The sequence below is a fragment of the Lithobates pipiens genome, unplaced genomic scaffold, assembly GCF_037356315.1.
Source record: "Lithobates pipiens isolate NorthernLeopardFrog02 unplaced genomic scaffold, aLitPip1_a1.2 Scaffold_13, whole genome shotgun sequence".
In the NCBI taxonomy this organism is placed as follows: Eukaryota; Metazoa; Chordata; class Amphibia; order Anura; family Ranidae; genus Lithobates; species Lithobates pipiens.
Genome location: NW_027507718.1, coordinates 204,892,215 through 204,964,303, shown reverse-complemented (window position 1 = coordinate 204,964,303; position 72,089 = coordinate 204,892,215). Strand labels below are relative to the sequence as shown.

At 44.0% G+C, this 72,089-nt stretch overlaps 1 protein-coding gene across 2 annotated transcripts; it reads left to right on the top strand.

Annotated features, from left to right (window-relative positions):
- The first annotated feature begins 27,426 nt into the window (after positions 1-27,426).
- On the top strand, positions 27,427-54,174 carry LOC143974591 (flavin reductase (NADPH)-like). 2 transcript variants are annotated; one of them, XM_077476140.1, is made up of 5 exons: positions 27,427-27,529; positions 34,427-34,570; positions 43,667-43,868; positions 47,439-47,606; positions 52,473-54,174. In XM_077476140.1, exons 2-5 carry the CDS (start codon positions 34,436-34,438, stop codon positions 52,628-52,630), a joined length of 663 nt encoding a protein of 220 aa, XP_077332266.1. In that variant the 5' UTR covers positions 27,427-27,529; positions 34,427-34,435; the 3' UTR covers positions 52,631-54,174. The 2 variants fall into 2 exon arrangements, with proteins under 2 accessions (XP_077332266.1, XP_077332267.1); XM_077476141.1 differs by having other exon boundaries at positions 27,434-27,529; positions 34,424-34,570.
- The last annotated feature ends 17,915 nt before the right edge of the window (positions 54,175-72,089 follow it).

The following is a 72,089-nucleotide window of genomic DNA, read 5'->3' as shown; positions in this document are numbered from 1 at the left end:
AAAGGCCCAATAAACCAAGGGGCAAACTTCAGTGAGGAAACACAAAGTCGGAGGTTGTGAGATGACAGCCAGACCTTGTCCCCAACCTGGTAGGAAGGCGCAGGCAGGCATCTGCGGTCAGCATGGAGTCTGTACCTATCATTAGCATGACGCAAAGCCTCCTGGACTTGTACCCAAGTGGAAAGAAGACCACGGAGATGCTCCTCTAATGCAGGAATACTCTGTGGAACAAACAAGTCAGGCAACATGGAAGGTTGGAAACCATAATTTGCCATAAATGGAGACAATCGGGAGGCAGAATTCAAGGCACTGTTGTGAGCAAACTCTGCCCATAGTGATAGATCTGACCAGTTGTTATGGTGGTCAGAAATATAGCAACGTACGAATTGCTGCAAAAGATTTCTCGAGCAAAGATTGAAGCCAGTTCCTTAGAAGTAGGCAACTTCTTAAGTGGAATACAATGACACATCTTTGAGAACCTGCCAACCACCATAAGAATAACAGTGTTGCCTTGGGAGCTGGGCAACTCCACAATGAAATCCATTGACATGTGGGTCCAGGGCCTTTCTCCATTGGGTATGGGTAGTAGGAGGCCCACTGGAAGGTGTTGTGGAGTCTTACTCTGAGCACACATGGAACAGGCAGCTACGAAGGCAGTAACATCAGCCCATAGACTAGGCCATCAGAATTGTTGGGAAATGGCCCAAATTTGTTGATTCTTCCCAGCATGGCCAGCTGCCTTGGGAGAATGGTAAGTCTGGAGCATGGCAGTACGGAGACTCTCTGGGACAAAGCAGCGGTCACAAGGTTTATCAGGAGGAGCATGGACCTAAGCAGCAAGAATTTTGTCAGCCAAAGGAGAAGTAAGACTGGTGCAAACCGTAGCCAAGATACGATGAGGAGGAATCACAGGAACCAGAACCGACTCCGACTTGGAAGTGGAGGAAAATTGTCGTGACAAGGCATCAGCCCTTACATTCTTAGTACTGGGTAAGAATGAGACAATGTAATTAAAACTCAACAAGAAAAGAGCCCATCGCGCCCTTCTGGGAGAGAAACGCTTAGCCTCAGACAGGAATGTAAGATTCTTATGGTCGGTAAGAATAAGAACCTGCACAGTGGTACCAAGGAGATGTCTCCATTCTTTCAGGGCTAAAATGATCGCCGACAGCTCTCTGTCACCAATCTCATAATTGCACTCAGCAGGTGACAATTTCTTGGAAAAGTAGCCACACGAATGCATAGCGCTCTCAGAGTTAGGACGTTGAGACAGAAGGGCGCCAACTCCAGTCTCAGAAGCATCAACTTCTAGGATAAAAGGCAACATAGGATCAGGATGTGCCAACACAGGAGCAGAAACAAAGGTAGCCTTGGGAGTCTCAAAGGCCTTAATGGACTCCGGAGACCAACTCTGTGGATTACCGTCCTTTCTGGTCATATCAGTCAGGGGCTTCACCAGAGACGAGAAGTTACGAATAAACTTCCGATAGTAGTTGGCAAAGCCCAGGAAATGCTGCAGAGGACGTAAACCCATGGGTCAAGGCCACTGTAGGACTGCCGAAAGTTTCTCTGGGTCCATCGAAAAACCTGCAGTGGAAATCACATAGCCCAGGAATGTAACCTGTTCATGATGGAACTTGCACTTCTCCAGTTTACAATATAGATTGTTCTCTCTTAGTTTCATAAGCACACGACAGACATCTGTGTGGTGGCTCTCCAGGGACTTGGAAAATATGAGGATGTCATTGAGATAAACCACCACACATAACTGCAACAAATCTTGGAGGACATCGTTAATAAATTCCTGGAAAACTGCCGGGGCGTTCCAAAGGCCAAAAATCATTACGAGGTACTCATAATGGCCTGTTCCGGTATTAAACACAGTTTTCCACTCGTCGCCCTCCTTAATGTGCATGACATTGTATGCCCCTCTCAAGTCAAGCTTTGTGAAAACCGTTGCTCCCTTGAGGCGGTCAAATAACTCTAATCAATGGAATCGGTTAGGCATTCTTAATCGAGACACGATTGAGACCCCTATAATCTATACAAGGTCTCCAGCACCAGCAGGAGAGGAGGATTTGCTGTTGAAACCTCGAGAAAGTGCGTCTGCAACATACTCCTCCATGGCCTTATCCTCCAAGACCGACAAAGGGTAAACCCGACCACGGGGAGGTATGGCACCAGGTTGAAGGTCAATTCTGCAATCATAACGCTGGTGTGGAGGCAAACTACCGGCTTGACCTTTGTCAAAGACATCGCTAAAATCACGGTACTCTTCTGGCAGGGAGGAGAGTGAAGAGGTGCACAGGACCTTGGATACCTTCAGGAAGCATATCTTACTGCATTGTGGGGACCAGGAGAGAACCTCAGCACGGAGCCAATCAAAAGAAGGGTTGTGCCTCTGTAACCAAGGATAACCAATAACCAGCGGAAACCAGGGTGAGGAAATAACTTGAATTGGATTATCTCATGGTGAAGAGCCCCTACGGCCATGGACAACGGAACTGTCTCATGAGTCACATGGGCAGGCTGTAAAGGTCTCCCGTCAAGAGCCTCAACTGCAAGTGGAGTGTCACACAACTGCAACTGAATCGAGTGCTGCAAAACAAGTGCAGCATCAATGAACAGGCCTGCAGCCCCAGAGTCGATAAAGAGCCTGTATCTTGATGGACGACTCAGCCCAAGAAAGGGTGACCGAAACCAGGGGTTTATCCTTCTGGATAACTGGGGACGAATCAACGCCACCTAAGGTCTGTCCATGACAGGACCTCAAGGTTCGGACGTTCCCTGGATGAGTAGGACAAGACTTCAAAAAGTGACCTGCCTGGCCACAATAAAGGCACAATCTCTCCCTCCTTCTAAAGGCTCTCTCATCCGCAGAGAGACGTGTGAAGCCCAGGTGCATGGATTCATCTTCACTGACCGACTCAGTACCAGGAGGCATGGGAGGTGAGGGAGGCACGGGTGGGATTGCAAAGTTTGGAGGCAAACATACAGGAGGCTTCCGCAAGTGCTCCTTAAATGAAAGTCTTTCTCTGAGTCTGGAGTCAATGAGGATGGCAAACGAGATCAAGCTCTCCAGCTCAGTAGGTATATATCGGGCTGCTATCTCATCCTTGATGGAATCCGAGAGACCATGAGAAAAAGCAGCCACGCGGGCCTCATTGTTCCAAGCAACCTGTTAGGTACCTGGGTGGTGAGCCTGACTTGGTGGAAGAAGACTTCTCTTACGGTTCAGGGCCCACTGGAGTGAAGACAGTGGTCCCGTGAGCCCTGGGGGGTAGGAGTGTCTGAGCTGGATGCAGCAGCTGATGAAGGCAGTGTAGATGGTCCTCCAGATGGCTGGAACTGCAGAAACTGGCAGAGGCTGGCAGAAGCTGGCAGAGCTGGCAGAAGTTGGCAGAGCAGGAGGACGAACAGCAAGCCGGGTAGAAGAAGGAACAGGAACAGCGGCAGCGGATCCTGGATAGACTCAGCACACTTGGAACAAGCAGAGGGTTGGTCAGACAAGCCGGGTCAGAGCAGATAGGCAATCAGGCAGTAACGGCAGGCAAAAGCAAGGTCAAAGGCTAGCAAAGGTTCAGCATCAAATAGGCAGTCCATAAACAGAGTCAGGTAGGCCGGGGTCAGGGCAGGAGAGATCAGCAGAGTCAGACGTAAGCCGGGTCAGTAATAGCAATCAGATGAACAGGTAACAGGAGTCTCAGGTACAAGCTGCAAACAAACAGCACTGAACAAATGCAGCTGTACTTTTAAATAGGGCCACTGATGCCACACGCGTGCACCTGAGGTGCATACTGGCACACACACACGCCGATGCTTGGATTGCCTAATGGTGTGCGTGCGAATGCGTGAGCAGAGCCCTGACACAACCTCTGCTGCCAGAGTACGGAATTCAATGGCGTAGTCGGCAACAGTTCTTATACTCTGTTTGATGGACATGAAGCACTTGGCAGCAGAAGTGGAGCGTGCGAGAACATCAAATACCCTTTTAAAAGAGGCCACAAAGTCAGGGTAACTCAAGACAACAGGTTTATGCATCTCCCATAGAGGGTTAGTCCAGGCCAAGGCTCTCTCAGAAAGCAAAGATATCACAAAACCTACTTTGCTGTCCCTGGGAAACGCCTGGGGCCGCATCTCAAAGTATTTCTCAACCTGATTGAGAAACCCTCTGCATTGAACTGGATCACCCCCAAATCGCTGGGGAAGCGGAGCGGAACCAGACATACCTCTTATAGAGATAATACTCGAGGCGGGTGCCTGCACAAAGACTGGCGAAGCAGCAGGGACGGCCTGCGACTCCAGGTGAGCCGTACGACTCAGGAGCGTTTGTAACGCCATGACAAACTGAACCATGCGGTGATCTCGCTCATCCAATCTGGAAAAAATCTTACCAACAAGTGGATTGACTGTATTTGCTGAATTCATGGCCTTCACCTACTGTCAGAAACCATGAAATCAGACTGAGAAAGAAGTACAGTTAAATAACACTTGTTTAATAATAAAAGTAAATAGAACAAACGTAGTGAAAACAGAGCCAGAGTTAAGGAACCAGAACGGATAGTCAAACAAGCCAGACGCCAGTGAACCGGAGATGAGCATAGTAAAACAGGAAGCAGGATCTGGAGCCAGAAGGGATGTCAGCCAAGCAAGTCTTTTAACAGCAATGCAGGTGAGCGTCTCTGTGATGTTGACTAAGGCGAAGGCAGAGATCCTCTGGGCTGGACAGCTTAAGTAGGCAGGACAGACGAGCAGGATATCATCAACAGCTGAGTAACTGTGGAGAGATAGGAGCTGACAATTAGCCGACAGCTGATCAGCCAGCTCAGAGAAGGAAGGCTGGCCCTTGGTTCTACAATCTACTCCAATATGAAGGAGTCTTTCAAAAATATTTCAATATGCAAAACTGGGGAAAGGAATTATAGTCCTCATACATGCAGAAAGAGTGGCAAACAGCCATTCAGTCTCACTTTTGCTACTCCAGCTGACTCCAGCTAACTATCACGTCCAAATGGAAATGCACAAAAGCTCCCAATATTTCTGAGGTGATACAAAGGGTTCCATCACAATACACTTATGAAAAATATTTTGCTTTGAAATCACAAAACCTACCTAAATTTCCTTTCTCCTGGAACTCATCGGTAGCACACTAACCGGTTATTGACTAAAATATTCTTGAAAGAAATGTAGCATCAAAAATCTGATCACTCAAATAACATTATGGTGCATGTTATTAAGGTTTCTTTATTTTTATTTTCTGTTATGTTATACCAGTGGTAATGCTTAGTTACAGTGGGGCATAAAGGTTTTCAGTCAGCCACCAAATGTGCAAGTTCATCATAAGTATACCTCAACTATGAGAGACAAAATGTGGAAACAAATCCAGACAATCACATTATCTGATTTGGAAAGAATTTATTTGCAAATTATGGTGGAAAATAAGTATTTTGTCAATATCAAAAGTTCATCTCAATACTTTGTTATATATCCTTTGTTGGCAATGACAGAGGTCAAACATTTTCTGTCTTCACAAGGTTGTCACACACTGTTGCTGGTATGTTGGTCCATTCCTCCATGTAGATCTCCTCTAGAGCAGTGATGTTTTGGGGCTGTCGCTGGGCAACACAGACTTTCGATTCCCTCCAAAGGTTTTCTATGGGGTTGAGATCTGGAGACTGGCTAGGCCACTCCAGGACCTTGAAATGCTTCTTACGAAGCCACTCCTTCATTGCCCGGGTGGTGTGTTTGGGATCATTGTCATGCTGAAAGACCCAGCCACGTTTCATCTTCAATGTCCTTGCTGATGGGAGGAGGTTTGCACTCAAAATCTCACGATACATGGACCCATTTCATTCTTTCTTGTACACGGATCAGTCGTCCTGTTCCCTTTGTAGAGAAACAGCCCCAAAGCATGATGTTGCCACCCCCATGCTTCAAAGTAGGTATTATGTTCTTTGGATGCAACTCAGCATCCTCTCTCTCCTCCAAACACGCCGAATTGTGTTTAAACCAAACAGTTCTACTTTGGTTTCATCTGACCATATGACATTCTCCCAATCCTCTTCTGGATCATCTAAATGCACTCTAGCAAACCTCAGACATGCCCAGACATGTACTGGCTTAAGCAGGGGAACACGTCTGGCACTGCAGGATCTGAGTCCCTGGCAGCGTAGTGTGTTACTGATGGTAGCCTTTGTTACGTTGGTCCCAGCTCTCTGCAGGTCATTCACTAGGTCCCTCCGTGTGGTTCTGGGATTTTTGCTTACAGTTCTTGTGATAATTTTGACCAAACGAAGTGAGATCTTGCGTGGAGCCCCAGATTATCAGTGGTCTTGGATGTCTTCCATTTTTAATTATTGCTTCCACAGTTGATTTCTTCACCCCAAGCTGCTTGCCTATTGCAGATTCAGTCTTCCCAGCCTGGTGCAGGTCTACAATTTTGTTTCTGGTGTCCTTCGATAGCTCTTTGGTCTTCACCATAGTGGAGTTTGGAGTGTGACTGAGGTTGTGGATAGGTGTCTTTTATACTGATAACAAGTTCAAACAGGTGCCATTAATACAGGTAATGAGTGGAGGACAGGGGAGCCTCTTAACCACTTCCCGACCAGCGCACGACGATGTACGTCGACAGAATGGCACGGGCAGGCATATTGGCGTACAGGTACGTCCAATATTCAATGCCGCCCTGCCATCGGGAGCGCGCCGGCGGCGGCACGCTCCCGCGCTGGTCGGGACCCCCGTGAGTCCGGTGGCGGGACCCGCGAACTCGATCGCCGCGGGCATCCCCGCGATCGTCTCACGGAGCGGCCGAATGGAGGAAATGCTGTGTAAACAACATTTCTCCATTCTGCCTAGCAACTAGTGACGCTGATCTCTGCTCCATGTGATTGGAGCAGAGATCAGTGTTCACTAAATGAAAGCTCAACCCCCCCACAGTTAGTAACACACCCCTAGGAACACTTAACCCCTACACTGCCACCCACTGGTTAACCCTTTCACTGCCAGTGTCATTTACACAGGAATCACTGCATTTATATAGCAGTGATTACTGTATAAATGACAATGGTCCCAAAAATGTGTCAAAAATGTCCGATGGGTCCCCCACAATGTAGCAGTCACAATAAAAATCGCTGATCGCCGCCATTACTAGTAAAAAAAAAAATAATAAAAAATTATTAATAAAAATGCTATAAAACTATCCCTATTTTGTAAACGCTATAACTTTTGCGCAAACCAATCAATAATCGCTTATTGCGATTTTTTTTACCAAAAATATGTAGAAGAATACGTATCGGCCTAAACTGAGGGAAAAAAATGTTTTTTTATATATTTTTGGGGGATATTTATTATAACAAAAAGTAAAAAATAATGCGTTTTTTTCAAAATTGTCGCTCTATTTTTGGTTATAGCGCAAAAAATAAAATCCGCAGGGGTGATCAAATACCACCAAAAGAAAGCTCTATTTGTGGGGAAAAAAAGGACGTCAATTTTGTTTGGGAGCCACGTTGCACGACCGCGCAATTGTCAGTTAAAACGACGCAGTGCAGAATCGCAAAAAGGGGTCTGGTCTTTGACCAGCAAATTGGTCCGGTCTGCAAGTGGTTAAAGAAGAAGATACAGGTCTGTGAGAGCCAGAAATCGTGCTTGTTTGTAGGTGACCAAATACTTATTTTCCACCATAATTTGCAAATAAATTCTTTCAAAAATCAGACAATGTGATTGTCTGGATTTGTTTTCACATTTTGTCTCTCATAGTTGAAGTATACTTATGATGACAATTATAGGCCTCTCTCATCTTTTTAAGTGGAAGTACTTTTTTGCCCCACTGTATAGCTCAGAATTACCAATATTTTGTAGTAATGTAGCTAATTCTGTAAAGTCAAGGGAACACGCTTTAATGAAAGAGGAGAGATACTTATTCTTTATTAACTATTATGTTTATGTTATGAAACATTTTTTGTTACTATGTAAACAAAATAAAAATAAATGAAAATAAAATAAACAGCATGTGTACATTTTATCATTTTCATACATTCGCAGTATTGGTCAGTAGCCCTTCAATACAACATAACATTCTTTTTTTTCAATTACAGAATCAGATAAAATCTGCAGTCTGTTGAAAGAGACACTCCTACAAAACACCTCTATGTAGGGTTCAGTAGTGAAAAAGTGTATCCATACATTGTATACCCAATAGCATAACTTATAGAATGCCAATAAGTCAGCATCCAATGCTGTTGCTGTTTTCTATATATTCAGCGAAGCACACCAGTTCAAAGAGCTATTTTTGGAATGTGTACAATAGGGAGTGACACCGTTAAGCTTACCCTATATAATCATATTGTGGTACAAGAGGATTTAGTCAATATACTGTAGCTACTGGATGAGGATTTTTACTGTCAAGCACAAGAGTAAAATACAATAAAAAAATAAAAAAGAAAAGATGAGAGGGGGAAAAAGATATTGTTAAAAAGGAAGTGGGTGCCAGGTGATGAGCTCCATTTGTCCATTTGTTAGCATGCTATCAGGCACTTACCATGCTTAAAGTTACACAAATAACAGAGACCTGTTGAAATCTTTGGGAAGGTAATATTCTATCGACAGGGATCATACTTATTTAAAGAAGCGCGTCCTATCATTTAACCGGTTCCCGACCAGCGCACGCTGATGTACGTCGACAGAATGGCACGGGCAGGCATATTGGCGTACAGGCACGTCCAATCTTCAATGCCGCCCTGCCATCTGGAGCGCGCAGCCGGCGGCACGCTCCCGCGCTGGTCGGGACCCCCGTGAGTCCGGTGGCGGGACCCGCGGACTCGATCGCCGTGGGCATACCCGAGATCGTCTCACGGGACGGCTGAATGGAGGAAATGCCGTGTGAACAGCATTTCTCCATTCTGCCTAGCAACTAGTGACGCTGATCTCTGCTCCATGTGATTGGAGCAGAGATCAGTGTTCACTAAATGAAAGCCCAACCCCCCACAGTTAGTAACACACCCCTAGGAACACTTAACCCCTACACTGCCACCCACTGGTTAACCCCTTCACTGCCAGTGTCATTTACACAGGAATCACTGCATTTATATAGCAGTGATTACTGTATAAATGACAATGGTCCCAAAAATGTGTCAAAAATGTCCGATGGGTTCCCCACAATGTCGCAGTCACAATAAAAATCGCTGATCGCCGCCATTACTAGTAAAAAAAAATAATAAAAAATTATTAATAAAAATGCTATAAAACTATCCCTATTTTGTAAATGCTATAACTTTTGCGCAAACCAATCAATAATCACTTATTGCGATTTTTTTTTAACAAAAATATGTAGAAGAATACGTATCGGCCTAAACTGAGGGAAAAAAATGTTTTTTTATATATTTTTGGGGGATATTTATTATAACAAAAAGTAAAAAATAATGCGTTTGTTTCAAAATTGTCTCTCTATTTTTGTTTATAGCGCAAAAAATAAAAACCGCAGGGGTGATCAAATACCACCAAAAGAAAGCTCTATTTGTGGGAAAAAAAGGACGTCAATTTTGTTTGGGAGCCACGTCGCACGACCGCGCAATTGTCAGTTAAAGCGACGCAGTGCCGAATCGCAAAAAGTGGTCTGGTCTTTGACCAGCAAAATGGTCCGGTCTGTAAGTGGTTAATATAGCCACAGTTTTTTTCATGAATTAGGTACCACAACATTTTATGTTTGACTTGTGCCATGGTTGGGGGTAGAGGACCAACATGTTTTTGCCAAAGTCTGTTTCACTGCAGAGAAGAGACACATCAATAGGCAGGGTTGATTTTTGGTGCCATCGGCTGGCTTTAGATTCAATAATGCTTCTTTTGGTGTTTCACAAATTCTGTTATAGTATACACTAATTGGTAGACATTGGGCCAAAACCTTTTAATTTTTGGGCACTCCCACAAAACGTGCATGAGAGTTTCTGATAGGTGGCATCCCCTATAGCAGATATTAGAGATTGCTGGTTTAAACTTCACAAGGTGTTGAGAAATCATATACCATCTGATTAGTAGCTTGTAAGTAGACTCAATTGCAGCCATGTTTTAAACAATGTGCTGTGGTCTGCCATATTTATTTCCAGTCTTCCAGGTCCAAGACAACCCCCAGATAATTTTCATATTTCGTTATGTACTCACAGACCATCAAGAAAATATTCACAGTGCTTCCCTTTTGCACATTTGTTATGTTCCAGCTTTATTCCAAAGTCGATTCGATTAATTATTTTCCTCAAAATTCGACAAACAATACCTTGTAATGACAACGTGAAAGAAGTTTGAAATCTTTGCAAATTTATTAAAAATAAAAACGAAAAAAATCATGTACCTAAGTATTCACAGCCTTTGCTCAATTATTTGTTGAAGCATCTTTGGCACCAATTACAGCCTCAAGTATTTTTTGAGTATGATGCTACAAGCTTGGCACACCTATTTTTGGGCAGGTTCTCCCATTCTTTTTTGCGGGACCTCTCAAGCTCCATCAGGTTAGATGGGGAGCGTCGGTGCACAGCCATTTTCAGATCTCTCCAGAGATCTTTAATCGTGTTCAAGTCTGGGCTCTGGCTGGGCCACTCAACAACATTCACAGAGTTGTCCCGTAGCCACTCCTTTGTTAACTTGGCTGTGTGCTTAGGGTCATTGTCTTGTTGGAAGATGTACCTTTGCCCCAGTCTGAGGTCCAGAGCACTCTGCAGCAAGTTTTCATCAAGGATGTCTCTGGACATTGCTGCATTCATCTTTTACTCAATCCTGACTAGTCTCTCAGTTCCTGCTGCTGAAAAATATCCCCACAGCATGATGCTGCTACCACCATGCTTCACTGTAGGCATAGTATTAGCCAGGTAATAAGCAATGCCTGGTTTCCTCCAGACATGACGCTTGCCATTCAGGCCAAAGAGATAAATCTTTGTTTCAACAGACCAGAGAATTTTGTTTCTCATGGCCTGAGAGTCCTTCGGGTACCTTTTTCAAACTCCATGTGCCTTTTACTGAGGAGTGGCTTCCATCTGGCCACTCTACCATATAGTGCAAATCATTAGTGTAGTGCTAAAATGTAGAATACCTCTGGTATACTGGATAAACAGTGGTAAAATAAATAATAATCAACAAGTGATAATACACTCGCTATAAGTGCGGGTATAAACAGTGTTGACTGTGAACAACTGACCCAAAATAAATAAAACAGTGAATGAAAAATAAGTGCACTAAAATGCATACACAGAAAATGTATCACTGGGAACCAACAAAAAAACACACAAAAAACACACACGATGTGTATATTAAAGATGTGAATGTATGTGTCCTTCGCGCTACTGTCACAGTGCAAATAAAGATCAATATATATAGTGACACAGTGCAAATAGATATCAGTTCATAAAGTGACAAATGCATACAGTGATAAAAAATATCTAAAGTGTGACATAAAAATATATCAAAAGTGTGTCTTCAAAAAGATGGTAGAAATCTAATAACAAAAAACAACAGATGAAAAAAAAAAATATATATATATATATACATATATATAAAAATAAAAGTCAAGTTTTGAAAAAGTCAAAATATTAAAACGAGCCCATCTTATGCCTCCCACATTGTTTTTATACTAATTTTTGTGATCACAATTTTTATTACCTCTGCATTGGCCATTTGATGCATGATCTTAATACATTTTATCGATTGACCTGCACCATTGGAGCTTCTCCCTTTTACTTTGCTCATTGAGCTCCTGTTGAGAATTTCCTTCCCAATGGTTGCGTGACTTACCCTCCACTGATTAATGCCATTTGGTCGCATGGTCCGGATTCCAAGGATTCATCGATTGGCCCCATCTGGCTTCTCCCTCCAGAGCGCTAGGAATTCAGCGCCCATTAGACCGACTGCTGTATGGTAGGGGTGTCCAACACATCTGGTAAGAGCACCTCATCTTTTCCATGTGATTACTGCTATTGAAGTGTCATACCATTCGAAACTACAATTATTTTTCAGTTCTACAAGTGGACTTTTTACCAGTAGCCCCCTTTGGACATTCACGTCTTTAATATACACATCAAGTGTGTTTTTTGTGTGCTTTTTTCTTGGTTCACAGTGATACATTTTCTGGGTATGCATTTTAGTGCACTTATTTGTCATTCACTGTTTTATTTATTTTGGGTCAGTTGTTCAGAGACAACACTGTTTATACCCGCATTTATAGTGAGTGTATTATCACTTGTTGATTATTTTTTCTTTTACCACTGTTTATTCACAGAGGTATTCTACGTTTTAGCACTATACTAATTATTTGCACATTTACCTGAACTTTATTTGAGTGTTGGCAGCTTTTGTTCATATATGATTTTTGGTTGAGTGCAGTATTTTACCCAATTTTTACACTCTACCATACAGGCCTGATTGGTAGAGTGCTGCTTAGATGGTTGTTCTTCTGGAAAGTTCTACTCTCTCCACAGAGAAACGATGGAGCTCTGTCAGAGTGACCATTGAGTTCTTGGTCACCTCCCTGACTAAGGTCCTTCTCCCCCGATCACTCAGTTTGGCCCATTCTAGGAAGAGTCTGGTGGTTCCAATTGTCTTCCATTTATGGATGATGGAGGCCACTGTGCTGATTAGGACCTGCTACGGAAGTTTTTTTGTACCCTTTCCCAGTTCTGTGCCTTGATACAATCCTATCTCGGAGGTCTACAGACAATTCCTTGGACTTAATGGCTTGGTTTGTGCTCTGACATGCACTGTTTACTGTGAGACCTTATATAGACAGCTATGTGCTTTTCCAAATCATGTCCAATTAACTTACCTTACCAAGGATGGGCTCCAATCAATTTGTAGAACATTTCAAAGATGATCAGTGGAAACAGGATGCACTTGAGTTGTGAATACTTATGTACAGTATCTCACAAAAGTTAATACACCCTCACAATTTTGTAAATATTTTATTTATCTTTTCATGTGACAACACTGAAGAAATGACACTTTGCTACAATGTAAAGTACTGAGTGTACAGCTTGTATAATTGTGTAAATTTGCTGTCCCCTCAAAATAACTCAGCACACAGCCATTAATGTCTAAACCCCTGGCAACAAAAGCAAGTACACCCCTAAGTGAAAATGTCCAAATTGGGCCCAATTAGCCACTTTTCCTCCCTGGTGTCATGTGACTCATTAGGGTTAGAAGGTTTCAGGTATGAATGAGGAACATGGCACCTTATTGCAAAAAACTCGCTGAGGATCTTAAAAAAAGAAGTGTTGCTTTATATAAAGATGGCCTAGGCTATAAGAAGAAATGGAGCTGCAGCACTGTGGCCAAGACCATACAGCGGTTTAACAAGACAGGTTCCACTCAGAACAGGCCTTGTCATGGTTGACCAAAAGAGTTGAGCGCACATGCTCAACGTTACATACAGAGGTTGTCTTTGAGAAATAGACATATGAGTGCTGCCAGCATTGCTACAGAGGTTGAAGGGGTGGGGGGTCAGCTTGTCAGTGCTCAGACCATACGCCGCACACTGCATCAAATTGGTCTGCATGGCTGTTGTCCCAGAAGGAAGCCTCTTCTAAAGATATATCTAAAACCTATAACAGAATAATATGTATACACTATAACTAGTCAAAAATTATAATACAAAAACCCAACTTAAGTGAATAATAAAAATCTACTCTATAATTTCCTTCACCAACACCGTGCTGATAAATGGTAAAAATGCGCGCTTACCAAATCCCAGAATCAGAAAGGCATTTGATATCAGAAATTTTAGGGGTCATCACACAGGGACATCACCTCGTTTTCACGTGGTTGGACCATTCATAAAAGGCAAGCAAAGACTCCCATAGCGTAAAACCATAAACCAAGATCTTTTATTCCATAATAAAAAACAAACAAACATAAAGGTCAAATCAGCGTTAAGAAAAGCCGGCCGGCAAAGCGAACGCCCAAATGTCACGTGATTTGCGTCAAGCACGTCAAGACCACCCTACGTACGTTTCGCCATATGTGGCATCGTCTGGGGCATGATAATCCCAGAATCAGAAAGGCATTTGATATCAGAAATCTTAGGGGTCATCACATAGGGGCATCACCTCGTTTTCACGTGGTTGGACCATTCATAAAAGGCAAGCAAAGACTCCCATAGCGTAAAACCGTAAACCAAAATCTTTTATTCCATAATAAAAAACATACTCACAAACATAAAGGTCAAATCAGCGTTAAGAAAAGCATCATGCCCCAGACGATGCCACATATGGCGAAACGTACGTAGGGTGGTCTTGACGTGCTTGACGCAAATCACGTGACATTTGGGCGTTCGCTTTGCCGGCCGGCTTTTCTTAACGCTGATTTGACCTTTATGTTTGTATGTTTTTTATTATGGAATAAAAGATCTTGGTTTACGGTTTTACGCTATGAGAGTCTTTGCTTGCCTTTTATGAATGGTCCAACCACGTGAAAACGAGGTGATGTCCCTGTGTGATGACCCCTACGATTTCTGATATCAAATGCCTTTCTGATTCTGGGATTTGGTAAGCGCGCATTTTTACCATTTATCAGCACGGTGTTGGTGAAGGAAATTCTCTCTCTTGCACCCGCATAGGATTTCTTGAGAAGAAACACTTATGATTATTGGACTGTTATGCCCACGATTACATCTTGATGAAGAACTGTTTTCTTATATATAATTTTTGAGCACTCTATTCATAATATTTCTGATTGTTCACAAAAATTCTGTGCACTTTACCACTGTATGCTCATGACTACGTCTTTATGAGGAACTGTTGCTTATATATAATTTTTGAGCACTTTATATATATATTTTTTTGTACACTTGATTATTGTATGAGTTATAGAGTATATTTTTATTATTCACTTAAGTTGGGTTTTTGTATTATAATTTTTGACTAGTTATAGTGTATACATATTACTCTGTTATAGGTTTTAGATATATTTTTTTTAGATTTTTGTAATTGTGAGCGCGGTTGAAATTCCTGACTTATATGCTTTATAGGTGTGTATCACATCGTATCAATCGCAGCCTTTAGATATTTAGACTGATTGTTGAGAGATTTCTTTAGCGCAGTATTTTTTTCCCAAATTTTTGTACTCTTCTAAAGATGATACACAAGAAAGCCTGCAAACAGTTTGCTGAAGACAAGCAGACTAAGGACATGGATTACTGGAACTAGGGATGAGCCGAACACCCCCCCTGTTCGGTTTGCATCCAGAACATGTGAACAGGCAAAAAATTTGTTCGAACACGTGAACACTGTTAAAGTCTATGGGACGCGAACATGAATAATCAAAAGTGCTAATTTTAAAGGCTTAAATGCATGGTATTTTCATAAAAATTGTTTGGGGACCTGGGTCCTGCCCCAGGGGACATGTATCAATGCAAAAAAAAGTTGTACCTGGGGGGTGTCTATAGTATGTCTGTAAAGGGGCGCATGTTTCTCGTGTTTAGAACAGTCAAAAATGACAAACTACTCGCGGCTATAATGAATTGTCAGTCCGACAATACACATAAGAGTTCATTGATAAAAAAAGGCATGGAATTTCTCCACAGGGGAACCCCGAACCATAATTTAAAAAACAAAAATGCGTGGGGGTCCCCCTAAATTCCATACCAGGCCCTTCAGGCAGCAGGAAAAGAGGGGGGACAAGAGAGCACCCCCCCTCCTGAACCGTACCAGGCCACATGCCCTCAACATTGGGAGGGTGCTTTGGGGTAACGCCCCCCCCAGCACCTTGTCCCCATGTTGATGGGGAGAAGGGCCTCATCTGCACAACCCTTGCCGGTGGTTGTGGGGGTCTGCAGGCGGGGGGCATATCGGAATCTGGAAGCCCCCTTTAACAAGGGGACCCCCAGATCCCGCCCCCCGTGTGAAATGGTAATGGGGTACCCCTACCATTTGACAAAAAAAGGGTCAAAAGGGTTAAAAAACATAAGAGACGGTTTTTTGACAAGTCCTTATTAATTTCTTCTTCTTTCCACTTCTTCCATCTTCTTTCTTCTGGTCTTCCTTTGGTGTTCTTCTTCCTCCATCTTCTTCTTCTCCATCTTCTTCTCCATCTTCTTCTTCATCTTCTTCTTCCTCCGCTCTTCTCGTCCCGCATCGTGCTCTGGCTTCTTCTCCGCTCAGTCTGCACGATCCGCCTCTGTGAGTCTTCCGCCGTGTGACGCTTCTGTTCTTCTGACACTTGTTATATAACAGAGGGGTGGCCACCCGGTGATCCTACCCCCCCCCCCCTCTGATGCATGGGGACTTCCCTATGGCTTTCCAGGTGTGTCAAAGGGAGCGGGGTCACCGGGTTATAAGAAGTATCAGAAGAACAGAAGCGTCACATGGCGGAAGACTTCCACTGAGATGGATCATGCGGACGGAGCAGAGAAGAAGCCGGAGAAAGATGTGGGACGAGAAGAGCAGGGGAAGAAGAAGATGAAGAAGAAGATGGAGAAGAAGAAGATGGAGGAGGAAGAACACCGAAGGAAGACAAGAAGAAAGAAGATGGAAGAAGAAGCAAAAATAAGAAGAAATTAATAAAGGACTTGTCAAAAACCCTCTCTTGTGTTTTTTAAACTTTTTGATACTTTTTTTGTGAAATGGTAGGGGTACATTTGTACCCCATTACCAATTCACACAGGGGGGTGGGATCTGGGGGTCCCCTTGTTAAAGGGGGCTTCCAGATTACAATAAGCCCCCTGTTCGCAGACCCCCACAACCACCGGGCAAGGGTTGTGGGGTTGAGGCCCTTCTCCCCATCAACATGGGGACAAGGTGGTTTGGGGTGGGCCGCTACCCCAAAGCACCCTCCCAATGTTAACAGCATGTGGCCTGGTACAGTTCAGGAGGGGGAGCACTCTCTCGTCCCCCCCCTCTTTTCCTGCAGCCTGCCAAGTTGCGTGCTCGGATAAGGGTCTGGTATGGATTTTGAAGGGGACCCCCACGCCATTGTTTTTAAAAATTGGGGCGCGGGGTTCCCCTTAAAATTCATACCAGACCTGAAGGGCCTGGTATGGAATTTAGGGGGGCACCCACGCATTTTTTTTAAATTTTGGTTTGGGGTTCCCCTTTGGGGAAATACCCATGCTGTTTTTTATCAATGAACTGTTATGTGTATTGTCGGACCGACAATTAATTATAGCCACGTTCAGACTGTTCTAAACATGGGAAACATGCACCCCTTTACAGGCATACTATAGACACCCCCAGGTACGAAATTTAAAGGAATGTTACACTTTTATTGTTTCACTTTAAGCATTATTAAAATCACTGCTCCTGGAAAAACTGCCATTTTTAAAACTTTTTTTGGCATTGATACATGTCTCCTGAGGCAGGACCCAGGTCCCCAAACACTTTTTATGACAATACCATGCATATAAGCCTTTAAAATGAGCACTTTTGATTTTGCCCATAGATTTTTAAAGGATGTTCCACGGCTTTCGAATTTGCCACCAACACCCAAACTTGTTCGCTGTTCGGCGATCTGGCGAACAGCCAATGTTCGAGTCAACTCATGTTTGACTCAAACATAAACCTCATCCCTAACTGGAACCATGTTCTGTGGTCTGATGAGACCAAGATAAACTTATTTGGTTCAGATGGTGTCAAGCGTGTGTGCGGCAAACCAGGTGAGGAGTACAAAGACAAGTGTGTCTTGCCTACAGTCAAGCATGGTGGTGAGAGTATCAAGGTATGGGGCTGCATTAGTGCTGCTGGCACTAGGGAGCTACAGTTTATTGAGGGAACCATGAATGCCAACATGTACTGTGACATACTGAAGCAGAGCTTGATCCCCTCCCTTCTGAGACTGGGCCGCAGGGCAGTATTCCAACATGATAACGACCCCAAACACACCTCAAAGATGATCACTGCCTTGCTAAAGAAGCTGAGGGTAAAGTTGATGGACTGGACATGGCCTCAAAGGAAGGTGGAGGAGTGGAAGAGGACTCCAGTGGCAACCTGTGAAGCTCTGGTGAACTCCATGCTCAAGAGGGTTAAGGCAGTGCTGGAAAATAATTGTGGCCACACAAAATATTGACACTTTAGGCCCTATTTGGACATTTTCACTTAGGTGTGTACTCACTTTTGTTGCCAGCAGTTTAGACATTAAAGGCTGTGTGTTCAATTATTTTGAGGGGGCGGCAAATTGACACTGTTATACAAGCTGTACACTTACTACTTTACATTGTAGCAGTGTAATTTCTTCGGTGTTGTCACATGAGGAGATATAATAAAATATTTATAAAAATGTGAGGGTTGTACTCACTTTTGTGTTTTGTGTATACAGACTGATTTGACTGCTGAGAAGCATAGGCTTTATATGACCAACTATAATAAACCAATACCTTGCCCCCCCAAAAAAAGTTGGAAATAGGGCAATGCCAAAGTTTTATTGAACTTTTCAAAAATACAACTTTCCAAATGTACCTAACAATGCCAGTCACAGTATACCATGAGCACCCATAAATATAATTTCACATAGTCTAAGAGACCTGTCCTTACCATCAGTGCCAGAAAGGCATTCGACTAACCCCAGAATTTAACTTGAGGGCATAGCCCATAAAGCAACATCAATTGCTGGCAAGGTCAAAACCACCAATAAAGCTGTGACAAAACATGACAACGGGCGGGAGGGTGGGCAAATCTTGCAACGGCCAAATCTCCTCAGAGCAGTTGGATGTGCCTCAGTATAGACTTTTCTTAAAGTTCAGGCTCCACCCAGTCACCTCAGGTCTTGTAGCCAAACCTAAGGGAGCTACTTAACTTCTCTTTTAGGTTCACACCCACAGCAATGCCATTCTTCCAGCAGTAAAGGCTCCCTTTCCCTAAAGGCACTTCAAGGGAACTTAATGACTGCTAAGAAGCATTGGCTCATTTATGACCAATTAATAAATCAATACCTTGCCCCCCCCAAAAAGACAAGGAAGCTGATTAAGTTGGCCTCCGGCTATCCGGCTCTGGGATCTCTGAACTCCTGGGCCTTAAGCCTCCTCCTCCCTGAGGCTCTGGGATCTCTGAATTCCCGGGCCTCCAGTCCTGAACCTCTGGACCTAGGACTCTCCAACCTCCTGGAGCATGTGACCCCCCCCCCCCCTTTTTATGAGAGACCTCCCACTAACCACAGAAATTAACCATTGGTCAATTCTCTCACATGGTTTCCTGCCACTCAGGTCTCAGCCCATCCTCTCTTTCCAGCAGAATCCACTGTCAAGCAGAGGCGGTATCCCTGAGGTATCCCTGAGCCCAAGTGTAGACAGCCACACCCCCTTCTACTCTGACATACCCATCCCTAAATAAACAAACAGGCCTATTAAAGAGTAGGACCCTGGCTAAATTTACCTGTCTCTAAATCCTATACTGTCAAAAAAACATACTAAGCACCTACCCAAAAGTAGAGGGCATTAAATACACATATATACACATATTTTTTATTTATTTCTTTATTTTTTGGTTGCCACACCATGAGAGGAAACCCGAAGGAGCGTTAGGGGTGGGATCCAAAACTCCTGATTAAATCCCAACTGTAAGATCCAACTCTCCCTACTGAGAGGGTACTGGCTAGCCAGTGCAACATCCTTGAGACTTTCACTGGCATCCTTCGTCTTAGGAGGGTTGAACTTGGAACCTGGTTTGTTAGGTGCTGTATTCCCCATTCAGAAAGTCGACTGCTGGGTAGGGTGCCCACATGTCCCGGATTGCCCGGCATTGTCCCTTAATTCATATCTGTATCCCGTGTCCCGGGCACCTTCATTCCGGGACAATACAGTGTCCCTGAATGAAATAAGGACACACAGCCACCATAATAAACATTGCCGGGTCGCGTCTAGCAACCAGTGATGTGGGCTGAGCGAGCCCTTACCCAGCGCTGCCCTGCGCAGTACTCCGAGTCCACCCACCTCCGCCTCTGGCTGCAGCAGCAGGGAGAGAGAGAGAACATCTTCTGCATCTCCTCCTCCTGAGGGCGGCTTCTCTGCTGCTACCATAGGTTCAGGCTTCTTACTGTTGCCTGCCTGCCCACCACCTGTAGCACAGAGCCTTGGAGCACTTTCTTTGGCTACTGTGATAGGTGACTGATAGGTCACGGTCATGCTGGTGGTGTGCAAGTCCTCCGACGGCCACTGCGGTTCCATACTCTAGATAATCCCTGATGTCAGTGTGGGTAAGCAGGTGACAGCCAGCTCGGTGCAGCTGACCTAGAAGAGGGGAGATCCGCACACTGCTCCATCCAGCATGTCTGTCTGGGCAAGCTTGTGACACTCACCGGGAAGAGTAATGAAAGCACTTGATAGCCAAATTAAAGCCACTGACTGTGAGCCCCCTTGACCATCCAAGTAAGTGAGCTGAGCACTGTCACCAACCAGACCCTGACCCCCCTCTCTGCCTCCCTGTGCCCCCCTGCCCCCCCCTCTCTCCCTGCCCCTTCCCCCTCTCTCCCTGACCCTCCTTTTCTCCCTGTCCCTCCTCTCCCTGCCCCCCTACCCCTCTCTCTCCCTGCCCCCCTCTTTCCTCGCCCCCCCCCCTGCCTACCTCCCCTCTCTCTCCCTGTCCCCCTCTCTCCCTGCCCCCTCCCCCTCTCTCCCTGCCCCCACCCCCTCTCTCCCTGTCCCCCTGACCCCTCTCTCCCTGTCCCCCTGACCCCCCTCTCTCCTTGCCCCAATCTCTCCCTGCCCCTTCCCCTCTCTCCTTGCCCCCCCCTCCCTGTCCCCCCTCTCCCTGCCCCCTCCCCCTCTTTCTCTCCCCCTGTCCCCTCTCTCCCTGCCCCCCTCCCCCTCTCTCTCTCCCTGTCCCCCCCTCTCTCTTTCTGTCCCCCCTCTCTCTCTTTCTCCCTGTCCCCCTCTCTTTCTCGACCTGTCCCCACTCTCTCTCTCTACCTGTCCCTCTCTCTCTCTCTACCTGCCCCCACTCTCTCTACCTGCCCCCCTCTCTCTCCCTGTCCCCCCCTCTCTCTCTCTCATCCTGTCATAAAAACAATCCTTTAAATTAGAGCTGTGGAAATTAAAGATTAATTCCTCGATTAATCGATTCATTCTTTTGATCAATCAAAATTCTTTTGATCGGTATTCACCTCTCCGCCGGCTTCTGGGTATTCAGGGAGTTCTGTCAGAGATCCGGTGATGTCATGGACATTGACGTCACTGGACTCCTCCCCCCTTCCCCAAGCGCCTCCGCCTGCTAACGAAGGGAAGGGGGAGGAGTCCGGTTGACGTTAAGGTTCTGATTGAACATAACGTGTATGGGGGGAGGAGCTACGCATGACGTCACCCGCTGCTGCCCTACGGAACTAACGCGATTGACGGCTTTACATGCTGTGTTTTTATTTTCTTTATGTGAGTAGTTAAATCTTATGCTTAAGCGGTGAGCACTTAGATCTTTTCTTTCTACCCATGACCTGGCATCCTTGCTGAGATATAAGGAGACGTAAGAGAAGTTTATTGTCTGTGTTAACCCTTTTGATACCCGCTTGAATGACCACCTGTTTGCACAGGGGTCCATGCCATAAGGTGAGAGTGATTAGTTAGACGGGAGGTGGAGGGATTGTCATGCTACTGTGGAAAAAAAATTACTTACGTTAGTGCTACAGTTTGAATTTAAAACGTATTTGTGTGAACTGTGAAGTTAAAGCGGAGCTCCACCCGATTTTAACATAATATCTAAAATGGATTGAATAAATGTCATCAATCCAAAGCAGACGTTTTTTTTTTTTTTTTTTTTTTTACAGTACCTTTTTTTTCCTTCTGAAGTTTTGTATTTCCTGTCTATGGGGATTGCGGATATGGGCGGGGATAGTGCGGCTATTTCGCAATATCCTCTATCCGCACTGTCTCCTGGGAGCTTGTGTCATAGTTCCCAGGAGTCAGTGCGGCGGCCTGGCGCGAGTTATCACGAGATTCTTGTATTACTTGCTCAGCAATTTGTCATCTCAAAGGGGCGGGACTTCCTACGACGCCGCCCGTTGTGATGGCAACCGGAGCTGTTGATGGCACTCGAAATTGCAGTGACTGTGCATGTGCGAGATCTTAGATCGAACGGGCGGTGCATGCTGGTCCATTAGACGCACAGTGTCCCAGAAGAGGATGCCTGTGGGCTTCACACGCCCACAGGCAAGATGACAACTGTCAGCATACACTTTTATAACTTTGTTTTTGTGGCGAAAACGGACTGCAGAATTATTTTTAAAATGAAGAAGTGAGTTATATCTTTCCATATATTAATCATTGTCATGATGCAAAAAAAAAAAACATTGGAGATAGTGGAACCCCGCTTTAAGTCATAGATTGTGGAAACTAACTAGTGTCGGGTGATTGTATATAGTGTATACCACATTTACCACTGACTAATGCAGAGTTGCAATGCAAGGAGGTCAGCTAAAAGTAGTTGGATCTGTATGTGTGTTATAATTAATCGAAATTAGTCGATTAATCAATAAAAAAAAATCGATTAATCGAACACGGAAATTTTAATCAGTAATAGCCCTACTTTAAATACATTAAAAAACATTTTAATTATTTTTTTTTTCTCACTTACCAGAAATGCCTGTTGCTAGGCAGATCGTCCTAATCTGCCTCTTCCTATTCCGTGGTAATCTTCAGTCTTCTCTTCCTCGCGTTGTCTTCTGGGGAATGGGGCGCAGTGTGTTCTGGGAACTATGTGTGTCCCAGAACACAGCCGGCCATTCATAAAGCGCTGCGCGACTTGCGCATGCGCAGTAGGAAATGGGCAGTGAAGCCGCAAGGCTCCACTGCCTCTTTCCCTTAGTACGAATGGCGGCTCCCAGACCCGAGAGCCGAGGGACGGGTCGGCCTCGGGTGGCCAACATCGCGGGCACCCTGGATAGGTAAGTGTGCTTATTAAAAGTCAGCAGCTACAGTGTTTGTAGCTGATGACTTTTAACCACTTTCAGACCGGACCAATTTGCTGGTCAAAGACCAGACCACTTTTTGCGATTCGGCACTGCATCGCTTTAACTGACAATTGCGCGGTCATGCGACGTGGCTCCAAAAAACAAAATTAACGTTCTTTTTTTCCCACAAATAGAGCTTTCTTTTGGTGGTATTTGATCACCGCTGCGGTTTTTATTTTTTGCGCTATAAACAAAAATAGAGCGATAATTTTGAAAAAAACGCATTATTTTTTACTTTTTGTAATAATAAATATCCCCCAAAAATATATAAAAAAACATTTTTTTCCCTCAGTTTAGGCCGATACGTATTCTTCTACATATTTTTGGTAAAAAAAATCGCAATAAGCGATTATTGATTGGTTTGCGCAAAAGTTATAGCGTTTACAAAATAGGGATAGTTTTATAGCATTTTTATTAATAATTTTTTATTATTTTTTATTAATGGCGGCGATCTGCGATTTTTATTGTGACTGCGACATTGTGGGGGACCCATCGGACATTTTTGACACATTTTTGACACATTTTTGACACATTTTTGGGACCATTGTCATTTATACAGTAATCACTGCTATATAAATGCAGTGATTCCTGTGTATATGACACTGGCAGTGAAAGGGTTAACCAGTGGGTGGCAGTGTAGGGGTTAAGTGTTCCTAGGGGTGTGTTACTAACTGTGGGGGGGTTGGGCTTTCATTTAGTGTACACTGATCTCTGCTCCAATCACATGGAGCAGAGATCAGCGTCACTAGTTGCTAGGCAGAATGGGAAAATGTTGTTTATACAGCATTTCCTCCATTCGGCCGCTCCGTGAGACGATCGCGGGGATGCCCGCGGCGATCGAGTCCGCGGGTCCCGCGACCGGACTCACGGGGGTCCCGACCAGCGCGGGAGCGCGCCGGCGGCGGCGCGCTCCCGACGGCGGCAACGAATATTGGACGTACATGTACGCCAATATGCCTGCCCGTGCCATTCTGTCGACGTACATCGTCGTGCGCTGGTCGGGAAGTGGTTAAACAAAAAAATTCTTTAGCTGGCCCTCCCCTTTAAGTCAGAAGGACTATTGATTACAACTTTTTGCTCACTGTTTATAATGTCTTGTACCAATATAGTAGCCGCTTAGTTTAGCCACTTGCTAACCACTCGCCGTCGTTATATGTCAGTATTTTGAAGAGGGATATCATTGTTATGGCAGCAGCTAGCTATCTTCTTCTTCAGCGGCCGGTCTGCTTTCAGATAAAAGTGGTCTCACTTTTATCTGGAGATCACTTTTATCAGCAGCGCGCCCGCCCTGGTGCCCTCCGTCGCTTACCAGAGCTGCCGGCAGCGGCGGAGGCAATCGTGTCCTGTCTCCTGTTAGGTGTGGAGATGAGTGATACCATTGCAGGAAGGAAGCGACGTCAAAACATCACTTAGCCCATAGCTTCTTTTTTTTTATTCAATTTAAACCACATTTGTTTTGTTTTTTACCCCAGATCTCATATTTAAGAGGTCCTGTCAGGCATTTTTTCGATTACGTACAAGGGATGTTTACATTCCTTGTAATAGGTGACACAATAGGTGACACATATTTTTTTTTAAATAAGAACGGTGTAAAAATAAAAAAATAAAAGGTAAAATAAGTAATAACATTTTATTTTTTTAACCACTTGCCTACTGGGCACTTAAACACCCCTCCTGCCCAGACCAATTTTCAGCTTTCAGTGCTCTCACACTTTGAATGACAATTACTCAGTCATGCAACACTGTACCCAAATGAATTTATTTCCTTTTTTTCCCACAAATAGAGCTTTCTTTTGGTGGTATTTGATTACCTCTGTTTTTTTTTATTTTTTGCGCTATAAATGAAAAAAGACCGAAAATTTTGAGAAAAAAGCATTTTTCTTTGTTTCTGTGATAAAATTATGCAAATTATTAATTTTTCTTCATAAATTTTGGCCACAATATATACTGCTACATATCCTTGTTAAAAATAACCCAAATTTGTGGATATTATTTGGTCTTTGTGAAAGTTAGAGAGTCTACAAACTGTGGTGCGAATCATACAAAATTGATCACATCTGATGTACTGGTGGCCTATCTCATTTCTTGTGACCCGAACAAGTCAGGAAAGTACAAATACCCCCCCAAATGACCCCTTTTTTGAAAGTAGACATTCCAAGGTATTTAGTAAGAGGCATGGTGAGGTTTTTGATGTTATCATTTTTTCCCACAATTCTTTGCAAAATGAAGATTTTTCTATTTTTTTAATTTTTTTTCCACAAAATTGTCATTGTAATAGGTTATTTATCTCACATGCCATGTGTATACCACAAATAATGCCCCAAAATAAATTTTGCTACTCCTCCTGAGTATTACGATACCACATGTGTGGGACTTTTCACAGCCTGGCCCCTTAGAGAGGCCCAACATGCAGGGAGCACCGTCACGTGTTCTAGGAGCATAAATTACACATCTAAATTGTTGACTACCGATTACACTTTTGAAGGCCCTGGAGCACCAGGACAATGACACGTGGCACTGATGTGACACTGATGACAGATGGCACTGATACGTGGCACTGATGACAGATGCCACTAATACGGGGCACTGATGACACGTGACACTGATGACAGATGGCACTAATATGTGGCACTGATGACAGATGGCACTTATACGTGGCACTGATGACACGTGGCACTAATACGTGGCACTGATGACAGATGGCACTAATACGTGGCACTGATGACAGATGGCACTAATACGTGGCACCGTTGACACGTGACACTGATGACAGATGGCACTGATACGTGGCATTGATGACACGTGGCACTGATAACAGATGGCACCTGACACTGACAGGTGGCACTGATGACAAATGGCACTGATGACAGATGGCACTAATATGTGGCACTGATGACAAGTGACACTGATATGGCACTGATGACACGTGGCATTGATGACAGATGGCACTTATACGTGGCACTGATAACAGATGGCACTGGGAACAAATGGCACTGACAACAGGTGGCACTGGGGACAGATGGCACTGACAGGTGGCACTGGGGACAGGTGGCACTGGGGACAGGTGGCACTGGGGACAGATGACATTAACAGGTGGCACTGGGGGCAGATGGCAGTTTATTTTACTTTTTTTTTTGTAACTTACGGCCGCTGCAGCCGTTCATCTCTCCCTCCTCATGCGCTGTCTGTGTGAGGAGGGAGAGCGGTGCTGAGAGATGATCTCATATGTTTACATATGAGATCATCTCTCATTGGACACGCCAATCGCGCTGTAAATGGCCGCTGTGATTGGCCGTTTAGGCTGCTTTCACACTGGGGCGGTATTCAAGCGTTACAGCGCTAAAAATAGCGCCTGCGTAGCGCCTGAAAAAAACCGGCCCCTTTCACTCCAGTGTGAAAGCCGGAGGGCTTTCACACTGGAGCGATGCGCTGGCAGGACGGTGAAAAAAGTCCTGCTAGCCGCATCTTTGGAGCGGCGAAGGAGCGGTGTATTCACCGCTCCTAAACCGCTCCTACCCATTGAAATCAATGGGACACCGCTTTGCGGGCGGGTTTAACCCTTTTTCGGCCGCTAGCGGGGGTTAAAACCACCCTGCTAGCGCCCGCAGACCGCCGCTAAAACGACGGTAAAGTGCCGCTAAAAATAGCGGCACTTTACCGCCGACGCCGCTCCCGCCCCAGTGTGAAAGCAGCCTTACAGCGATCTGCGATTGGCTGTGTCCAAGGGACACGGCCAGCACAGAACTTCCCCGATGCGTGCTCTCAGGAGCGTGCATTGCGGAAGTAAATAGGAGGACGTCCCGGCTGTAGCCGTCTTTCGGCTATAGCACGGGCGGGAAGTGGTTAAAATTACCCCGTACTGCCAAGCTTGAGTGCAAATGCTTATGTGATCAGAGCCTACATATGAAAACGGTGTTAAAACCACACATGTAAAGTATCACCGCGATCGTTTTGTAGCGACCGCCATTTTATTCTCTAGGCGTTAGAAAAAAATATATATAATGTTTGGGGGTTCTAAGTAATTTTATAGCAAAAAAAAACCTGTTTTTAACCTGTAAACACCAAATCTCAGAAAGAGACTCGGGGCTGAAGTGGTATATTAGGATAACTTTGCATCTAATCGCTGGATAAGTGACCCTGTTTACTTCAAATTTTTGGTAATTAAACTCACTTTGTGCCTTATCTGCATAAAGTTAACCTCAGAACCTGTGTTCGGGTTTAAAGGGATGGGGTGGCAACCCTAACGGTGCCAATGCTGACAATAACGTGCTTCAATGTGAACAAGGGCTAAAGTATAAATTTAGTTTTGTGTGGCTCTTTTCATTTATAAAGCTGTTGATTCAACACTGAATGATGTACAAAACATTTATTATCACATCATGGCAGTCAAAGTCCACCCAGATGTATTTTGCAGTTGACTGAATACAATTGAATATAATCCAAAAGCTTGTTAGTGAAAGGCAGGGTGATGGGAGTGCCTAACAAACATGAGCACAGGCCTTAGAAAACATGCTTGTAATGTGATACTTCGGGAATGGTTGTGTAATTTAGACCTCCCCTTCCATGACTGCATTACAAACATTGCTGTCATACTGTAGCAACCGTACATAGAGAAGCTGTCAGGCTGACTCCTGAGGTAAGGTTCTCCTTGGTTATGCAACTGTCATGATTTTTCATGATTTTTTTTCTTTTTGCTTTGTTAATATGGTTTCAAATTAGTTGAGGTATTTAGCATGACTGTGTGCCTGCAGGAATATAAACATCTCATTGACAATGATGGGTGGGGACTGACCAGCCTAACCTCGCCTAAATCATTGTACGCAGATCCCTGGACTTTCCAGGGCTTGTGCAATAAAGGAACTATTTCATTTTAGTTTAGTTCAGTTGATAATTTGGTTTTAAGGCTGGTTCACAGCACAAATTATGTGTTTCTGCATGCACATTATTGTGCATTCTAGTGTGTTTTTGATGCGTTTTGCCTACTTTCCAGATGCGTTAAAAAAATGCAACCTGTTCTGCTTTTCTTGACTACACTGGAAGGCACTGCACTGTTGTGAACTCGAGCCATTGCAATCCATGTTAAACACAATCCATGTGTTTTTTTGCTACAGAATAAAAATGCACTGGAGTGCATCTGGTGTCAACCAGTCCTTAAAAGTAGGGATGAGCTCAGACGTGTTCGCATGGAGCATGTGCAGAGTCCGCGCTAATCACAGGCAATGAGACATTGACTGATCTCTGCAGCCGCGCATCAGGGAAATGTCTCACTGCCTGTGATTAGTGCAGCGCTGCACCGACTTCCTCGCGGGCTCTGCACGTGCTCCATGCGAACACGCCTGAGCTCATCCCTACTTAAAAGATCTGTAAGGTGGACTTATACAGGACCCCCCCACGTCCCACTGACCTGGACGAAGCAATCACCCGTTCTGGCACCTCGTATAACCGCCTCTAAAGTTGCCACCTCATCCCTTTAAACCCGAACACATATTAATTAGAAAGGTTCTGTGGCTGATTAAGACATCTTTTACACCGAGCCGCCCATAGCGTCGGCGGTAAAATGCGCTATTTTTGGCGGCGTTTTACCATCGGATTTGCGGAGCATTTCGGCCGCTAGCAGCTGAGAAAGGGTTAAAACCGCCCGCAATGCACCGCAATAGTGGCGTTTTTGCTGGCAGTATAGCCCCGCTGTCCCATTGATTTCAGTGAGGAGCTGCTAGAGACAATGGAGCAACTGTTTGAGAGTGGATTGCAGGCACTATTTTTAACGCTATAGCGCCTGCAAAACGCCCTCAGTGTGAAAGGGGTCTAAGGTGGTAATTAAAATCACTTGGTTCCTTACCTGCATCAAATTAGCCTCAGAAACTGTGTAATATGTGTTTGGGTTTAAAGGGATGAGGTGGCAACCTTAGCTGTCTCACCAGTCCGGGGCTTATAAATCCCCCGCAGCTTATGTCCAAAACTTTCCCGCATCAGGAGGTATGTTTAGGAGCAATCAGAACCCGTGTAGCCTGCCCTGTCACCATGGGCAAAGAGGAGAGAAAACCACGAGATTTTTCAACCCCCCAGACAAGTACAGCAGCGATACGAGCTGTCAGTGCAGGGGTTAACCAGACTCCAGGTCAGCGGGATGGGGGGGTGGTGGAACCGTGTAAGTTCACCTTACAAATTTTCTGAAAAGGTGAACTTACACTTTAAAGAATATCTAACATGCAGAGTTTAACCCTTGCTTTGCCTGGCTGTCAGCATTGCTAGAAGCAGTCGCTTCACTTAAGACTATCCTTCCATGTATTACTGGTCTAAGGCAGTGGCAGCCTGTCCATAAGGGGCGCCCAAGCACCGCCCCCTCTATCCACGGCTACCACCCCCATGCTCTATCCACGGCCTGTATTTTGACAGAACACCGCCACCCCCTATTCATGCATCCGGCCCCTTTTTAGGACGTGGGCGCATGAATTACAGCGGCGAGAGTGTCTTTTTTTTTTTTTAAGCACCTGATTAGAGCCAGAGGCTCTAATAGGCTTTTAAAATAGAGCATTGCGCCAGGAGCCCACCCAGGTGTTACAACAGCAAATTTATATTCGCTATTGAAACACTCAAAATTAGGTCTGAGACCCATTTTCTGATTGGCCAAAAAGAGAAGAAGGAGGGAGAAAAGGGAAGCTGACATGATGCCTGAGAGAAGCGCTGCCCACCATAGATGGGCTAAGTGAACCAGACCCACCCGACCGACTGGATGGAGAGTTTACTGTTTGCCGCCCCCCCCCCCCCCAAAAAAAAAGATTACCACCGGCTGCCACTGGTCTAAGGGCCAATTCACACTCCCCCTGATAGCTGCCACACACCCACATCGATTCAATGTGTGGCAGCTATACATTCCGACTGCAGGGAGCCAGCTGCAGGAGGCCCTGTGCTGCGCGTTTTAGAGCATAACACAGTTCCCTTTTCTTTTTCTAATTCAATGTTATTTGACATTTTACAAAGTTTACAAAGTGACACTTCATTCATGTCACTGTACAGCAGCTCTGAGCTGCGTTGCAGTATGAATATAACACACAGAAAACTGCTGTTTTCTGTGTCTTTGTGGAGACTGGTGTTCTTCCAGTGTGAAAAACAATTCTTGTCACCACACTATATGTGAACTGGCCCTTAGATACTTATGCAGATATTACATCCACCTCTATTATTATTATAATTATTATTATTATTATTATACAGGATTTATATAGCGCTGACAGTTTACGCAGTGCTTTACAACATTAGGGCAGATAGTACAATTACAATACAAATAGGGGGGAATCAGAGAGCCTTGTTCATTAGAGTTTACAATCTAGGAGGGAGAGTCAAGTTATACAAAAGGGTAATCGCTGTGGGGGATGAGCTAATAAAGAAAATAGTGCAGATGTTATATGGGGGCAGGTTAGGCTTCTCTGAAGAGGAAAGTTTTCAGGGATCGCCTAAAAGTGGATACATTTGGAGACAGTCTGACAGATTGGGGTAGGGAATTCCAGAGGATGGGCGAGGCTCAGGAGAAGTCCTGGAGGTGGATATGGGAGGAGGTGATTAGGATGGTATTTTGAGACCAGGCTAGTGATGTAGCTGGGGGCAGAGTTGTGGATGGCTTTGTAACTTATTGTTAGTATTTTGAATTTAATTAGTTGGGTGAGTGGCAGCCAATGGAGGGATTGGCAGAGAGGGGTAGCAGACACTGTGCGGTTTGTAAGGTGGATGAGTCTGGCAGCAGCATTCATGATGGACTGAAGGAGGGATAGTCTATTTAAGGGGAGGCCAATGAGGAGGGAGTTGCAGGAGTCAAGACAAGAGATAACCAGGGAGTGAATCAGGAGCTTTGTGGTTCCATTGGTTAGAAAGGGACGTAGTTTAGAGATGTTGCGGAGGTTGAGGCGGCAAGCTTTGGAAAGTGATTGGATGTGGGGCTGAAAGGAGAGTTCAGAGTCCAGGATAACACCTAGCACCCTGACATGTGGGGATGGGTGGGTGGTTGTGCCATTGCTCTTGACAGATAAATCGGGGAAGAGGCACGTGAGAGAGGAAATATAAGTTCGGTTTTGTTCAAGTTGAGTTGGAGGAAGTGGTGTGACATCCATATAGATATGTCTGTTAGTAAGTTAATGATGTGTGAGGAGACTGATGGAGTGAGTTGAGGGGGGGAGAGATAGATTTGGGTGTCGTCAGCTTAGAAATTATATTGAAAGCCGTGAGAGGCTTTCGCATGACCCAGGGAAGAGGTGTAGATTGAAAATAAGAGGTCCAAGAACAGAACCTTGGGGGGGGCCCAGATGGAGAAGGGAAGAGGAGAGGAGGAAGTAGAATTGTAATTGACACTGAAGGTGCATTGGGATAGGTAGGATGAGAGCCACTAAAGAGGACAGTCACAGAGACCGAGGGAGTAAAGTTTTTTTGAGGAGGAGGGTGTTGTCAACCGTGTCAAAGGCAGCTGAAAGGTGCAGAAGTAGGAGTACAGAATAGTGTCCGTTGGTTTTTGCAGTTAGTAGGTCATTTGTGACCTCTAAGGATGGGTTCACATATGTGCAGCCGCGGATTGGTGCCTGGGGTCTGGTACGTGTCTGTTCACCAGTTCAGGTGCAATTCAGGTCTGAATCTCCACCTGAATCAGACCTAAATACACACAGGACCTATTTGCAATGTGCTTTGCGGGCGTCCTGTACCTGTGTGAACCGGCTCCATTGACAGCCGGTCATGCGAATTGGATGCAAGAATCTGCATTCAATTCGCACTAGCGTAAACCCAGCCTGAGATCCACTTTGATAAGAAAAAATAGAGACAAACTGATGTGATCAAAGAATATGTAAAGCGTTGTCTAAATTGTCAGAACATCCAATTTGCATATATGTGAATCCAGCCTTAAAGAGGAAGTAAAGTACTGTAAATATCCCCTAAGCTTGCGCCGTTTAAGAAATATTTACTGTATACGCTGCCGCTGATGCCATCTCTTAGTAATATAAAGCTGGTGGTTCACATAAGAACTCTTAGCCCTTGTACACAGGTTGGACATTCCGACAACCAAATCCGTCGGATTTTGTCCGAAACTGTTGCATACACACAGTCTGACAAAGTTGTCAGAAAATCCGATCGTACTTAACGTGATGGCGTTATTTCATTAGGACGGGACTTCATTCAGGCTAGTAGCCAATAGCTTTGGTCTAGGAATTTGATCTGAGCATGCGTGGCACTTTGTCCGATCGGAATTCTCTACACATGATCAGACAAAGTCCGATCGGATCATGTTGTCGGAAAAGTTTATAGCCCAGCTGGAATACTTGGTCCGTCGGATACTCAGACGGAAATAGTCCGATGGAGCCCACACAATCCGACAACATGGTCCTATCGGACATTGTCCATTGGAATGTCCGACCGTGTGTACAAGGGCTTAGATTTTATATAAATAGATATATAGATAGATATATATATAGTAGACCTGGCCGCGACAAGGTAAGTCAGAAGTTCAGCCCCCCTTCCCCGCTGCCGGGCCATTCAGAAAGCGCAGCATGCTTCGCACATGCACAGTAAGGAATTGGCTGTGAAGCTGCAAGGCCTCAGTGCCAGTTTCCCTTACAGTCTATGGTGGCGGCAGCACCTGTATCGATGGAAACATCAGCTGGGGTGCCGACATTGCTGGATTCCAGGACAGGTAAGTGTCCTAATATGTCAGCAGCTACAGTATGTGTAGCTGCTGACTTTTAATTCTTCAGTGGGGGGGGGTCTGGAGCACCGATTTTAAAAGCATGACAAAACTACTAATAATATTTGTGTGTCAACATTGTCTCAAAGATTCACCTTTGTACCGACACAAATGTTGCAAAACTTGTTTCTGGAGTTACATAACTAGTTCCAACATTAGAATAATTACATATTACTCAGCATTAATTTCTCAGTCCTGGTAATTTATGTTTGTTTGCTCTGAACGACAACTCTAAATTTGTCTTTAGTTTCTGTTATGTAGTTTTATGGGCTGCCCCAATATGTTCACAAAGCATTGTAGAAAAACTGTAATTGATCAATACATGCCTCATTGTATTTTACAGTGTTATTTGCAGCGCCATCTTGTGGTGAAAATGTACCATCCAGAAACATAAATATTACTCACAACCTTTGGCAGAAACCATAAATAATTAAAGTAGTTGTAAACCTCGGTCATGAAATCTGAACAAAGCACATATGTCTGTAGTGTTTACTTCCAAAGCTCTAAGTGTTATTTCTCTCTGATGCTTCATTCCTCTGTTATCAGCATCAGAGTCACTTCTGACAACTTATCCTAACACCAGAGATAAAATGGTGACAGCGGAGGGAGCTCAGCACACAGATTTTCTATTCGCAACACAGCTCTGCATCCTTCCTTCATTCCTGCTCTGTGTGTGAAAAGGGGGGGTTCCATTCCTCCAATCAGCTGTCACACATTGTACAGGAGCTCTAACTGAGTCAGCAGATGACTAGTAAATCATAAGTCCACCCAGACTGATAGATGAGGAGCGATAAACCACCGGAGAATTTTTGTTTCACTGATTACCACTTCTGGTTTCAGTTCATTCATGCCCCAGCAGCTTAGGTGGTGGAATGAAGATAAGACGATGGTACCTCTTCTCTGTGTAGGCAGCCTATAGAGGTGGATACAGACGCAGCCACACATCAAAAGTTGACAGCCATGCCGCAGCGGCTGCGAAGTACTGAACACTCACTGTTTGCACAATCTGTGTTTGAATAGCTTCAGTGGTGTGCAGAGGTGACATTAGGGATCTAATAGACCTCTGATGTCTCCTAAAAGAGAACCTGCCACCTACACTATACTATAACATGTCAGCCCTCTATGTGATAGCAATAAATTTTAAGTGGGAAGAAAAAAAAAATAGCAATTTTTAAAGCCCCCCACATATATGAATAGAAACCAGGGGCGGACTGACCATTGGGGCACTCGGGCACTGCCCCAGGGCCCCATGCCACTAGGGGGCCCCATGAGGGTTGCCAGCCTTAGTAAAACCAGGGACAGTATGTAAAAATCTGTGTTTTTTTAAAAATACCAAGATTATAGCTGCCTCTCCAGTACCTTTTCAGTGTGTGTATGTGTATTCTGTGTGTATACTGTGTGTCTGTGTATACTGTATGTGTGTGTATACTGTGTGGCCCCATAATCTTCTATTGCCCGGGGGCCCGATAATCTCCTATTGCCCGGGGGCCCCATAATCTCCTATTGACCGGGGCCCCATAATCTCCTATTGCCCGGGGGCCCCATGAGTTGTCAGTCCGCCCCTGATAGAAACGCATGCGTCGAGGACACCTGCATGTGAAAAGGATGATTGTGCCACACATGTTAGCATACTGAAGTAAGTGACAATTATTTACAATGTACAAAACAAGACTTGAAGTGTTTTTGAACACATTTTTGGGATCTTTTACACTCTGTTATAAAGACATATTAGACAATTTTTATCATTTTGAGAAAATAACTTTTCCAAGAGAATAATGACCTAGAAGTATACTTGTACTTTCCCACAAGCAGGCATCAAGAATGAAGTTATCAATCCTTGGAGCTTCTGGCCAGACCGGTTTATACTTATTGTCTCAAGCATTGGAACAGGGACATGAAGTAAAAGCCCTTGTGAGAGATGTCAATAAAATAACAATTCAGCATGAAAAGCTAAAGGTTTGTGTTATACACTTTTTTTTTTTTTTTTTATTTTGGTTGTTTTACTGTTTAATTACATTGAGTAATGTAGTGTTTGACTATGGTTTTTCTATCTTAAAGACTTAGTTCACCATTTTTGGCAGAATTTCACTTTTCAATATAAATAGAAGCCTTCTGTAATGATATTTCTACCCCAGCCATCACAGTGTGCTCATCTCTCACATACTTCATCTAAAGCAGCTTTGAAATTTCAATAGTTTATTTCAGTGTGTAAAAAATTAGCTTTCACCACTTCCTGTAGATCATGTGACATAAAAAATTATTTTTGCCTTCAACACTTCCTGTAGATCATGTGACAGGAAGCTTTGAATCCCACCATGCGCAGCTTTTCTGCCTCACAGAAAAGGGCATGATAGGGCGTGTTCACCACTCTGGACCACCTACTTCCTATACAACCTGATTGTACAATCACCTTTAAATCCACCATCAGCTATATAGTACAAAGGCCTGTTTGATTTTAAGCAAATTGAATAGATTGTTCAAGTGTGTCTGCCTATTCCATAGTTCTGGTAAATCTGAAGGAAGTTGTACAATCAGATTGCATAGCATATGGCCAGCTTTATGCAAATACTTAGGAGCAGGGCCGCTGATAGGCCAGTACAACTGGCCCTGCTGTACCGGGCCTGACCAGCAGGGGGGCCCGGGCAACCTGAACAGCAAAGTAAATTCAATGTAAAAAAAAAAAAAGCCACCAATCAGCCCAGCCTTGACGCCATCCCACCGTTCCACTAACCCCCCCCCCCCCTCACCCCTTCGGTAAACCTTTTGTTTTTTAGGACCTGTGTTCTTGTTACATATGTGGCTGCAGAGAAGGGACTATTTTTGGTATTTCGGACGCGGAAGGATGCGTGCTCTGCACCCGCTCCTCATGCTGGCACAGCCGCACAAATCCCAGCCAGCGCATCCTATTAAGTGGGATCGCGGAGTGATATTCCTCTCTCTCCGTGTGAGAAGAAGCAGCAGAGAGGTGAGCAGAGAGCAGGGGCCGGGCAAGGAATCCAATTCCAATCGAAATGCTGTGGACACTCGAACAGGGAGGAAGTGACTCTGCAATTACACAGGTGAGGTGTGCGCTTGCTTGGGGGGGGGCCTTCAAGTTCTACATCTACCACCTCTGCAATAAACACCCTGCCAAGACTCTGCAATTAAACACCCTGCCAAGACTCTGCAACTAAACACCCTCCCAAGACTCTGCAACTAAACACCCTGCCAAGACTCTGCAACTAAACACCCTGCCAAGACTCTGCAACTAAACACCCTGCCAAGACTCTGCAACTTAACACCCTGCCAAGACTCTGCAACTAAACACCCTGCCAAGACTCTGCAACTAAACACCCTGCCAAGACTCTGCAACTAAACACCCTGCCAAGACTCTGCAACTAAACACCCTGCCAAGACTCTGCAACTAAACACCCTGCCAAGACTCTGCAACTAAACACCCTGCCAAGACTCTGCAACTAAACACCCTGTCAAGACTCTGCAATAAACACCCTGCCAAGACTCTGCAATAAACACCCTGCCAAGACTCTGCAATAAACACCCTGCCAAGACTCTGCAATAAACACCCTGCCAAGACTCTGCAATAAACACCCTGCCAAGACTCTGCAATAAACACCCTGCCAAGACTCTGCAATAAACACCCTGCCAAGACTCTGCAATAAACACCCTGCCAAGACTCTGCAATAAACACCCTGCCAAGACTCTGCAACTAAACACCCTGCCAAGACTCTGCAACTAAACACCCTGCCAAGACTCTGTAATTAAACACCCTGCCAAGACTCTGCAATTAAACACCCTGCCAAGACTCTGCAATAAACACCCTGCCAAAACTCTGCAATAAACACCCTGCCAAGACTCTGCAATAAACACCCTGCCAAGACTCTGCAATAAACACCCTGCCAATACTCTTCAATAAATACCCTGCCAATACTCTGCAATAAATACCCTGCCAAGACTCTGCAATAAACACCCTGCCAAGACTCTGCAATAAACACCCTGCCAAGACTCTGCAATAAACACGCTGCCAATACTCTGCAATAAACACCCTGCCAATACTCTTCAATAAATACCCTGCCAATACTCTGCAATAAATACCCTGCCAAGACTCTGCAATAAACACCCTGCCAAGACTCTGCAATAAACACCCTGCCAAGACTCTGCAATAAACACCCTGCCAAGACTCTGCAATAAACACCCTGCCAAGACTCTGCAATAAACACCCTGCCAAGACTCTGCAATAAATACCCTGCCAATACTCTGCAATAAATACCCTGCCAATACTCTGCAATAAATACCCTGCCAATACTCTGCAATAAATACCCTGCCAAGACTCTGCAATAAACACCCTGCCAAGACTCTGCAATAAACACCCTGCCAAGACTCTGCAATAAACACCCTGCCAAGACTCTGCAATAAATACCCTGCCAATACTCTGCAATAAATACCCTGCCAATACTCTGCAATAAATACCCTGCCAAGACTCTGCAATAAACACCCTGCCAAAATACCATTTTATTTATTCATTAATGGTTTGTATTACGTATAGATATTAAAGAGGTCTGTTCTCATCTGAAAACAGTATTTCTTTTGGATAAAAACTGGAGAAAACCAAATATCACTTGTAGACAAACCTACACTTTATTTCAAGGCGGGGTCTGGGGAGGGGCAATGGGTGGGGCTGAAGGAGGGACCAGGGGCGGGGCCAGGGTGGAGCTGAAGGGGGCCCCATCAGGTAGGCTGTACGGGGCCCCATGATTTCTATCAGCGGCCCTGCTTAGGAGGGAGTGGATGGAAAAACTCAGGCCCCATTCATTTCCTCGCACAGCTGGAACTCACATTCCCGCTTATTCTTTTTTTTCTTGGGGGGGCGTTTTTGCTCGTCATGCATAGGGCAGCCCATTAACTTGAATGGGCAGCCTTACAAGCAACAACTGCCCCAAAAGAAGCTCAAGGCCCTTTTTTTAGAGCAGAGCACAGTCCGTTTTTTACCTTGCTACTTGGTGCATTTGCAGCATGTATCTAAAACCCAAAACAAAGCATGCCTTTTTTGTGCAGTTTGCCATGCACTCGGAAACACACAGATGTGAATGGAGCCTCATTGTTCTTGCGTAAATGCACCAGTTTCAGTTTCAGGCCACATTCACACCTAGGGGTTTTTTTTGGCTCGCTTTTTCCACTACACTCATAGGGCAGCTCATTGATTTCAATGAGCTGCCCTACATGTAGCAAAGTACATCATGGGGACATTTTGGCATGTTGCAGGCTGCACGTTTTTTTTACTGTGCATTTTGCTGTGTTTTTCACTAATTTTTTCACAACTATTTAATTTTAGGTGTATAAAGATGGCCATACACTATACAATCTGATTGTACTATCTCTCTACAATCTACTTTAGATTTACCAAAACGATTCAATAGGAGGACACCCCTATCTATCCAATCACTCTGCATCTAATCAGGCAGGCCCTTGCACTACATAGCTCATGGTAGATTTAAAGGAGATTGTACAATCACATTGCATAGTGTATAGTGAACTTTACAGAACCCAGGACATACTTCTTCTCTTTTCAATACTATAGCTCTGAACCACATAGGCTTTTACCTGATCACTCAGCTCCTGCACACTCTGGCAAATGAGCAAACTATGCAGCATGAAGCTAAGGTGGAAAATAAATTGATCACTGGCTGTGTATTTAGTGAGAGTGGTGGTTGCTGATTGTATTGGAAAACAATGCAGGGTGTGTTAATGAGGTTAGCTGGGGAACTCCTTCTTATGTCTTACATTTTTCATGTCCTAAGGTCTGTCCAGGAAGTAAGTTTTTTTTTTTATATATATACAAAAATCACTGAAACTGAGGCAAGGGCTGGTGTAGGACAAATAGAAAGCTTTTTCTTTTTGCAAAAGTACATTAATGCTATATTGGTACATAGGGGAGCTAAAATAAAACAAAACAAAACAAAAGTGAACTTAGCCTTTAAAATACATCAAGAAGGTTAAAAAAAAAAAAACACCAATTATCACAGTTTTGTATTTACTGGAAATAATTACTTTGAATGCAACTAGCATTAAGGTCTGATGCACACTGGGGATTAGGTTCTATGCAGAAACTGCAGCCCCATGCACACTGTGTGTCAACAGCCACAGCCAGCAACTGTCATGGATGGATTTGAATCCAAATCAATGGCCATCCCCATGTATGTAACCACACATACAAATGCAAATACAGCCTCCGATCAGCTCTGGCCACAAATTGCACCCAGGACCAGCAGTTCTGACTGCACACAAACTGGATGCAAGTAATCATCTTAATGAATCCAAATCAATGCAGCAAATCATACCACAGAGCGATGTTGCATCAAGATACAACATCTGAATGCAGCATCATAATCTGTAGTGAATGAAGCCTAGTTTAGAATTAGCCTTTGTAACCCTCTGCCAGCTGGAAGGGACAATCAGGTGTGCAAAAGATTGCCACCTTTTCTTCAAGCCAAACCTGAACACTTTAGCATTTTTTTTCTATAGTATACACTATAGGATTATAAAAGACCTGGGACACCTTTGGGTACCCCAAGGAAAGTAGTAATGAAGCGTGTATAGCATGCAGTGGTGAACAGTGGGTATGGCGAGAATGCTCTTGCTGACATCATTGCCCTGCCCTCCAGTGATGCTGCCCGCAGCTCCTGAATGGCAACAGACTTGTGTTTAACTATAGATGTTACTTGGAGCGCCACAGCCTGGTCTGAATAATGTGTCCGGATTTCAGGTGGACTGAAACCTGGACACATGATTCAAAACCTGGACTGTCTGGGTGAATCCTAAACAGGTGGAACCCTAGGTGTGCAGGTCAAACAGATTGTGACATTGAACATATTGGCAGGAGGAGAGTGCAGATGGATAAGTCTGCAACTGCTTATTCACAAGGATGGATTGACTTATTTAAAAAACTGCAGTAGAGAAAAATTGTGTAACCAACCTGTGCAAACCTTAGGACTGAATGGAGAGAAACAGAAATCCACTGACAGGTAAAAGAGCCTACTATGTATGTATATAAACAAAGAACTTTACTTGAATGGGTCACATTCAGCAGACAGTATTACCCACCCAAAGCGACAGGGGGTTTAATTCCTGGCACAGCTACAAAGCATGTGTACACCCCCGGTCGCTGCCTTTGCAACTTAAGGGGGAGCAGTTAGGGGGGCAGTAAAAAAGTGGCTTATCATGGAGGTACAGAGTTCACCTTCAAAGTTTATGTAAACCCAAACACTAAAATTTCTTACATGTTTAATTAACCACTTAACAACCGCCCTATAGCCGAATGACGGCTACAGGGCGGTTTCTTAACTCTGGGAGGCCGTCATATGACGTCCTCCCAGAATTCCGCTCTCGCGCGCCCCCTGGGGCGCGCACTCGAGAGCATCCGTGACCGTCGGGTCCACAGGACCCGGCGCATCACGGATCACGGTAAACGGCCGCTCATAGCGGCCGTTTACCACGTGATCGCTCCGTCAAATGACGGAGTGATCACTTGTAAACAAACCGGCGTCATGTTATGACGCTGGTTCCTCCCTCCCCCTCTCTGTACCGATCGGAACAGCGGAGGGGGAAGAGATCGGTGTCAGCAGCGATGTGGGCTGCATCTGCAGTGCCCACATCGCTGCTCACCGAAAATTAACCCCTCAATTCCCTGCCAATACTCTGCAATACCCTGCCATTACTCTGCATTACCCTGCAATACCCTGCAACACTCTGCAATACCCTGCATTACTCTGCAATAACCTGCAATACTCTGCAATACCCTGCAACAATCTGCAATACTCTGCATTACTCTGCAATACTCTGCAATACTCTGCATTACACTGCATTACTCTGCATTACTCTGCAATACTCTGCAATACCCTGCAATACTCTGCAACACTCTGCAATACCCTGCAACACTCTGCAATACTCTGCAATACCCTGCAACGCTCTGCAACACTCTGCAATACCCTGCAACACTCTGCAACACCCGCCAATACCCTGCAACACTCTGCAATGCTCTGCAACACCCGCCAATACCCTGCAACACTCTGCAATGCTCTGCAACACCCACCAATACCCTGCAACACTCTGCAATGCTCTGCAACACCCGCCAATACCGTGCAACACTCTGCAATGCTCTGCAACACCCTCCAATATCCTGCAATACTCTGCAACGCCATACTCTGAGATACCCAGCCATACCCAGCCATAGTCGGTGATACCCTGCAATACCCAGCCATAGACACCGCCCCCCCCCCCCTCCCTCCTGCCGCCCTCCGGTGCTTCTACCGACTCGCCAATACAATCAAATCCAGAATCTTTATTTTTTTTATTTTTTTTTATTTTTTTCAGGCTTCCCAGCTTAGAGGTGAGATGTGGGATCTTATTGACCCCATATCTCACTGTAAAGAGGACCTGTCATGCCATATTCCTATTACAAGGGATGTTTACATTCCTTGTAATAGGAATAAAAGTGATCAAAAAATTTATTTTTGGGGAAAAAAATGTCAAACTAAAATAAATAAAGTAAAATGAACAATACATTTTTTTTTTTTTTTTTAAAGCACCCCTGTCCCCATGTGCTCGCATGCAGAAGCGAACGCATACATAAGTCCCGCCCACATATGAAAACGGTGTTCAAACCACACATGTGCGGTATCGCTGCGAACGTTAGAGCGAGAGCAATAATTCTAGCCCTAGACATCTGTAACTCAAAACATATAACCAGTAAAAAAAAATTAAATCGTCGCCTATGGGGATTTTTAAGTAGCGACGTTTGGCGCCATTCCACGAGCCTGTGCAATTTTGAAGAGTGACATGTTAGGTATCGATTTACTCGGTGTAACTTCATCTTTCACATTATGCAAAAATTGGGCTAACTTTACTGTGTTTTTTTTTTAAGCACAAAACAGTTTTTTCCAAAAAAAAGCATTCGAAAAATTGCTGCGCAAATACCGTGCGAGATAAAAAGTTGCAACGACCACCATTGTATTCTCCAGGGTGTTTGCTAAAAAAACATATATAATGTTTTGGGATTCTTTGTAATTTTCTAGCAAATAAATGATGATTTTTACATGTAGGAGAGAAAGCACTGCTGGGTGGCACTATGGGCACTACTGGGTGGCACTGACGGGGGGCACTTATTTTTGTATCATCTTTATTGATGAGGGGGCAGGTGGGCACTGGCAGGGCTGGCCGTGATCGGGACTGATGTCCCGATCACGGCCGCCGGTGATCGGCTTTTTTTTTCTCCTCGCGCTGTCTGCGCGAGGAGGAATAATAGCCGATTACCGTATCCGTTATATCACATGATCAGCTGTCATTGGCTGACAGCTGATCACGTGATAAGGGGTCGGGATCGACCTCTTGCTCTGATCGGTGATCAGGCGAGTCTCATAGACTCGCCGATCACAGAGCACGCCGGGGGCGCGCAGGCCGCTCGTGCACGGGACTACGTCAATAGACGTAGTCCCGGAAAAGGAGATCCGCGCTGTAGCAGTCATTCGGCTATAGCGCGGGTCCCAAGTGGTTAAATATAATGTAGATTGGGAAGTGTGCTGAGTCAATGACTAAATATATTCTGATGGTAAAGGGTGAGGAGACAAGAAAAGGAAATGTAGAAAAGAACCTTGAAGGACTGGTCCAATAAAAATATTGGAAAAACAGCATACCAAATTACAAAAGAGAATGCAGTTTGTTATAACAGACCTTCACTTAAGGATTTTGGATAAAATTTGACTTTAAAGAAAGACCTTTATGTAACCAGGCATGCATGGAAAGTCTGCTTGGTTTTACATCAGCGCAGCAGACTATCACACCTTCTATATATCAACATGTACCTGCATACATTACATCTAGGTAAAATAGAGTTAACTGACATGGAAGCGTGCACAAGAACACAAAAATGTTTAAAAATGAATGTTTGATCGGATAAGTTCTAGTACCCATAATGGACTTGTTGATAGACATTATGGTTATGTTGAAAGCATAGAAACCAGTAACATTTGCTCTTGGTTGATTTTCACTGTCATTGGAAACAAAAACAGCATTCACTCAATAATTTCCTATAACAAGCTGGCTCTCCAAACTTTCTAAACAAAGGGCCAGTTTATTGTCCTTCAGACTGGCCAGTGGGAGTAGAAAATGCGCAAGTGTCAGTGGACAAACATTTTACATTGCACCTGTAGTCAGTAGGAGGTATTGGTATTAGTGGGAGGAATAGTGTCCCGTTGTTGGTATCAGAGGGAGGAATAGTGCTCAATTGTTTACATTTTTTACATTGTTTAAATTCAATGGTGGAATAATGCCCCAATGTTGGTGTCAGTGGAAGGAATAGTCTCCCACCGCTGATGTCAGTATGAGGAATTATGTCCCATTGTTAGTGTCAGAGGAAGGAATAGTGTTCCATCATTGGTATCAGTGAGAGGAATAGTGCCTCGTCGGTTGTATTAGTGGAAGGAATAATGTTTAATCATTTATATCCATAGCAGGAATAGTACTCCATCATTGCTGTTAGTAGGAGGAATAGTACTCAATTGTTTATATCTATATTAGGAATAATGCCCCATCATTGATTTCAGTAAAATAAATATTGCCCCATTGTTGTTATCAGTGGAAGGAATAATTCCCCACTGTTGGTGTCAGTGGTAGGAATTGTGCCATGTATCAGTGGGAAGAATGGTACCTCAAGGGCCGGATAAAGGCAAACAAAGGGCCGCATCTGGCCCGTGGGCCGCAGGTTAGAGACCATTGGTTTAGATTGTAAACCAAAATAGACAGACCACTATAATGTTCTCAACAATCCTTCTTTGTAATGGGAAAAATATAAAATTAAAAAAAAATGAAAACCAAAAATTCTACCAATTTAAAAGGCTTCAATTATTCCAATTTGTTGAGTTAGTGTTATTATAAACAGATATATAAGGTCTATGTTGCTTTAATAGAATAACAATGACTTTTTTTATTACCGTATACAGTAAGTAGCATCTATGTTGCAGAAACAATCGCTTAGAATCTAATACATACTTTGTTTTTCAGGTGGTAGAAGCCAATATATTTTCACAGGAATCCCTAGTGGAACATTTGCAAGGCCAGGATGCAGTTATGTCATGTCTAGGATTTCCTTACAAAATGTTCTCATCTATTAGTGGTTACACTGACTCCATGAAAGCCATTGTGGGAGCAATGCGACAGACAGAAGTGAACAGAATAGTAGCGATGACTTCATGGTATACTGATAGTAAGTAAATGTAACACATTTTTATTTGTGTATACAAATAAGAGAGTCATTTACTTAGAACCCTTTAGGGCTCATTCACACAGGAGCCTAATGCTGATTTTTAGATGCTTACACTTATAGTATTGTACATATCTAAACACGGCACTACCATACACATCTCTGTTCATGGCCCATACATTGTACATTTACATACATTTGCAGATTTGACACATGCAAATTAATGTAAATACCTGCATGCATGCACATATAAAGTCATTAAAAGAATTGTATGCATCTAAATGCAAGTACTTTAGATACACATTTTTCACAGGATCTTCTACTAGCTTTGCCAATAAGACCCTGCATTCCATGCAGAAAGTAAACATATGGCCATGTGAATGAAGCCTCAACTACACTGATTTTCTTTTTGACACTGCTAGGAGACAGTGATTTTGTGATACACACCCCTTTGCTAGTGCCTAAGACCATTCGGCTTCTTTTCAGGTTTACCATTATTACATACTGTGTATATGAGAGAAGTATGTGGTACCTTCCAGAGATCACGTTCCAGCTTTTAATGTAATCTAGGTGCACTTCTCACAGGAGATCCCCGTAATTGATGCTTTGAAAGCAAAATAATCCAGAGGCACTTGCAGGTTAATGACTTTATGATCAAAAGTTGCAAGCTTAAAAATGAAAATGTCAGCCAACATCCTTTTTCTGTGTACAGTGCCTTGAAAAAGTATTTATACCCCTTCAAATTTTCCACATTTTGTCATGTTACAACCAAAAAGGTAAAAGTATTTTATTGGGATTTTATGTGATAGACCAACACAAAGTGGCACATAATTGTGAAATAGAAGGAAAATGATAAATGGTTTTCAGAATTGTTTAAAAATAAATATCTGAAAATACTCTGACACCCCTAACTAAAATCTAGTGGAACCAATTGCCTTCAGAAGTCACCTGATTAGTAAATAGCATATAATTTAATCTCAATATAAATACAGCTGTTCTGTGAAGAGGTTTGTTAGAGAACCTTGGTGAACAAACAGCATCTTGAAGGCCAAGGAACACCCTAGACAGGTCAGGCACAAAGTTGGAGAGAAGTTTAAAGCAGGGTTAGGTTATAAAAAGAATCCCAAGGTTTGACATCTCACAAAGCACTGTCGAATCCATCGTCCAAAAATGGAAAGAGTATGGCACAACTGCAAACCTACCAAGACATGGCTGTCCACCTAAACTGACAGGCTGGGCAAGGAGAGCATTACTCAGAGAAGCAGCCAAGAGGCCCATGGTAACTCTGGAGGAGCTGCAGAGATCCACAGCTCAGGTGGGAGAATCTGTCCACAGGACAACTACTAGTTGTGCATTCCACAAATCTGACTTTCATGGAAGAGTGGCAAGAAGAAAGCCGTTGTTTAAAAAACAAAAAAAGCCGTAAGAAGTCCTGTTTTCAAGAAGCCATATGGGGGACACAGCAAACACGTGGAAGAAGGTGCTCTGGTCAAATGAGGCCAAAATTGAACTTTTTAGCCTAAAAGCAAAACGCTATGTGTGACAGAAAACTAACACTGAACACACCATCCCTACCTTGAAACTTGGTGGTGGCAGCATCATGTTGTGGGGATTTATTTCTTCAGCAGGGACAGGGAGCCTGGTCAGAGTTGATGGGAAGATGGATGGAGCCAAATACAGGGCAATCTTAGAAGAAAACCTGTTAGATTCTGCAAAAGACTTGAGAATGGGGTGGAGGTTCACCTTCTAGCAGGACAACAACCCTGAACATACAGCCAGAACTACAATGGAATGGTTTAGATCAAACCATATTTATGTGTTAGAATGGCCCAGTCAAAGTCCAGACCTAAATTCAATTAAGAATCTGTGGCAAGACTTAAAAAAAAATTGCTGTTCAAAGACGCTCTCCATCCAATCTGAGCAATTTTGCAAAAAAGAATGCCAAAAATGTCACTCTTTAGATGTGCAAAACTGGTAGAGACATACCCAAAATGACTTGCAGCTGTAATTGCAGCGAAAGGTGGTTCTACAAAGTATTGGGCTAAATAGAAATGCACACCACTATTTATTTGTAAAAAAAAAATGTGAAAAACATTTATCATTTTTCTTCCACTTCACAATTATGTGCCACTTTGTGTAGATCTATCACATAAAATCCCAATAACATTACATTTACATACATTGACATTTTTGGTTGTAACAGGAAACAAATATATCAAGCACGGCGCTGTCACATCCTATCCAGTTCCTCCAGAATACCTCTACACAATATATATTGCTTGTTACATCCACTCTGGGTGTTGCTGCTCTTATTAAAGTCCACTGGGTGGCAGACAAACCTAAAAAGCACAAACACAAAAAAGAGCGCACACCAGCCCTAGTGCATTAACGTTTATTTAACCCAGTAAAAGATTAAAAAAGCCAGGTATATCACTCACAAACATCCGTTGAATGGTTGCATTGACATTTACAGCCTCCACTGTTGCCTCCTTCCCCGATTTTAGGCTCCCTGCAGTAGCTAACAATGTGGATGGTTAAGTACTCAGTTCGCTTGCTGGCTGCAGGTACACTCTCTCTCCACGCCTCACACGCACGGACCATAGCCAGCAGGTCCGTGCGTGTGAGGCGTGGAGAGAGAGTGTACCTGCAGCCAGCAAGCGAACTGAGTACTTAACCATCCGCATTGTTAGCTACTGCAGGGAACCTAAAATCGGGGAAGGAGGCAACAGTGGAGGCTGTAAATGTTAATGCAACCATTCAACGGATGTTTGTGAGTGATATACCTGGCTTTTTTAATCTTTTACTGAGTTAAATAAACGTTAATGCACTAGGGCTGGTGTGCGCTCTTTTTTGTGTTTGTACATGACAAAATGTGGAAAATTTCAAGGGGTATGAATACTTTTTTCAAGGCCCTGTATCACATACACTTTGACAAGCGGAACTGACATTGGCTAAGGATGCAAGTGCTACTTCCTGGATCTGCTCATTGTTCGCTAGACAGAGGTGATGTTGCGGATTCACTGTCACAATGAGGAGGTTTAAGCTCATCTGCTGAACCTGGAAATTGGACTGTGGGAAATGTGTGTAAATCAAATGTTTTTACATAAGGCTGTAAGGATTTACAATTCCCTTGGCAGCTAATACACAAACCATATACTGTATGTATTTTTCTGTATGTTTTGGTGTTTGTGTGGAGTTTAGCTTTAATAGATGTACTAGCTGTAACTTTAAAAAAACAAAAGGTTTTTACTTGGCTTTTAATAAGCTTCAAGCTGTGCCAGGTGCAGAGATTTTGTCTTTAACTCCAATGAAGAGCTCTTTAACACCTCCACTAATCAATTAGAGCTTTTGTCATTGATTTCTGAGATACTTTCACTCTGGGACTTTGTAGGTTTGACATTTGAACAAGCTCATTAGACTTGCACCTTACCCGTGTTATCAAAATATCTGGATAAATGTTTAGATAGGTCACAACACTTTGGAATATTGGGTTACACAGGACACATACAAATGTGATTTTTAAATTTAAGTTTGGCATCAAAACCAAATAAATTGTTTTCTTTCCTTCAATAGCTAGCTCTGCGCAGAATTCTTCATTTTTTGTACGCAATTTCCTCATACCTCTCATAAAAAGCGTTCTCACAAACATGTTTGAGATGGAACAGTACCTTGAAAAAGAATGTTCTGATCTTAACTGGACTGTGGTAAGACCACCTGGACTTCAAAATGTTCCAGTAACAGGTAAGGCATGGTATCGTTGTTTTGGAAAAGCAGAAATAGGGGATAAAAACCTGTGTACATTACAAACCAGTGGAGTTTAATAAGACACAATAATATTGCACTCACGATTTCCAAAGAAGTGAAAGCCCATGTATTAGATATTCCCACATCAACATATGTAATGCCAATTCACAATGTACAATACAAACATAAACATGCTAAATGGCTGCTATAAGTAAAGTGGCATAAAATAGATGGTAAACAGCCTAAAAAAGGAAGCATAGTGTTAATATACATAGCAAAGTAAAAGGGATACAATCATAAAACTTTTGGAATCCATTTTGCACAAGAAGGGTGCCTTGCAATATGTGTGTGTGTGTGTGTGTGTGTGTGTGTGTGTGTGTATGTGTGTGTGTGTGTGTGTATATATAATGTGTATGTATGTTAGGGTTGCACCGAATGGAAATTTTGGTGCTGAAACTAAAAATGCAGGATGCACTTTGCCGAAAACCGAAAATGATAGTTTTTAAAACATATTTATATTTTTATATATACCAAAATTGTATTCAACTTTTTAATTAATATCATCAATGTAAATTAATATAAATTTATTGTTGCCCATTATTGGCACCTTTAGCACAAGAAAAGTCAAGAAAAATGCAATCTGCCGTCTCTAACTATCTCTTATATCATGTCCACAGTCTCTACCCATCTCTTGTATCATGTCCACAGTCTCTGACCATCTCTTGTAACATGTCCATAGTCTCTAACCATCTTTGTATCGTGTCTTGAGTCTCTGACCATCTCTTGTGTCATTCATGTCTGCAGTCTCTTACACACTAATAGTATTAGCAAAATTTCCATTTGATGCACCTCTAAAAGACATGATACAAGAGATCAATGCAGCCTCACCAGTGCCCGTCACATGCAGCCTCATAAGTGCCGGTCACATGCAGCCTCACCAGTGCCCATAATATGCAGCCTACCTGTGCCCAGCAGCCTCACCAGTGCCCATCATATGTAGCCTGCCTGTGCCCAGCAGACTCACCAGTGCCCATCATATGCAGCCTGCCTGTGCCCAGAAGACTCACCAGTGCCTGTGGATGCAGCCGACCTGTACCTGGATCAAAGCAGCGATCTCCGCCACAGTAACAATGTCCCGCCTCCTGTGATCATGTCACACTGATACAATGTCTCGCCATTGGATCAGTTTGCCGTCTATCACAAAAAGCGAGACATTATTACTGCGGTCCGTGCAATTCAGCTCCGTGACACATGGAGATTGCGGGGAGGAGGAGGGAGTGGATGACTGGGCATGCCACCCAGGGGGACCCCATCCCCTTTCGGTATATATATATATATATATATATATATATATGTATATATATATATATATATATATATATACACACACACACACTGTATATACATATACAGTGTTCAGCATAAATGAGTACAACCCAACAGATTTGTCAGAAAACCTTTACTTTCCTTTCAGAATCAACATTTTCTATGGGATACTATATTACAAAATACTCCCACAAATGCGGACCATTGACTACAACCAAGATTTGTTAGTTTTCACACACACAACATTATTTTTCCTAACAACAAATCCATTCAAGACCATGTTGCGAAAATAAATAGACCTCACTGAAAGTCTTAGGAGCAAAGCTAAATTTTAGACAACAAAGGTCTAACAAGAGTTTAACTACAGGTGAGTATCATTAAACAGGTGTCCAGCAGACAGTTGATTATAAAAGGGCGTTACTTAACAAAGAAAACCCCTTCCCATTTCATGCTCTCACCATATGAAAGAGAAATGTTACAAGGCCTGAGAAAGAAAATCATTTCTTTATACAATAAAGGTGAAGGCTACAAGAAAATCAGCAAAGCTTTACTTATCAGTCAGAATTTTGTAGCTAAATTTCATACAAAAATTTAGCAAATATGTAAATGCAACCATCTCACAGAGACATCCAGGCCATCCATGGAAATTAACACCTCAACGGGAACGTCTTCTGATGAGAAGGGAAGAAAATCATCATGCAAGTTTGCTACAGTTAGCTAGAGAAGTAGAAAGCCAAACTGGGGTGACTGTTTCCGTAACACAATATGGCATACACTTCAGAGGAATGGCATGCATGGGTGTCATCCACGAAGGAAGGCTCTTTTAAAGCCTGTGCAAAAAAAGCCTGCCTAGAGTTTTCAAGGGCCCATGCTGAAAAAGAAGACTACTGGGATGTTGTACTCTAGAGTGATGAAACCAAAATAAATGTTTTTGGAACTGATGACTTCAAAACTGTATGGCGTTGCAAAGGTGAGGAGTACAAAAAAAATGCATGGTGCCTACAGTGAAGCATGGTGGTGGCATTGTCCTTCTGTGGGGCTGCATGAGTGCTCCTGGGGTCGAGGAGCTGCATTTCATTGATATTATCATGAATTCACAAATGTACTGCTATTGAAAAGAGAAGATGTTGCCATCACTCCGTGCCCTTGGTCGTCATGCACTTTTCCAACATGACAATGATCCACAACACACATCTAAGGCCACTGTTGCATTTCTGAAGAACAGGGTGAAAGCGATTCAGTGGCCAAGTATGTCTCCTGATCTGAACCCAATCAAACACCTATGGGTAATTCAGAAGAGACAAGTTGAGCATCACTTTCCATCCAGCATCCAGGCTCTAAAAGAGGTCGTTCTTGAAGAATGGAAAAAGATAGATTTTGCAATATGTTGCCAACTTGTTCATTCCATGCCTAGAAGACTTGGTGCTGTTCTTACAAATAATTGAAGTCATAACAAACTAGATGTAGTCATTTTTGTTGTGGAGTGTGTGCTAAGATTTTGTAATCTATGTTACTTCATGTAATGAGCTAAACAAATGTTCTATAAAACTCAATTTTGTCAAAAATTTTGAAATTATTCTTGTGTTCATTGAGATATTGAATAAAATCTTACTTTTCAAAAGGAGTATACTCATTTATGCTGAGCACTGTATATATAGACATTAAAATGGGGACCTGCAGAGCATATGAAACATACATCTAAGCCCTTGTACACACGGCCGGAAATTCCGATGGAAAATGTCCGATCGGACCATGTTGTCGGATAATCCGACCGTGTGTGGGCTTCATCTGACTTTTTCCGTCAGAATGTCCGACCAACAAAGTTTGAGAGCTGGATATAAAATTTTTCGACAACATGATCCGATCGCACAAAGTCCGATCGTTTGTAGAGAATTGCAATCGGACAAAGTGCCACGCATGCTCAGATCAAATTCCTAGACCAAAGCTATTGGCTACTAGCCTGAACGTAGTCCCGTCGTAACCAAATAACGTCATTACGTTACGTACGGATTTTCTGACAACTTTGTCCGACCGTGTGTATGCAACACCAGTTTCAGACAAAATCCGTCTGAAAAAATCAGACGGATTTTGTTGTCGGAATGTCCGACCATGTGTACAAGGGCTAAGAGGTGTACTCAATATACTTGCCTGGGGGGAATAAAGAAAACAGAATGCAAGTGTGCTACATAAAAATAAGAGTAAAAAGCACTATAAAAATGTAAATAAGAATTAACTGTAATAAAACTATGTAATAATATTAGGCTATGGCAAGTAAGAAATACATGGAATATATAAAGAAGATAAAAATAAGGGAAACATTCACAGATTCAAGTAGACAAATATATGGAATTAAAGGAAAATGTGAAGAAGAGAATAACGAGTGGCTACTAGGGGCAAACAGGGTGTTACCATTGGAATGTAGTTTTAATAAGAGTGAGAATTAATGACATAAGTGATATAAATAGCTACATAGTATATCTGGAAGGTTTAAAATGTCTGATAGGTGCCCTTAAAAGCATTTTTATGGCATCATCTATGTGTCTTCCATAGTTTAAAATATTAGTGAAAATGAATTGTGTTTCCAAATTTTAAAGTGTTTGTAACGTCTCGTTTAAACAAAAAACAAAAACAAACATTTTATACTTACTTCCTTTGTGAAGTTGGTTTTGCATTTCCTTTGTGAAGTTGGTTTTTCACAGAGCAGCCTGGATCCTCTTCTTCTTGGGTCCCTCTTTGCTGCTCCTGGATCTTCCCTCCTATCGAGTGCCCCCTCAGTCAGCAGCTTCCTATGGGGGCACTGGAGCCGAGTAACAAAACTTTCTGCCTTTACAACTTTAAGGATTTCTAAATCGCCCTTTGTCACATTCACATAGCTGGGGGCAGAGTTTTTTCCCATAGTCGTACCTTGGCTTTAAAGAATTGGTCCAAAAATGTTAATTAATTGTGCTCCAGAGTAAACTGTCTGCTTTGAGTTAATATCTGTTTGGTAAGGTGGTATATATTGTGAACTGTGAGACAGGACAGTTTGGTTTGTTTGGTTGGCAAGTTGAGCTGGGAATTTTTCTTTGTTTCAGTTCTCCTTGGTGTTAAAACCAGTTATGGGTTGGGGCAGTTGCCATTTGATTGTACTGAAGGCGATATATTTATGGTGTAAGACCTACCAGGTGTTTCCAATTTTATTTCCTAAGAACCTGTAGAAGTTGATTAGAATCCTTGATGCAGGAGGGTAATGATATTAATAGTGATTGCAGAAAGAAAAACTGGGGACAGTTTATGGCAAAAGTGTAGTGGCAGCCAAATCCCAATTAGGTTTCTGTTGTATACTAGAAAATTAAGTCAACTAATCTATAGAATCAAAATGTACAAAAGTTCCATAAAGGTTAGTTAGACCTATCAGCAGCTCCTATATTTATATTATTGGTTCTATAGGATACCATTTTTAAGATACTGTGCTTAATTAATTTTACATTTTTATTTTCAGCCAAACAGTACAAATCTGTACATAAAAATGATGGATGTTTATTATCTTTTCTACAGAAAAAGAAATACTAACTCATGAAGGCTACTTTGTCCCAGATGAAAATGGATACCCTTGTACCAACACAGTGTCCCGAGGAGATGTAGCACGCTTCATGCTCTCTACCCTTAATGATGAAAAGTGGACCAGAAAAATAGTTGCAATGTGCTGTAAATAATGTAATGGTAAAAATGAAGGAAAACCTAAATGTAGCTAAACCTAGAATTTGATCAGTGGGTGAATGCTAACTTGTTGAAGGATAAGTTCACATAAAAAAAAAAGAAAAGCTAAATTTTGCATTTATTTTTATTTATCATGGAGCCTAAAGGAAGCAGATGACAGGAAGAATCAATGAACTTCTAGAGTGCCCCCCAGTGCCATGGTAGTTCATTGAGAACTACAAGCCAACATCCGCAAAAGATATTGGTACTTGTAGTTCATTCATTCACAGAACTCTGTGAATGAACAATGTGGCCATGTGGGCGGAGCCCTGCACAGCTGTGCTGATTACAAATACTGACTGCTAGTATGAGAATTTCTCCTCATACTGCTGTCACAGGGAAGGGGGGGGGACCAGGCAGTGGCTCCAATATTGGGAACATGTTACATGTTCTACCCTAAAAACAAGTGGAACATGTAACATAAAGGTGAACTTATCCTTTAAAGCTCATGGTGGAGGCTTACAATACTTTTCCACTCTAGACAATAGTCTGTTTATAACATGGCCTTTAATCCTTAGTAGGTTTCTAAGACCCCTTTCACACTGGGACTTTTTTCAGGCACTTTTGGGCCTGTAAAACGCCTCCACTGCAGCCCCCGTGTGAGAGCTCGAGTGCTTTCACACCTGGGCGGTGCGCTTGCAGGACTTGAGAGGACTTTGGGGCGGTGTGGGAGCGGGGTATACACTGCTCCTCCACCGCCCCAGCCATTAAAACCAATGCGCAAATCTGTCGAAGTGCCTGCTAAGCACTTCGGCAGCATTTTGCAGGTGCTTTCAACCCTTTATTCGGCTGCTAGCAGGGGTTAAAAGAGCCCTGCTAGCGACCAAAAAGCGCAGCTAAAATTAGCAGCGCTTTACCGTTAACCCCCCCCCCTTCCCAGCCCAGTGTGAAAGTAGCCTAATGCCGCGTACACACAACTGGACATTTTCCGGCAGAAAAGGTCTGACGGTCTTCCCGAAGGACTTTCCGACGGACTTCCAAACAATGAACGTGATGACGTAAGATGGGACTAAAAAAGGAAGTTCAATAGCCAGTAGCCAATAGCTTCCCTTGTGTCGTATTTGGTCCGTTGGACCAGCATACAGACGAACGGTTTTCCCGATAGGAATTGAGTCCGTCGGACAGATTTGAAACATGTTCTATTTCTAGGTCCATCTGTTTTTTTTTTTGTTTTGTTTTTTATGAAAAATGATCGGATTAGCCCACACACAATCGGATTGTCCGACGGACTGATTCCGTCTGACCTAGTCTGCCAGAAAGTTTACAAGAGTTTATAAGAGTTTACAGAGAAAACTTCTCCAAAACTAACTTCAACAAATCAGCATGTAATCAAAGTAATTGAATGTGTTTTTTCATATTTGGTTATTTACATTTCCCCCACATTTACATGTAGACCAAGTAAAAAGAATTAGCACAAACTATAAGACTGTCAGTGGTAAATGAAAGAGCTGCTTTTATCATCACAAATAGATTTTTGGAAAAAAAAAACTTTTGCTCTCAACTGCTCAAGCAACCTCAACAATATTTACTTGGCCTCAACTGCTATTGCTGGGGAAAAAAAATTGTCATGTGAAATGAAATGAATTAGTATAAGCAATGCTAATATTAACTTCATAAAATTCCCTAAATGCAATATTTTTCATTTTTATTTGGATAGAGAAGTGTTTGGCCATCTGGTAATGAAGATTTTCACTTAACTACTTGAATACTGGGAACTTTTACCTGCTTCTTGCCCAGTCCAATTTTCAGCTGTCAGCGATGTCACAGTTTGACAACTGTGTGCAACACTGTACCCAAATTACATTTTTTTCATGCAACGAGAGCTTTCTTTTGGTGATATTTAATAAATAATTGATCTTCATAATTTAGCCCAAAATATATTCTGCTACATTTCTTTGGTGAAAATAACCCAAATTAGTGTATATTATTTAATCTGTAGGAAAGTTGTAGAGTCCACAAACTATGGTACCGTATATACTCGAGTATAAGCCGAGATTTTCAGCCTCTTTTTTGAGGCTGAAAGTGCCCCCCTCGGCTTATACTCGAGTCATCGCTGTCTGCCTGCTCGATCAGCGTGTCGAGCAGACAGACAGCGGACATTCTATCCTTCAAACGCCGCGCCTCCGCCTCCGCCTTCGCCTGTGATAGGCGGAACACTGAATTTCCCAGCAGCCTGTGTTCCGCCTATCACGGACATCGTCTCATCCTCGTACTACGGACGAGGATGAGACGATGTCCATGATAGGCGGAACACAGGCTGCTGGGAAATTCAGTGTTCCGCCTATCACAGGCGAAGGCGGAGGCGCGGCTTTTGAATTTTAGAATGGCCGCCGAGGCGCCGACGAAGAGCGGCGATCCTGGCAAGGCACGGGACGGAGGCAAGGCAAGGCAAGGCACGGGACGGGACGGAGGCAAGGCACGACACGGGACGGAGGCAAGGCACGGCACGGGACGGAGGCAAGGAGGCAAGGCACGGCACGGGACGGAGGCAAGGAGGCAAGGCACGGGCTCGGGACACAGGTAGGCTGGACACACACACACACACACACACACACACACACACATGGACACACACACACAGGGATGGATGGATGGATGGAGACACACACACACAGGGATGGATGGATGGATGGACACACACACACACACAGGGATGGATGGATGGATGGACACACACACACACAGGGATGGATGGATGGATGGACACACACACACACAGGGATGGATGGATGGATGGACACACACACACACAGGGATGGATGGACGGACACACAGGGATGGACGGACACACAGGGATGGACGGACACACACACAGGGATGGACAGGCATGTCTCACCCTCGGCTTATACACGAGTCAATAAGTTTGCCAGTTTTTTTGGGGGTAAATTGGGGGCCTCGGCTTATATTCGGGTCGGCCTATACTCGAGTATATACGGTATATATATCTGAAAATTGATTAAACCTAAAGTACTGACAGACAATCTCATTTCTTGAGGCCCTAAAATGCGGGACAGTACAAATATCCCCTTTTTGGAAAGTAGACATATAAAGTATTTAGTGGTGGGTTTTTTGAAGTTGTAATTTTTTGTTCAAATTTTTGGGAAAATGAAGAAATAAAAAAAAAAGACTGGTGACAGTAAAAAAAAAAAAAAAAGAAAAAAAGAAAAAAAAAAGAAATGTATTACATTTTTTTTTTTACAATTTTTTTTTAACACACTGGGACCAGAGCAATATAATGTTACCATAGTAACATTGTACTACTCTGAAGAAGTGATCAGGTTTTTTTTTTACACATTACGTTTGCTTATAGCTGTGAATTACATTTCTACACTGTTTCCCTGAAAATAAGCCCAGGTCTTATATTAATGTTGGCAACAAAAGACCCAGTAGGGCTTATTTTGGGGGTAGGGCTTGACATTTGCTGTCTTCTCTGCCCACCTTCTTCCCTGCCTGTCAGGAATCCCCAGTTGCCAGTGGATTTGAGTAAAAGTGGGTGGGGAATCCTGAGGTGCACTGTGTTGCAGTATTGTGCAGTGTGAACTGTGCGTTTCTCTGTGGTCTATTTGTGATGGGTGCTTTGTAATAGCGCCGTGACCCTCTGATTTTCTCTTTCCGCACTGACCTTAATTTTCTGGTGCAGTCCAGGGCATGCTCTGAGAGATGCAGAGGGAGGGAGGCCCGAGATACTGCTGACAGCTGGGAAAAGAGGAGGAGAGCAGCGGGGGATCAGCTGAGCACCGAGCGGCGCTGTACATGTTTGTCACACATGGATTGCAGCAGCATGCACGGTTTGCATTGTGTAATATTGTAGTGCAGTGCATTTTGGGATTTGACAACCACTTTAAACTAGGGCTTATTTATGGGATAGGGCTTATATTGCAGCCCTCCCCAAAAACCACAGCGGGGCTTATTTTCGGGTAGCATTTTACTGAATGAAACTGAATCATTTTGTTTCTTTTTTGTGATTACCTGTAATTGGTCAAAGCTAATCACATAGTATAAATGGGCTGTGATTGGCCCTGTCTGTACCACGTGATCAAATTGACTAATCACAGCTAGCAACAGTATTGTACACATTTTCAGTAACATTGGGGATCAGGGCAATTAGAGAAAGTGAATCTCCCTAACAGAGACATAGACGGCAATAAAACTTAAAAAAAAAATTGACAAACAGAAATGAAATATGTATGCTGCCAATTTAAGGCTGAAATCCGTTTTTGCATTTAATAACAATTTTCCTTGTTTAAATGTGTACAGTGTACTTTGTTTTTACTAGCAATTTTTATAATGAATTTACAAGTTGTATACAAAATAAAGTGTAAATTATACATAAAATTCGGTGTGATCATTTCAATGACACATGACTGTTACAAAAAAATAAATAGTTTTGCTGTATAATAACTGGCAGGTGCCAGCTTCCTAACAACCAGGAGCTCTGAGCTGGAAGCTGTCACATACCACTGCCTAATATTTCACTTTTCACTTCATTCTGCACCTGGAGCAGTGGTGGCCCGTCAATAGCGGGCACACTGGCGCCGCCTCCCCTATCAATGTGTTCGGCCCCCTTATCTACATATCAGGAACCATGAATTCCAAAGCGGGGTGGGTGTTTTTTTGAAGCACCTGATTAGAGCCAGAGGCTCTAATAGGCTTCAAAAAAAGGGTGGCCTTGGAGCGCAACGCATTACGCTCCAAGCCCACCCAGTTGTGTGACGATAGCAAATTCATTTTCGTTATGTTCACACTAAAGTTCCTCCCCGCCAATCAGGAGGCAGGTCGTGAAACCTGTTTCCCGATTGGCCAAAGCGTCAAGCGGTCCTACTGGATGCCTAGCGCTGCGGTAGAAGAGGAGACACTACCGCAGAGGAATCACGAGGAGCAGACACCGGAGCCACTGCTGCCCGCACTCCATGAGAGGACACCACAGCCACGCCACACGAGTGGGTAAGTGCAGGGGCAAATGCCACGCCGCCCGGCAGGGGGGGGAGTGCTGTCCCAGTGCCATGGGGGGGGGTGTTGTTTGTTTGCTGCCCCCCAAAAGAACTCACCAGCCGCCACTTAGCTGCATCTTTGTTTGCCCAAACACTCCTTTGACCAGCCATTCACATAGGACTCTCCATTGACTGTACACAGTGCTGAGGTTTCCCTAATTTTTTTTCCCTGTTGGTTGAATGTTCTTAGGATTGTTCTCACGAGGCAGATCCGCTGTCACGGAGTCGGCCTCTGTCCACCAGCTCAGCGGGGATCTCTCCATGAGCTGGCGGATGACAGGTCCCTCTCTGCTCACTGTTGAGCGCTGCTGGCTGCTATGGAGAGATTATAGCAAAAAGTAAAAAAATATATATTTTTTCAAAATCTTCGCTCTTTGTTTGTCTATAGCACAAAAAATAAAAACCGCAAAGGTGATCAAATACCACCAAAAGAAATCTCTATTTGTGGGAAAAAAAGGACGTCAATTTTGTTTGGGTACAGCATCGTATGACATGGCAATTGTGAGTTAAATTGATGCAGCACCGTATCGTAAAAAATTGCCTGGTCATTAAGGGGGCAAATCCTTCTGGGGCTGAAGTGGTTAAACACTTGAGCTCCGAATGACTTACCTTCTTCCTGACCAGGCCATTTTTTGCAAAATGGCACTGCGTTACTTTAACTGACAATTGCACAGTCATGCGAAGCTGTACCCAAATAAAATGTATGTCCCTTTTTCCCACAAATGGAACTTTCTTTTAGTTCCATTTGATCACCTCTGTGATCTGCTATAAACAAAAAAAAATTAAAATTAAAAAAAAAAAATGTGTGTGTATATGGTGGCCTGTAATTATGGGAGGAGCCCGGAGGGTATTTAACCAGACCACCCACAGCGGTCAGTTCAGTGTCGGTTCCAGTGCGCGGTATTTCGTCACCAGGCCGACTTTCACAACTCACTACGTATTCGTGAGTGCGTATTACATGATCGTTATCCTGTTCCCATTCGCAAGCGTTCTTCGACCATCACGCATCGCCATCGCAGGTAGGACTATGTTGTTACCTTTCTACTCAAAGTATCGAATCGCTCCGTTATCATGTTTTCTTTCGCTAAATGTCGCACTTACGGCTCTGAAGCCTTTCATGTATATCGTTCTTTCTACCTGATGCAAGTCATTCAAGCCAGTCGCAACCCCTACACCGCTCATGAAACATTCACCTCACCTTGACTGACCCCTACACCTCTTACTGGATAGCATACATTCACCAAACAGCCGATTCAAATCTAGTCGCAAACCTCGCTTCTATGGTTCGGAACCTCGGCAATCACAAGCCCCTTCAAATCACCATCAACATTCAGTCAATCCGAACCTAACCATGTCATCGGCGATACGGTTTTGACCCAACATACGAGCCCCGCAATCACTTTGCATCTACGGAGGATTCGAGTCTAATCGCAGCATCGGTGCTAAGATTCGAGTCCTCACTAAGCAAAACCTTAACAACCGAACCAAACCCTATCGCATCACCGACTCAAACGGGTTGAATCTTTCACAGACTATTCTATCGGGGCTCACACCTAGCCCAGTTCCTACTAGTCACATCGTAACGTTTCAGCAGTACCTTTGTTTCACTTTCTCAAGTCTATCCATGCATGTTCATTAACAAATCCCTCCACCAATTCGTTCAGTTGCGCACGGTCAATGCTACATAATCATTTTCTCTGCTTTTCTTTCACCATTTAACAAGACAGCGTTCTTGCAATCGCTGCAAGTCTTTCTGCATTTGGCTCAAAAAACGGCCAATGTCTCCAGTAGCAAAACGGCTACTCCTACGTTTTCTCTATCCCTTTTCCCCCTTTCAGGTCAGTAAGGTTGCCAACTGGTCCATCCTACAACAGGCTCAGACCATCCTTTTCCCAGGTAAAAATAAAAAAAAAGATAAAAAATGATAAAAAAAATGTAAAAAAACTTGTCGAGGGCTTACATTTCTTCACCAGGGGGTCAGCTACGGCCCCAAAACAGCTCTTGCAAACCACCTTTCACAAACTATTTCCATGTCACCCCACTACAGGTTCTTGGTCAAACCCAGTCCTCGACCCCAACAGAGACTTCATCACTAGGGCTTCAAGGCAGGCGCGTAGTTACAAGAAATGAATGAGTAAATAAATTAACCCCCATTTTTTCCTTTCTCTCATACACACTTTCACGACATATTTTACTTCACATACATAATTTGATTAGTTCCCGAGGCGTTAGCAACTGTCACATACTTCTATGCATCTCACTCTGTTTTCGAAGCACAAGCCTTCACTACGCAGACAAGATCGCTTAATCTCCATTCTTGCTGGCAGTGCAAGCATTTAGCAGACCGAACACACGTCATTAAACTACAGATCGCAACATTCCTACTTAGAATACCAGACTTCAGCTACCCTCCCCAGTCCGCCCTGGGGGCTCAGGTTCACTAGTCTGTGCCGCACACAGACGGACACCCGAGCTATCAGTTACCTAGCCAGTCACCTCCTGGCTCACCTCTGTTGTTACGCATTCTTTTGAGTTTTCTAAAGTCACACTCAACAGCGCTCGAGCGCAAACCAACTTTCACTATGGCTGTCGCTCCTTGTCCTTTCCTGTTCTTCCTACTACATGCCACCTATCTTCTCAAAATGCTTCTGTCCCCTCCTATATCCCCAGACTTTCCTTAAAACATATACATTTCCCCTCTTATTTTTAGCGGACACCATATCACTGGCTGGCAGCGATGTTCCTACCCCCGTCCCATTATCACCCGGGGCGGGCTCAGCAAACGACGACACGCAGTCCTACAGAGCCTGGACCATCCCCAAACTCACAGCAGAGCTGCGGCGTAGGAATGTTCCCTACCCTGCCACAGTGAGGAAAGCTGAACTTTTTAAACTACTATTCCCACCGTCTCTGCCAGTCCCACCAGACACTCAGGCTTCCCTGCAGTCAATTGCTTCAGCAGTTACTCAGCTGCACTGCTTGGTGTCTTCACTCTCAACAACAGTCTCAGATGTTCAGACAAGAGTGGGGACTCTAGAGGTACGGCAAGTGGTCCCCTTACTACCTTCAGTCGCCACAGCCACCCCCGTGCCAGCACTTACAGGTACGCCCCAGAGCAGCTCCACCCTCTTCCCTGCACCTCTCGTTCCAGAAGGCATAAGGAAGGACATCCCGGATGGCGTCAATTTGGCATCCCTCCTTATTTCAATACATGACGCGGCGGAAAACAAAGCCTATTCATGGGTAGACGTCTCCGTCATCCTAAAAGCAAAAGACAAAGGCTCGCATGCAAACTCACAGTCACTGAGTTCGTGCTCGCCTTAGGCAAGTTCAGAGACATAATATGCTCCCTCAACCCCAACAGGAGGGAAGAACTAGATCTGTATTTACATGCAGTGACGGATCTAGGCTATAGGTATGGAGGCAGTTCGTTTTACGACTACCACCGCTCCTTTTCAGCCAAAGCAGCAGCTAGACTCAGCCAGTTCCAGGTGACTACCGACTGGAGCACAGTCGATACAGAACTATTCTGTCACCATTTCGCTGGCCTACGCTCCCCACTCTGCACAAACTGCCAATCTGCCACCCACACAGCTAACTGGTGTTCGGACAAAGAGGGCAGACACCCCCCGAACTTCTCCTCCTTCCCGAATATAGCTCAGAGTTCAGGAGCAACTACACAGCGCTCCCAGGAGGATAAGTTAGGACGACCCATTCGAGCACTAGGTGGGGCACAAATTTGCAACAACTTCAACTTCGGGGGTTGCAATTTCCCTCAATGCAGACTCCATATCTGCCTCACTTGCCACAAAGCTCACCCCAGACATGCCTGCAGGATCAAAAAACTCAACCCCGCTCGCATGGCTGCATTTCTACCTTTCTGCACATCTGTCACCCTCACTGGCAGCCTTCCTATTGCAAGGGTTTACCATAGGCTTTCACACGGGGTTCATTACACTTCCCGACACCACCTATGAATGCAGAAATCTGCTGTCAGCAGCCACCGACGAGGAAGCGATCAGCACCTTGCTGCAAAATGAACTTGACCGGGGGTACATGATCGGCCCCTTCTCACACCCACCTTTCTCAGTTTGGAGAGTCAGCCCTATCGGGCTCGTTAAGTGCAAGTCTTCTAATAAACTTTGCTTAGTCTATGATTTGTCCGCGCCTCATTTTTCTCATATACCCTCATATATTTAAATTCCCTCATACCCTCAGAGGAATTCTCCCTTAAGTATTCTTCATTAGACCTTGCTATCCAAACCATCCTCAGCATAGGAGCTGGCGCCTGGCTATCCAAGGCAGACATCGTGTACGCTTTTAAGTTGCTACCAATTCAACCATGCCTATGGCGATGGCACGGAGTCAAATGGAAAGGTCAGTACTATTTCGCCACAAAGTTAACTTTCGGCTCCAAATGCAGTCCGTGGCTCTTCGACACGTTCGCCTAGTGCCTGTCCTGAATCCTTTCACACCACGCGTCCTGTCAGAAAGTGATCCACTACTTGGACGACTTTTTGCTTATTGAGAAACCTAGCGAACCCTCAGTAGATCTAAAGAACCTTAGGGAGGTTTTTTCCAAACTCAATGTACCCATAGCAGAGAAGAGGGTGGAAGGCCTTGCACAACGCATCACCTTCTTGAGTATCATACTCGATACTCCAGCCATGCAGACTAGCTGACCTCTCGACAAATTAACCCGCATCAGGGCGGTCATTCATACATTTACAGTTACCCAAGGGTGCACTAAGAGGCAACTTCAGTCGTTGCTCGGGATGCTCAACTTTGCCGTAAGGATTATCCCCCAGGGTCGTTCCTTCGTCTCCCGCCTCTTTGTATTTCTTTCCCAAGTTCAAGACCCCGACCAGATCTTTAGATTAGACCAAGCAGCGATACCATGTGGGATAATTTCCTAGCAAATTGGAATGGCATTTCGATGTTCATCCCATCAGCTTCTCCCTCTTCACCCCAGATAATCACAGATGCAGCAGCCTCCACAGACTTTGCGGCAATTTTTGGCCATCACTGGTTCGCAGGCCCATGGCCACCAGAAATTCTTTTGATCCCCAGGTACAGTCAATCCTCCTCATTATTCGAGCTATACCCCATAGTTGCTGTAGCGCAAGTCGGGGGCAGTAGATGGGCAGGACAAACAGTCACTGTCGCTACAGACAACCAAGCCACAGCCAGCATCATAAACAAAGGCCGCTCCAAGTCATTGGCCATAATGTCCTTCTTGCGCAGGCTGGTACAATTGTCCCTACAGCACCAATTTAATGTCCTCTGCATCCACATCCCAGGCAAATGTAATACCTCAGCCGACGCTCTGTCTCACCTTAATTTTGCATCGTTCTTTTCACAGGAGCCTGAGCCGACCCGACCATGTCTACTATCCCACACTGGTCTCAACTAAACCTGCATTGAATCCATACCTGCTCTTTCATTGTCACGTAATATGCTGAAGGCCTATCGTGCTGCCTGGAAAATGTACGACAGGTTTCTAGCGGCAGTGCCAGGGGATCTCCACCATATCCTGGCTTTCATTTCATACTGCCACACACAGATGGCTTTGTCACATAATACTATTAGACTCTATCTGTTTGGCATCCAGTATTACATTTCTTTGCAAGATCCCACCAAACCATCCTTATTCACCACTCATGCGGTCAAGACAATCCTGCGCGGTATTCTCAAACGACAGCTGCAAATCAGTAGCAAACGCCTTCCTGTGACCAGCGCCATTTTCTTGGAGATGTCGATCATCCTCTCTGGCTCCCCGTTTGGCTTCTTTCCCAGCCTTGTCATTCGAGCAGCCATTTACCTGGCTTTCTACAGCTTCTTACGCCCCAGCGAATTTTCAGTCACTGGCCCTTGCTGTAAGACATTATGCAGACGGCACCTCACACACCATCAAACTTTCTTCATCCTACACCTAGAGGTGTCTAAAACGCAACAGGCTGGCCCAGGGGCAGACATCAAGCTTTTCAAAACCCTCAATGCCTGGTGCCCCGTGGCTGTCTTAGATCAATTACTAGCGCACCTACCTGATCCTTCACCAGACAGCCCGTTATTACCATTTCCAGTTAGACCCCTAAGCAGCAATCAGTTTATCAGTCACATCAGGATCCACCTACGGAACTTATGCCTTGACCCCGCTCATTTTTCAGGACATTCTTTCTGCATCGGAGCAGTATCAGCAGCCTCACGCAATGGAGTTCCAGAACACGTGATCAGAAAGATACGCAGGTGGAAATCCACCTGCTTTGCTCGGTACATTCCAGATCCCCAGTCTGAAATGTCTCAAGCCTTCAGCAACCCTGTAGCGTCTTGTCTTGCCTTAATAAACTATTACCTCCCTAACTAAGTCTTTTGCGCCCTTCTCTTAGCATACCGCCCAGCAGAACAGGACTTACTGCCCAGCTCACCTGGACTTACCTTACAGCAGACCAGGGCACACTTCAGGTCTATTTATGTTGTTAGTCTTGGGGCGTGTTTATGTTTTCTTCCATATCTTTGAGGACGGAGGGCTCTGATCATAAATAAGAGGGCCAGTATGGTGGCCTGTAATTATGGGAGGAGCCCAGAAGGTATTTAACCAGACCACCCACAACGGTCAGTGTCGGTTCCAGTGCGCGGTACCCACCCACCCATTCTCCTTCTCAGAGTACTTCTCAAAACACGTTTCTCTACAGAAACATCCATTACTTTCTCTAGGTATGCGCCCTTCTCTTAGCATACTGCCCAGCAGAACAGGACTCACGCCCAGCTCACCTGGGCTTACCTTACAGCAGACCAGGGCACACTTCAGGTCTATTTATGTTGTTAGACTTGTGGCGTGTTTATGTTTTCTTCCATATCTTTGAGGACGGAGGGCTCTGACCATAAATATATATTTTTTTAATTTAATTTTATTTTTTTACTTTCTGCTATAAAACATATCCAATAAAAATGGCAAAAATCCCAAATTTCTTCATCAATTTAGGCCAATATGTATTCTGCTACATATTTTTGGTAAAAAAATCCCAATAAAAGTATACTGATTTTTTTTGGTTTGCGCAAAAGTTATAGTGTCTACAAACGGGACTGCGATATTGTGGCGGACAAATTGCACACTGACACCTTTTTGGGGACCAGTGACATTATTACAGTGATCAGTGCTAAAGATATGCACTGTCACTGTACTAATGACACTGACAAGGAAGGGGTTAACATCATGGGAGATCAAAGGGTTAACTGTGTGCATATCTGGTGTGTCAGTGTAGTGGGGGAGGTACTTTTACAAGAGGAAGGCATAGATCGGCATGCCTGTGGCCTCAAAATGTGAATTAAGAGAGCCGATGATTGTAGACGCGATGAGATAAGGTGATCAGCTTGGCGTGGACTGCAAAGAATCACACAAACAGCATGAGATATGACCACTGACTTTATGGCTGGAAGTAGTTTAATTTCCAGTCACATGGTGTGTGGCCTTATATAGACTCTGTTTGTGTACCTTCTCTGCCATCTACTGGTTATTAATAGAATAGAAGGGAGATGTTTAGAAATATAAAAAAAAAATGAATATGTACTTTGCTTTGGGGTGTCTGTTTTGTGACCATATAAACCCCAGTCCGTCACACTCTCCCCTCCTTCAGTTAATGGCTCCCGACATTAAACTCAATTGGTATCTGAACACTATTTAGTGATTTAAGTAACCCAAATAGGTACTTGTTGCCACCAAGGAGCTACGTTAACTACCGGGCATGTCATGGGAGTAGCTAGCATTGTAGGAGTTTGTATGGTGTGAATCTGACTTGGTATGTATCTTGGCTGACCTAGTGTGTCATATGTAAAGATCTCTTTAGGCTTAACTTGTCTGGTAGATCTTCTGACAGGAGTTGAGTCTTCTCCATCAACATCATTTGCCATTTGCATATCTTGGTTCACAGGTAAGTCTTGACTTAATGAGGGTAATTCTGCAGTGTCTAGTCCCACCATGTCTGTAGCCCAGATTTGGTCGCCAACTACTGTTCCATCATTTTGTTCTTGTTCAAGATTGGGTGTGGTAGTTGTAGGATAGAACTCCTCAGCAGAAACTCTTAATGGGATTTTCTGTACGTTTTGAGAGTTTGGTTGAGACACAATACAATCATGACTTTCTGTAGTCTCTGGTATATAAGGATAATACCATCTTTCTTCATCTGAACATTCCTCCTCCTGGTCCACATCCATTCTGGTATCCTTTCTGTTACTTGATTGTCTTTGTTTCATCGGTACTCTTGGAATGTGTCCTTCAATTGGTAGGTCATTTACTGGTAGTAAAAGATTTCTGTGCAGTACTCGAATAGTCTTTTTACCACTCTCAGGCTGAATTTTGTACACAGGCCCATCTTTGATTCTTTCTACCACTTTGTATACTGATTCTTCCCAGTATGAACGAAGTTTACCAGGTCCTCCTCTTTCAGAGAGATTTCGTACTAAGACCTGATCACCCGGTTGAAGAGGTGCTCCTTTTATCTTTTTGTCATAGTACTTCTTCCCTTTAGCAGATGATTTTTTGCTATTCTCGGATGCGATTTTGTAAGCTTCTTGCATTCTAGATGCCCATTTCTGAGTAAATATTGGTTGACTTTCTGATTCCTTTTCCAAATTTAGGTTGAGCATTAGGTCAATTGGCAAACGAGGAGATCTTCCATACAATAGAAAGAATGGTGAGTATCCTGTGGCTTCATGCCTGGTGCAATTGTATGCATGAACCATATGTGGAAGATGTTCTTTCCAATCTGACTTTTTCTCTTCCTCTAAGGTGCAAAGCATCTGTAACAAAGTACGGTTCAGTCTCTCCACTGGGTTACCCTGTGGATGGTATGGAGTAATTCTTGAATGAGAAATCCCTGCCAATCGTTGCAATGTCTGAAATAAGTTGTTTTCAAATTCTCTTCCTTGGTCATGGTGGAGTTTCTCTGGATAGCCAAAACGTGGTATGAAATCTTGAAAGATCTTTTCTGCCGCCGTTTTTCCAGATTTGTTCTTAGTTGGATACGCTTGTGCAAAACGTGTGAAATGGTCAACTATTACAAGTATATACTCATATCCTCCTTTGCTTTTCTCCAAGTGAAGATAATCAATGGATACTAACTCCAAAGGTGAACTGGTAGTAATCGAACGCATAGGTGCTCTTTCGGTGATATTTGGACGCTTTTGTTTGATGCAGCTGCAATTCTTCAGCACATATTCCTCAATGTCTTTTTGCATAAATGGCCAGTAAAATCGTTCACGTGCTAGGTGGGTTACCTTCTCAGTACCAATGTGACCCATGTCATCATGAAGATTTCTTAAGACCAATGGTTTTAACTTTTCTGGTAGAACTAGCTGTTTTCGGGTTCCAGAGTGTCGGTAGAGGATTCCTTCATCGACTCTGAGTTTATTCCATTCATGTATCAAACGTCTTGTTTTGCTGGTCATACTCTCCTTTTCTTTGTGGTTTGGAATCCAGTCGTTCTCCTTAAGCCAGACCACTTCTCTAATGTTGGTATCGTCTTGTTGTAATGCTCTGATATTCTCCTGAGTCATTGGGCAGATTGTCTGTCCTTTCAGCAATTCTTCGGCCACATCACTTTCTGAGTGAAGAGTCAATGAAGCCACCCATAATGCCTCTTCTTCATCAACAGCTTTGCTCCCTTGCCACATAGCTGACACAACCTCAGATGGTACAAGCTCTGTGTACTCACTCAGATTCTTTGTGAGTTCCACCGGAAATCGTGACAGTGTATCTGCATCTGACAGGTGGGTGCCACTTAACAGATTTGTTAGTGGGTAGCTGATTTCCAGTGTCCACTTGATTCAACTGGTTTACATGAAACACCCTTTTCTTCTGGTCAATTCCCTTTCCATCGTCTTTGTTTGGAGACAATGGTAGAATCTCAGCTGCTGGAGAAATGGTACCCAATACTGTTCTGGGTGGAAGGTAGATGTCATGTTGAGCACGGTTCAGTATAGGTATCTTCACCAGTTTAGAGAACCCATTTGGCACATCTACCACTGAAGGAAATAGTTCAAGTCCTTCCTCAACTGGATATTCGGGAAGTGGTTCAAATGACATGATTCCTCCTTTCGGCCAAGCTCTAATTCTGCATTTGACTTCACAGAGCTCGTCTCCTTTAATCTGGAGTCCCTTCTTCCCCATTTTGACCATACGACTATCGAATATTTCTCCTGGGTCAGTTGCTTGACTGACAGCATTGACAATGTTATTCGCTACACTCTGTCTTACTTTCATAGCTTCACTCAGCAAGATAGTCAGGTTTTGGGTGCTGTTTGGTCGGTCACGGTTTTCTCTGATCAATTCTTCGATAACATTAAACCCAAGAATTGGATTGTCATTACAGCAGTCACTCACCAGCATTGGCACATAAATGGCTGAGTTTCCATGTCCACTACTTTTGAATTCCAGGCAGACTTCAATCCATCCGATGAATGGAATGAGAGAACCATTTGCAGCTGTAATGGATAAGTTGTCATCACAAAGTAAATCTTGTATGTGCCTAATGGAGACACTGGGTAGAAACTTTTCTAACCATGCCTTCCCGACAATGCTGACCTGAGCTCCTGTATCCATTAACATGTCAACCGGTACACCATTCATCTGACATGACAGTAGGCATTTTCCTCCAATTAATTGTGCTACGTGTTGTTTGGAGAATCCATTCTCTTTTGGGAGTGTTCTAGTTGACTGGTGGGTGAATACCCTGTTTACCTTAGCATGGGACAGATCATTTGAGGTGGTCACTGGTTGTCCCTTTCCCAGTGACCGTCTGTCGTTTCCCGACTGCCTTCTTTTCTTCAAGCAATCAACCGCTCTGTGTCCTGTCCAACCACAGTAGAAACAATGGTAGCAGTTCTGACTCTCTCGTTTAATGCAATCGTCACACCTGGGCTTGCAGTGAGTTGTATCTGGAACTTGAACATTGGTTAGTGGCTTAGTCATTTGGTTTCCAACAATAGGAGTTAGCTTCATCATCTTTTCCAGGTTCTTTGTGAGAGCAGAGACCTGTGTTGTTAGTTCCATTAATGCAGTGTGATTTACTCTAACATCTCCCTCAACTCTCTTTTGCAAGGTGTCTTTTTCACTATTCCCTGGTGTCTGTGATGAATGAACAGTAATAGGTTTATGTTTAGGTGCACTGTTTAAGCGTCTCTGTCTTTCTGTTTCCTCATCAACTGATCTGGTGACTTGCTCTATGATAAAGTCATCCGTTACTGTCAAATCAGACACATAAGGCTTGATATCTCGTCTAACATTAGAATTTTTCTCATTTAGTCCCTGATACAGTGTATGAAGGAATATGCCTTGCACCAGTTTTTTGTCATAGTTAAGCTCTCACCTATCATGTTGTGATGTAGACAGAACTTTTTGTTTTAACCCCACTAGCCTGTAAACAAATTGTTGTGCTGTTTCTCTTTCTTGCTGGGCAGCATTGCTAAGGTCCTGAAATAACTCATTACCACTTCGTTCTCTCATATGTGACTTCAAAAACCTTTTCAATTCAGCAACAGTAAGATCATCTTTGTCAGTCAACATATCTTTAAAATTACCAGGTTTGATTATTCTCAACACTGTGCGTATAATTTCAGATTCAGGGAATTTTTCTGTTAGACCCTCGTCAATTTGTCTGCACACGCTACTGTAACTCATGTCCGAACCATGATCTGAAATTACACCACCATGCATTTTAAATTCTCTACGTGGCAATAAAGCAACAACATCAGTTAATCTCACCACCTCCGATACCTGTTCAGTCCTTGCAGTCCCACTACTTATTTTTTTTGCAGCGGTTGCAATGTCCACAGTTGGTGTACTTTCCTTGTTGAGTTTTAGTTCATTGATCTTGTCTTGGATGATGAGTAGGTAAGACATACCTTGATCTTCCAACTTTTCCAGCTGATCACTTCTCAAGTAGTCTTTAATAAATTCCACAAGTTCCATTTCGTTGGTACCAGTCACTGATGGAACGTCCACGTCTCTTTCATCTTCCAGCGTAATAGCGAGGCTATGCAGCTGTTCTTCATTAAGCAGATGAATTTGTTTCCGGATATCCCACATCAGCGCACGATGAGGAGACGCCATCTCTGTTGCAATCTGAAGACTTGCACTCACGAGGCAGACGACTCTCACGATTCTCCTTGTAGCTCTGTAGCAGGCTCACGCTTGTCTCGCACTTCCTTCTCACTGGTAACACAACGAATCCCGGCACACGAGCCCCCAAAATGTTACCGGCCTCAAAATGTGAATTAAGAGAGCCGATGATTGTAGACGCGATGAGATAAGGTGATCAGCTTGGCGTGGACTGCAAAGAATCACACAAACAGCATGAGATATGACCACTGACTTTATGGCTGGAAGTAGTTTAATTTCCAGTCACATGGTGTGTGGCCTTATATAGACTCTGTTTGTGTACCTTCTCTGCCATCTACTGGTTATTAATAGAATAGAAGGGAGATGTTTAGAAATATAAAAAAAAATGAATATGTACTTTGCTTTGGGGTGTCTGTTTTGTGACCATATAAACCCCAGTCCGTCACACCTGCTTTACAGGAACACAGGATCCATGCCTTCTGTACTGACAGAAAGGCAATCTGCCTTGTTTTCATAGGCAGATCGCCGCTCTGCCTCTGTACCAGGTACCCGCTGGTCAGCTCCCGCTGTGCAGAATCACAGTGGGAGCAAACCGCAGGTGGTGCACACTAACGCCTGATACCTGGAAGTGCAGGATTACGTATATATTTATACTTGATCCTGCGCAGCACAGCCTCCCTGTAGCAGTAAAACTGCTATGGGGCGGTCTGCAAATGGTTAAGGGGGTGTGGCAGGGGTGTGTCCTATGCCTACATACTTTTGCTAATAGGTGTCCCTCGTTCTCATCTCAAAAAGTTGGGAGGTATGCACCCCAGACAGGCCAGCAACAAGCCCATGGCTCTGGATTAGGGATGAGCCAAACACCCCCCGGTTCGGTTCACACCAGAACCTGCGAAAATTTGCGTGAACTTTAGAACCCCGTTAAAGTCTATGGGACTTGAACATTCAAAATCAAAAGTGCTCATTTTAAAGGCTAATATGCAAGTTACTGTCCTAAAAAGGGTTTGGGGACCCGGGTTCTGCCCCAGGGGACATGTATCAATGCAATAAAAAAGTTTTAAAAATGGCCATTTTTTTGGGAGCACCGATTTTAATGATGCTTAAAGCGGGAGTCCGCCGGGACTCCGCGTTTTTTGTTTTTTTTTAAAAGCCAGCAGCTACAAATACTGCAGCTGCTGACTTTTAAAATAGTGACACTTACCTGTCCAGCGCGCCCGCGATGTCGGCACCCGAAGCCGATCTCTAGATCGTCTGTCGGGTGCTGCCGCCGCCATCTTGGGTATGGGAATCAGGAAATGGAGCCTTTCGGCTTCATTTCCCGGTTCCCTACTGCGCATGCGCGAATCGCGCTGCGCAATAAGGACGGTCCCCGCTGCCTCTGGGATCTGTGTGTTTCCCGGCAGGCAGCGGGGCACTTGCGGAAAGGGGCGTAATCTACGCCCCTTTCCTCAGAGAGCTATCCCGGAAGTGGGTGCAGAATACCTGTACTGTACAGGTATCTGCACCCCCCTCCCCCCTGAAAGGTGCCAATTGTGGCGCCGGAGGGGGGGAGGGTTCCGATGAGCGGAGGTCCACTTTAGGGTGGACCTCCGCTTTAACCACTTTCCGACCGCCTCACGACATTATACATCGGCAGAATGGCTTGGGCAGGCAAAGTACGTTACTTGCCTCCCGTGAGTGGGGGGAGGGCATTGTGGCCGAGTGCCCGAGGAGGTCGGCATCGCTGCGGGAGTGATCCATGCTTCCATGCTGAGGGGGAGGCCACTCATTCGTGGTCACCCCCTCGCGAATCGCTCCCGGCCAATGAAACACTTCCTCTGCCGCTGTAATGTAAACAGCAGTAGAGGAAGTGATGTCATCTCTCCTCGTGGGGCCTTTTTGTTTCGGCTCCCATGGAAAAAAGACATCCAAAGTGAGTTGCACAGCACTACACGTACAGTAGAACACTCCAGGCACACATTTCACCCCCCTGTCACTCCCCTGCACCCCCTGTCACAGTGTCACCAATAGCAGTTTTTTGTTTTTTTTACTGTTTACTGTATTGGTGCATTGTGACTGTAATAACTGTTGGGCAGTTAGATTTAGCCCCCTTTTGGTCTAGGAACCCCCCCTAACAAAGGTTTAACCTTGATCACCTCCAGTTGCCAGTGTCACTAAGTGATCGTTTTTCTGATCGCTGTATTGGTGTCACAGGTGACGCTAGTTAGGCAGGCAGGTATTTAGGTTCGCTGCAGCTTTTTATAGCATCAGGGACCCTCATATACTACCTAATAAAGGTTTTAACCCCCTGATTGCCCCCTAGTTAACCCT

Excerpts from the sequence above, each read along its gene's own strand:
- LOC143974591 (XM_077476140.1), top strand. The coding sequence starts at position 34,436 with ATGAAGTTATCAATCCTTGGAGCTTCTGGCCAGACCGGTTTATACTTA. Across the intron at positions 34,571-43,666 it reads TTCAGCATGAAAAGCTAAAG|GTGGTAGAAGCCAATATATT; the intron begins GTTTGTGTTATA and ends TTTGTTTTTCAG. Across the intron at positions 47,607-52,472 it reads TCAAAATGTTCCAGTAACAG|AAAAAGAAATACTAACTCAT; the intron begins GTAAGGCATGGT and ends TCTTTTCTACAG.